This window comes from Acinonyx jubatus, chromosome B2 (assembly GCF_027475565.1).
Source record: "Acinonyx jubatus isolate Ajub_Pintada_27869175 chromosome B2, VMU_Ajub_asm_v1.0, whole genome shotgun sequence".
Taxonomy (NCBI): domain Eukaryota; kingdom Metazoa; phylum Chordata; class Mammalia; order Carnivora; family Felidae; genus Acinonyx; species Acinonyx jubatus.
Genome location: NC_069385.1, coordinates 2,391,828 through 2,461,696, shown reverse-complemented (window position 1 = coordinate 2,461,696; position 69,869 = coordinate 2,391,828). Strand labels below are relative to the sequence as shown.

Here is a 69,869-nt window from a genome sequence, read left to right as displayed (position 1 = left end):
GTAACAAACGCTGGCGAGCATGTGGGGCAAAAGGACTGTTGGTGGAAATGTCAGCTGGTGCAGGCAGCCATGGTGGGAGATGGTATGGAGGTTCCTCAAGTAATTGAAGACAGAACTACCGTGTGATCCAGGAATCCTACTTCTGGGTATATGCCCGAAGGGGATGCAGCTATTGTCTCAAAGAGAGGTTTGCCCTCTCGTGTTTGCTGCAGCATTCTTCACAACAGCTGAGATGCAGAAACAACCCAAGTGTGTGTTGACTCAAGATAAAGAAAATACGGCGCACATACATGATGGAGTATTGTTTATCCTGAAGCAAGAAAGAAATCCCGTCGTTTGCAGCCACCCGCGTGAACCCGGAGGGCATCGTGCTAAGGGAAACAAGCCAGGCAGAGAAAGACAAACGAGGCGTGGCGTCACTCGTCTGTGGAATCTAAGGCAAGAAAGTTGCACTCGTACGGACAGCAGAAGAGTGCTTGGCCAGCGCTGGGGGTTCGGGGAAAGTAGGGAGAAGTCGGTTTTCAGAGTACAAATTTTCAGAGCGAGGTCTAACGTGGTGACTGTAGGTGATGTCACTACCCCGTGCGATCGACATTTGCTCCGAGCGGAACGTCAGTGTTGTCACACGTTGAAACCCAAGCTGGTCCTGTGAGGTCGTGGGTGCAGTCACTCCACAGGGGGAGTCCTGTCACGTGACACACGCACTGAGCCGTCACGCCGCAGGCTTTAAATATCTCGCCATTTTTTGTGCCAACGTAGAGCGAAGACGGTGCTTTCCGACCACGTGCTCAGAGGCCTCCGAGAGTATTCATGAGACAACACGTCCTAAGACACGTCTGGGTGTCGAGGGGCGGCTGGTCCTCTGTGCTTGTTTTCCGTGCTGCTTCTTGGAACTCGGGACATCTGTCGTCTGCAGCTCGGTGGGGGTCCCCCCCCCCTGCTCCCATCTCCTCAGGCGTGTGGGACATTGGTCATCGTCACGCTGTGCGTGCTTCCGTTCCCTGGTCCCCGCCAGGCGTCAGAGGCTGCCGGCCTCCGCACAAACCCACTCAGACCGTCAAGGTCCTGCAGAAGTCACTGCTGAAGTGCCTCAGTCAGGGTGGACCCCGGAGCCACTTCAGCCCCAGACATAAAAAGTTCTGTTCACGGAGGCAAGCTGAGTTTTTCACTTAAACAGTGAGAACAATCACCTCTCAAGTTTTCGTAAAGCTCAACACCTTCCCTAATACTCTCGATTTGCCTTTTCTCCCATGAAGTATGTTCTCACTTGTAAAGGACACACAACAGATTTTCTCTAGGTGCCCTCACACCCGCACCTGTGAGCCCCTGTGCCTCCCGCATGCGTTAGGGTCCCGTGGGCACCTGAGAAGGAGCAGCTGGGGGAGGGGCAGGGTTAGGGTCCTGTGGCACCTGGACAGGAAGGCTGGGGGACGACTCCCCAGCCTCAAGGCTTTGCGCCTGCTGTTCGCTCAAGCCTGGAACGTTTTCTCCCCACGCTCCCTCTCTGGAAGGTGGCCGATCTTCTCAGCCTCCAACGCCCCGCTCGGTGTGACCCCCCAGGAGGCTGCCCGGGGCCCCCCCGGACACCCCCACTTGCTCTCCAGGAGGCTTTCCTGCGAGCCCACTGCTCCTTTGGGGCAGGGCCACGCCTGTCCTGGGCGCGCAGCCCAAGGGCGCCCGGCGCTCTCCCGGCACTGACCCCCGCCTGCCACCTGTATGTCACGCTCGGCCCCCGAGTTCCGGATTCAGCTGTCAGTTCTGCTAACTCCTCCTCCAAAACCTTCTCCGACATTTCGGTTTTCCTCTTTCGTCCCCCCCCGGGTCCTGTGCCGTCCCCCACCCGGGGTTCTCCAGCGGGGGCCCCGCGAGGAGGGCTGACCGCTGGCCACGCTCGGATCGACAGAAGCTGATTCGGACGGCATTGTGTTTACTTGCGGGGGCGCCCGGAGATGAGTCCCCCGAAGGCTGGTTGGAGCGCGGGCCTGGACACCATCGGGGAAGGGCCAGAGCTTCTGGGCGGGGGGAGGCGGGCTGTGGGGGGACGGCCAGGAAAGTAGGGTGAGGAGGGCCGCGAGTCAGGTTTGCCGTGCGGATTTAAGCCTGTGCCTGCTTCGCTGGGGGAACTGGTGAGGCCCCCGCTTCCCGGGCTGGGGCAGGGGGACGTGCCCCTTTCCCCACGAGAACGTGTGCCAAGCTTTAGAACTTGTTCCCACATCTGCTGGTTCTCAGGGGGCTTTCGTCCAAAACAATCTGTACGCCAGAGAGGCATATTTTGGGGTGGCATGTCCCTTGCCCTCGCTGTGTCCAGACCGCTGCGGTGGTTTACTTAACTCGTCCACCTGCCTCTGTTTCCTCCAGCTGACCGGGCATCCCGCCTCCAGCACAGGGACCATACTGTAGAGCAGTGTTCAACCTGCTCACCAGTGCATGACCCTCAGGGGCTCCGAGGGCCACTGGCTGTAAGGGTCAGGCGTCTCTCACTGCCTCGGACCGACCTCATCTTGCTTCTGCCTGCAGACCCCGGCGGTACTGACGGGCCGTCCGGCGTGACTGACCGTGTGGGCTGTTCTCACGTGTGCGGAATTATTCTCGTAGGACCACGACCCCCCGAGGGTATTTGGACGCGGCATAAAACCCGTTGAGCGTTCCTCTTTGAAGCGTTGCCTGACGGTGTATGCGGTGGGACTGTCTCCTGTCTCTAGTCCTCCCCGTCCCCCCCGACCCCAGGCCTCCTTGCTGCTGCCCAAGGATCCTGAGGATTTACTATTTTTATACCCTGAAGTGAGTTTTCTTACACGGGCGAGCGCGACGTCCCACACGGCAAATTCGGGCTTGAAAAAGCTGAGTCAAAGCCTCTTTATTCCTGTCTCCTCTCCAGGATGAATCGTGCTGATCCCGCCTCCCCACCCCCCAGACGCCCGGGTGTCCTCCCCTTGTTCCTTTGTCCCAGCCTTCCTTCCCCGCGATGTCCCGATGCCCACACTCTCCTGCCTGCGTCCTTCAGGAGACAGCGCAGGGGTCTGGCCGCCGACCTCACCTCCTTGAGAGCCCGTTTCCTGCCGCTTCTCAGGACCGTCCCCGGGTATCTGTGCCCTGGATCGAACCCCCAGGGAGGCTGTGGTTGCGTTTTCTTATCTTTTGTCCCCGTATCAGCTAGCCGCGGGCGGTCCAAACACACAGAAAACTTAAATCGAGCCTCAAGTGAGGTGCGGTTGGCTTTTTCTGCTATACCGTGGACGAGCTGTCCCTAGACGGGTGGCCTGGGGCTCCCTGCCCCCCACTGTCCCCTCTCCCCAGGGTGGGCCCTCTGCTCACACGGTCAAATGCCGCGGACGCCTCCCAGCCAGGGCCGTGTGACGTTGCCGCGCTGGATGCTGCCAGGCTGCTGTGCAGACCCAGGCCTCTGTCCCAGGGGCCCGCGTGTGCAGGCAAAACGCCCACCAGGGTGGGAGAGAGGGCCACGGTCTGGGGGGGAATCAGTCTCTAGGACAGCACTCTCCCTCACCGCCATCACGGGGACCTCTGTCACGCGTTGTGACTCGCCCACGGGGCCACACGTTGGTCCAAAGACAGAACAAACTCCCGGGAAGTTTCGGCGGCTTGGGCCGAGGCTCTTGCTGGCTCGCATGAGATGCCCTCCTCCGACGGTCTTCCTTGAGCCCCGTGGAGCCGTGTCGTCTCTGTGTTTCCTACGGAAGATGCACTTTTAAGCAGTTCAACGGTCGGAGAGTGTGCGTGTAAGTGGTCGGAGGCTGGTGGCTTCGGGAGGCAGGGCCCCTGGCGGAGAGCTGCGCCCCACAAAGGCGGCGGGACGGCCTCGGTGCTCCGCGCCTGTCACCCCGGGGCCGTGGAGAGGAGGAAGCCGGCCTGGGTGGGGGGGACGGCACCGAAAGCCTGTGTGGTGCAGGCGGCCCGCCGTCGCCGGGACAACCAACCCCGCAGGGTTTGTTTGGTTACAGCCGTGACCCTCCAGGAAGTGAATGAGGGACTGGGGGACAAAATAAGAAACAAACGCCTTTGTGAACAAGAGGAATAGGCTCTTTCCGGGCTGCTTAGGGTACGTGGCCGGTGACTTTTACTGGCAGCAGCTGAAAACACTAGTCACGGACAGAAGTCATTTCTGTCTCTCGTATGTCCAAGGGAATGTCCTAGAAACCAAACTAAGGTCGTGGTCCGGGAAGATACCCGGATTCTCGAGAGTAAATGAGGAGCGGAAGTGTGGACTCGGAACGTCCTAACGAATCCTGAGGTCCCGATAAACGTTAACCCAAAGGATCACATTCTAGCATGAATCAGACTCTCGGTACGTACTGACCAAGTGAAAGAACTCTATTTGAGGAAAGTTTTGTTGACAAGTTTCTTCAGGTGGTTGGAGAGAAACAATGTTCGTGAGTTTACTCTTGCAGTCGTCTGTTCTTTCTTATCTTTCCTTTTTCTTTTTTTTTTTTTTAACATTTATTTATTTTTGGGACACACAGAGAGACAGAGCATGAATGGGGAGGGGCAGAGACAGAGGGAGACAGAATCCGAAGCGGGCTCCAGGCTCCGAGCTGTCAGCGCAGAGCCCGACGCGGGGCTCGAACCCACGAACCGTGAGATCGTGACCTGAGCCGAAGTCGGACGCCCAACCGACTGAGCCCCCTAGGCGCCCCTGCAGTCATCTTTTCATAAGGGCTAATGTGTTAGTAAATATCTGAAGAAAGTTGAAGAGCCTGGAAAAGAAACTAGGGTCAAAAACTCCCCAAACTATGATTGAACGGTACACAGACTCTGATTTTTTCAGTGTACATCCTGTGCAACCATGAGCAGCAGACCAGCTTACAGCTACTCGTGTGTGAGTTAACGTTCAAGTGCCCGGGGGAGCTGTGGCTGTGGACGCTTGGTGCAGGGTGGACACATAGCCTAGAACACGAGAGGGTTAAGGAGGTGGCTTATGTGGGAGTGTGGGTGGCAGCCCAGAGTGGGGTGTGAGGGCCAAGGCAAGTGGAGACGGTAGCTTCTCGGGACGGCGGCAGTGGTGATGGGAGCCTGGTTGGCTAGACGGAGGGTTGATCCAAGAGATGAATATCCTGAGGATTGTGGAAGCCACGTTTCTCGTGGTCAGGGAAGGGAATTACGAAGATGGAAAGAGAGAAGACTAGAATAAATCATCGGGCGCTGAATTAAAATTGGGGGTATTCGTGGGGAGTCCTGGTTTCAGCCCATGTGGGCAGATACGAGTACAGGGGCACGTGTGTGCTCTAGCAGGTGAGTGTGTGTGTGTAAACTAAATGTATCCCCCAGCTTTTCCACCCAGAGAGCCTGGGAGCAGACACCCCACAGCAACGCACCCGCTAGAGCTCATGTATTAGTTTCTATATACCGTTCCCCGCAGAAAGGAGCCAGACTTGGAGAAATGGCAGATTCCAGGGCGGGGGCTGGAGACGAACGGGACGGGCTGAACGCAGGATGTAGGAGGTCCCAGCCTGAAGGGGCTCCCACTGGTTGGCTCTGGAGTGACATTCCAGCAAGATAAAGAATGATGTTAACATTAGTGGAGCAACAGCGGGTTATTCAACAAATAAAGTAGGAATCCATGAGTCTGTTTTGACATCGACGAATGGGGAAAAGAGGAAGCTTTCAGCAGGAGGCCAGTCTCTTGACGTCGAGGGGCTGGGGGAATGGACAGTCACCCCTGGACAGTCGTAATGAGTAATGCGAGAGATACCCGGGAGTGAGGGGGCTGGCGGGGGGCGGGGACATGTGCAGAGCCTCTCCGGCTGCTCCTCTTATGATGGGTATTCATTCCAAGGTGGAAGAGAAGGATTTGCCAGAGGTGAAGTCTGGTAGGGCCACCTCCGTCACGGGGTCACTGTTAACACAGGCCCGGGGACAAGTCCCGGCCGAGCACCAGCCGGCAGGACCCGGTGATAAACGCACAGCGTCACCTCTGTGGCATCTCTGCCAGAAGTGGGTATCCCGCCTCGAGGCATAAGAACAAACCCAAACTGAGGAACATTCTGCAGTCATCAGGAGTCAAGGTCTTGAGAACAGCGACAGACTGGTCTCGATTCTGAAGGAGGCCTTGAGAAGGGGACAGACCCCGTGACTGTAGACGGGCCGTTTTGCTCCGAATGGCTTTAATGGGACAAGTGGTGACCCCTGAAGGCAGCTGAGGATGCGATGCTGGCGACGGGTCTGTGCTGACGGTGAAGGTTTATCGGCTCTTGCGTCCGTGTCGTCACTGGATCCTTACCGCTACTCCGTAACATGGCAAACCGCAGCCTGGCCACAGATAGTTTCTTCTACATTTGCTGCCCACTTAGAGCCGGGAAACGCGGGATGATGCGAAAAATGGAAGGTGGGTCCAGAGGAAGTGACTTAATGGAGACCTCATAAGACACCAGAGAAGCATGTTCAGCAGTCGGACGGTACAGACCGTGGAGTCAGCGTTTCAGTTTTGTCATGGTGACCCTTTTCCCATCGGACACTTGGGAGCTCACTCTATTTCGGAATTCCCTTTGCACTTATTTTCACGAATGAACTTTCCGTTTTATCTGACCATGTGTTGGTTCCGAAGCACGAACATAAACAGGGAGCATCACCGGAAAGCCGAATGCCCGAATGTGACCGATGTTGAGAAATTTAGTCTTGGGAGAGATGTAAGGCAGCGCGTGGGACTCTACGACCATGTTCAGAATTTGACTACGACCTCACGTCGGCCTCTCTTCTTGGGAGCCGTGGGACGGCCAGGGGGGCCGAGGAAACGTTGAGCCGTTTTGTTCAAATCCTGGAAGCTCTGCTTTTAGTTAATAATCATGTCAACCCAATACACAACAATGGGTGCCAGCAATGTTTCTAAATAATGAGATCTCACCATGCGCTAAGGGAAGTCATTACCACGAGGGTTAGAATGAACAGCCTTCATTATTTACACTGGCACGGAGTCTCAAACTCCCCGCGTGCAATAGCACACTCCCTGGTCGTGTTACTCGTGGTTATTAGTGGTTCTTCTTTAAAACCAATCGGGTCCTGCGACGTTGTTCCGTTTGGCAGTAGGAGGCAGATTGGGCCCATTTTACTCTTTCAGAATAAACGAGTTTTGTGACTGGCACTGGTTTCCTCCTCAAACGTTAAGGAAGTCTCTTGCCCACCCTGCCAGAGCCCCGTTTGGTGTTCTCGCAATCGTGTCTTTCAACAAGACAAAACATTTAACTGTGATATCTTTTGCATGTTTTGAAAAACAATGTATGTGTTAAAACAATCAAAACAAGGCACCTGGGGGGCTCAGTCGGTCGAGCGTCCGACTTCGGCTCAGGTCGTGATCTCGCGGTCCGTGGGTTCAAACCCCACGTCGGGCTCGGTGCTGACAGCTCGGAGCCTGGAGCCTGCTTCGGATTCTGTGTCTCCCTCTCTGTCCCTCCTCCGATCACACCCTCTGTCTCTCTCTGGAAATAAATAAGTAAATAAAACATTAAAAAAATTAAAAAAAAACCAATAAAGGCATACATTTATCTCAGGGCAACGTTTACAAGTTTTATGAGTTCTTTGTTTGGCATTTGCTGGAAACAGGCCTTGGGTTCGAGCTGGGACTCGCTCTGTGTGTTTCTGTGGGCTCAGGTGACTCAATTATTCCGGGTGGTGAAAAGTCAGGCCAGCCGGCTCAGTGGAGAAGAACTCACTCGGAAGGTGACTTACCTTCCGACTTCCTGCTTATTGGTGGCACGTGGGAAGCTCTGTGTGCGACCTGGGTCATAGCGGGACACCTATAGGGGACTCTCAGGGCCACCACACCCTGGTCCCACCGCCTGCTTTCCCAATGGTCCCAGGGTTCTGACACTGCTCTCGGACCCTGGCCACATAATTGCCCCTTCGGTGCCTAATTCCGAAGACCTTTTCTTTATTCCCGTGCCTGTGACGCTCCTCTAATGTCTGGCCAATGTCCGGGGCCGGGCGTTCCCTCCAGTTTAGGGTTAGTGGAGTGCTGGCTACATCACAGGCGAGGCCAGGGCAAGCTAAAATCAAAGGTTAGAAATCTCCGTGCCCCCAGATTCATGTTATTTTAACAGGGTAATGTCTCCCAAACCCCGGCCCAGGTTGGTCTCTGGGCCTACATTTGATGTCTAAGAGCACCCATTATTAGCAAGCTTTCGGTATCAATGCGGGCAGGTAACCCCAAGACCGCTCATACTATTTATTGCGCTCGCTAAGAACACAGAAACAATTTCAGTTAGCTTTCGCTTAAGTAGCACCTTTACCTGCCTGCAAAATATGTACCGCGTAAACGGCCCGATGCAGCGATCGTTATTATCGAGGACGTTCCTGTACGACACGTGGGCTTGCCTGCTAAATACCAGAACACGAGAGTGTATTAGATGCAGCGTCAGAGACAAAACTGTGGGTTGGCTAAACCCTGTGTCTGAAGCTAGATGGTGATTGTTATTTTTTTGGGGGGGGGGTGTTATTTATCTTTGGGCCGTCACCGGGATATCCTGGTTGGAGGGGTCTGTCCATGGGCCATCACTGGAGTATCGTGGGTGACGTGGGTAGAAGGTAGCGTAATACTCGTGTTGCACACTGTCACCAACTGGCGCTCTCTCTGTCTTACTCAGCTGGCTAAACCACGGCCCGGCTTGAATTAACCTCTCCTCCTACTCAGCTCTTACACCCACATAACTGATAACGTCTACAAAAAGACAGCGAACGACGATGGTGGCTGGCCTCACTGTGGATTCATGGTTGCTCGCCGACTCTTGTCTGGCGGCTAGAGAATTCTCTATCGTTCCCCCCGTGGCTGCCTCGTTCTGCTTTCTCTCTGGTCAAAGCTCTGACACCTCTCTTTCCATTGTTCCTCTCAGGGCAAGGCCCGGTTTCCTGTCTCACTGAGAGCTCAGGACCAATCGGAAAGGAACCTGCAGAAGCATGACCACCCCCACCTGCTCCCGGCCTCGGTGCCCACGGGTGCTGCCTCCGCGCAGGGTGGGGAGGGAGGGCCGCCCCGCTCCTCGCCCGCCCCGGGCCTCCCCGCCCTCTCTCCCAGACACCTCGGTCTCCTCGGTGATGGAGAGTGAGCACGTCTCCCTCTCTTGCGTCGTCGACGTTTTCTTCTTTACTGGGCCATTCCCGCCAATGTGCAAACCCCTCCCTTATTTCTTGCATCTGAACCAAATTTTTTTGACTCTAGTATCATATCTAGCTGCTGCCTATTTCTCTTTCCCTCATGCAAACTCCCTGAGATAAACGTCTGCATTCTCTATTTTTTTAACTCTCTTCCAGTGAGATTTTTTTCCCCTACACCGCTCGACAGAACCCGCGTTGAGGTTGCAGGGATTTGCATGTTGCTAAACGGTCTGGTGGTCAATTTTTTCAGTTTTGTGTTGCTTGATTTGCCGGCAGCATTGACATGGTTGACTATTCTCCCCTTCTGGAGACACATTTGCACTTGGCCTCCAATTCTCAGACCCCGGGCGTCTTCTCTTGTCCATCCACACCCACTCCCTTGGTGACCTCATAAGCCCATGAGCCCAGACAGTCCACGTCCGGCCCCGCGCGCTCTCTGGCTCCATAAACATGTATGTGCTAAATATCGCCGCTGGGATGGTCCACTTGTTCTCTGACGGGAAGGCAGAGGTGAAGTCATCACCGTGGACGGCACGGCCCCACGACCTGGCTCCTGTCACCTCTTTGACTTCAACTCCGGTCGGCCTCCCCTGGCCCACCCCACCCACACTGGCTGCGAGCATGTCAGGGACACGTGTGCTGCAGGGACGCGGTCTTTGTTGTTCCTTCATCCTGGAATGTTCCTTCCCCAGGTGAACGTATGACTCACCCCCCCTCCTCCTCCCTCAGGGCTCCCCTTAAGTCCTGCCTTGTCAGTGAAACTTTCCCTGGTGATTCTACTTGAAATGGCCTCGACGGTCCCTGTCTGACCCCCCTGCTTGATTTTTCTCCCTGGAGCTTACCACCATCCACCATACTGTATATCTTTTTATTTAGTTTGTTCATTGTCCAGCTCCCATGACTAGAATGTGAATCCCATGGGCTCAAGGATTTTGTCTGTTTTATTCACTGCTGTAACCCTTTTGCCTAGAAAAGTGCCAGACGCGTAGCAGGTGCTCAGTAAGTGTTTCCTTCCGCAAATATGGTGTAAGGAGACTGAGAAGACCTGGGGCTTGCTTCTTGAGGCCACTATTCCTGATTTACAGACTCGGGCAAATCACTTCACGTTAACCTGGAATGTTAACATAAATTAACATCTGCGTGCTAATTTCTTTGCATCTGTAGAACATTTCTTTTTTTTGTCTTTTGCTTTTATTTATTTACTTCGAGAGAGACAGAGACAGTGCAAGTGAGGGAGGGGCAGAGGGCGGGGGTTAGGGCTCCCAAGCGGGCTTTACGGTGACGGCACAGAGCTGGACGCGGGGCTCGAACTCATGAAACCACGAGATCATGACCTGAGCCCAAACCAAGAGTCAGACGCTTAACCCACTGAGCTACCCAGGCCCCCCCCCCCCCCATCTGTAAAACATTTCTATTCGTAAAACACTTTACGGAAGCTGTTTGTCAGGATGAAAGGAAATGATAAACATGAAAAATACCTTCTAATTTGTGTCTATACAAGTGTTAATTGACATTAACAATACTACCGATTATCCTCTGAAAAAGAAAGGAAGCAGAGGAACCAGGGGTGTGTATTATCACTTTTGCCCAACAGAGTCCTGTGTTTTATATCAATGGTCGAGCTGGGACCTTTCCTGGGGCCTCTATAGCTTGAATAGTGCCCATTTTAGATAGGTAGAGACGGTAACTCAGATTGCCCCTTAAATTACAGGGCTGTCCCCAAACTGAATTTTGACAGTTGCTCTGAGGATACGAAAACTCAGGTTTCTGCTCTCCTTAAATAGGTCAAGTTGTGATAGAATGGCCACATGCTGCAGAAAACAGCTAGGAAAACAACAGGGGGGAATTTCTCCTTTGCAACTGGGTGATGCCTTCTTTCTGAGGTGATCACTGGCCGGTAATGTTTGCGACACACTGATTCTCTATTCGTTGTATTTTTACCTGCAAAAGCATCACTCATATTTTCTTTCAGGCTTTTTGTTCTTTTCAGAACAGGAACGTGGGTAGTTGATTATAAAGTTCATTAGGTATTGTGTGGAGCTTTTCAGAGAACTTTAGAATTATTCTCCTTAATTTGGAATTTCCAAGAAGAATGAAAAGATATTCCACAGACTAATAATTCTGAAACAAAAAGAATGTGTATCTAAAATTGAGATTATCAAGTGACCTACTTGCATAAACTTGTCTTCCTTCCTCCACGTTATTTGTTACCTCTGTGTGATCTGAAGTATGTTCTGGAAGAAGAAAATTTGTGGTGAGGCAGTTCACCACACCGCCCAGCGTGTGGGCCAAGAATGAGAGAGCCATCGCTCAGGAAGGTCGCCCAGCAGTGAGCGTGAGGACACCCAGGGCGCAGGGGTCCTTGGGCGGGACAGCATCCACACGGTCTTACGTGGCAAGAAGGCCAGGGTGTTTATGCCGGTGAAGAGAACCCTGACGATTTAAGAAATCTGAGATTGAAGGGGAAAAGGCAGTGGCCGCTTCTTTGTGGAACAAAGAGCTCCTTCTCCCACTGGTAAGTTTCTGGTTTGTTTTGGAATTTAGAAAATGTCGTACCTATGTTGTCTTAATAACTGTTTAATGCCTTGAAGGTAAAAAAAACAAAAACAAACAAACAAAAAAAACATTGCAAAGTTGATATCCTCAAGTTCCGATGACGGTCCTGGGAGGCGGGTGTGATTCGGGACTCGGACAAAGTCACCTCGTCAGTGTGGGGCAGTGGAGGGATTTGGGTCCAGATTTGTCCGATGCCAGCGTCGGTGCTCTTTCTGTCTCACAGAGACGTCAGACACGACCTTCAGCTGCCTGTGACCTGATGCCCGGGGGCTTGCCCACTGAGAGGCCCGTAGCATTGGCCAGGAGCCTAGGAAAGTAGTAGCAATCATGGGCATGAGCCATCACTGTAAGGGAGAGAGGCACACTCTACGAACCCAAGCCCCACACAGTCTCCCTGACTTGCCGCGCACACTGTGGGCTGTGTTACGACACGGGGTGCTGCTGTGTGTCCGCATGGATGGAGTACAGAGGAGGGGAGAGGCTGTGTGAGGGAGGGAGTGACATGGACGACTGGAGAAAGGGGTGGGGGAGCCTGGAGGAGAGAGAGGGGTGCTGGCCAGCAGGGGTGATGGCAGGAGGGGGGGTGGGGGAGCCTGGAGGGAGCTCGGCTGGGGGCGCGGGGCCACCCGTGAACACACGTTCGTATGGGCACGTCCTCCTGGGTGGGCCCAAGAGGCTTCCCCATGGTCTAATTCATGGGAAGATACTCTTGTGATAACATCTCTTCCAGGAGAAAGTGACAAATGGGTGACAAATGGTTTCACCGTGTTGTGGGTTACGGTGTTGATGCCATTAAAAAAATACCGTTGCTGCATTTACACAACGATGCTGGGGACATCTGCCTGGTTCTTGCCTTGTGTTTGCTCGTATTACATGTCTCAGACCTTCTGAGCCGTCCCTTACCTGGAGGTCTCTCATCTAATAATATCAGGTCCCTGAGGCAGACTCAGAAAGAGGAAATGAAGCCGCAGAGAGAGGCTGCGCAACCAAAATAAGTCCCGCTGAGCCCGGACCTCAACCTTGTGAGTTTTTTCCCAGGGGAGACCCTCAGGTGCACACTCAGATGCGCCGACTCTCATTTTAGGCGCAGTTCTGATAAGTGAGGCTGTTTGGCTTCCCGAAGTGGAAAGGTCAAGTGCCTGAGTCAGACCCTGAGAGCCGCAGGCCGACGGCAGCCGTCAAGGGCCTGGGGCGGGGAGGGGAGGGGACGGATCCCGAAGGGACAGACAGGAGGGCGCCACGCACGTCGCCGGGGGTCGCGTCGGGCCGACTGATGGGCGGGGCCCCGGGAGGCGAACAGCCCGTGCCCGGCAGTGGGCGCGATGCGGCAGAAGCACAGGCTCCCCGCGCTGGGGACCGCGGGGACACCGGGGCGGGGCTGGCCGGGGGCCCGTTCGAGCCGGCGCGTTCGCGTTCGACGACCAGGTCTCGGTTTTCGGCGCCAAGTTGCCAACGATCGCCCTTCGTTGGAGTCACGTGGAACCGCCGGGCACCGCCGAGTCGCGGAGGGAGGGAGGCTCGGTGCTCAGGTCCGTGGTCAGAGCTCAGATGGCCACACACAGGGCTTAAAATCCGAGAAGGGTTCCGTGGCAGAGAGGCCTGTTTCGGAAACACAGACATTCCTTCTTGCCTTTCAAAACTTGTTTCGTTTTGGAGGAAGAACGAGGGAGCGGGTGTGTCGAAAACAGCACCGAACAGACAAAGAACACAGGTGCGAAAGACGGGCGGCGGGGGAGGAAGGGCGAGAAGTCGGAGGAAGAGAAGCGAGGAGAGAGGCAGAGGCTGCAAAGGGGGGAAACCGAGGCAGGGCCGGCGGCCTCCCTGGCGGAGGGTCCCCGCCCACGCGGGGGTGTGGGGGTCCCAGAAGCGGGGGCTCTGCGCCCCCCCGCTCGGCGTCCTTCCAGGTGGGGAGCACTCTGGGCTCCTCCCAGCCCCGGGCACACCCTCCTCCTCGCTGTACCGCGGCTGAAGTCCTGGGGGCCAGGACACCATGAGCTTCCTGAATGCAAACTCAGAGCACTTAGCGGAGGCCGTGTGGACCCTTCCTGCTCAAGCAGTGGTGTTAGGATTGCGGGATCGCAGGCCCCACCCGGCCTGCAGGGGTGAGGGCTCCTCATGGAGCCTCAGCAGTAGGGACGGGTCAGTGTAGGGACGGGCCAGTGTAGGGACGGGCCAGGGTCTAGGGATGGGTCAGTGTAGGGACAGGTCACTGTAGGGATGGGTCAGTGTAGGGACAGGCCAGTGTAAGGATGAGTCAGTGTAGGGATGGGCCAGTATAGGGACCGGCCAGGGTCTAGGGACGGGTCAGTGTAGGGACGGGTCAGTGTAGGGACAGGCCAGTGTAAGGACGAGTCAGTGTAGGGATGGGCCAGTGTGGGGATGGGCCAGGGTTAGGGACAGGCCAGTGTAGGCACAGGTCACTGTAGGGACAGGCCAGTGTAGGGACGGGTCACTGTAGGGACAGGCCAATGTAGGGATGGGTCACTGTAGGGACAGGCCAGTGTAGGGACTGGTCAGTGTACTGATGGGCCGGGGTTAGGAGGCCGCTGGGGCTGCTGGCCTTGGTCTCCCTGTAAACTTGCTCCAGGGATGAGCAACCCCCCTTTTCTGGTCCAAACCATGGAAGCAGCTGCCTGCTGTGACTCCCGGAAGGGTTTGGGGTGTGTGTGTGTGTGTGTGTGTGTGTGTGTGTGTGTGTGGTGTATGTGGTATATTTGAGGTGTGAGGCATGTGCGTGTGGGCATGGGGTGTGGGGGTGCAGGGGTATAAGCTGCGGCATCTCTGAGGTGGGGGGGGCGTGGGAGCAGCCTGTGACCGTCTATGCCCACGTCCCCTTTCTCATGTCTGTAGCACCTTTATAAATCAGCCTGGCCTTTGCCATCAGAATGAAAATGCATCTGGTCCCGAATCTGGGTCACCGGGGAACGCAATGAATCGGCGGAGGCCTCCGGCCCTTTGCTCGACACCTCTCCCCTGCCATGCAGGGCGAGCCCCATGGGGAACTGAGGCGACGATGTCTTGACGGGCTCAAGGAAGGAGCCTTGAGCCTTTCTTGTGGCTTTATCTGACATCAAAGTCATGTGACGTGTGGCTTCCAGATTTCTTTCTGGCAGATAAACAGATATTTGAGCACAACACCGTCCCCCGTCTTGTGCGTACAATTAAATGAAAATACGATGGGACAAGTCAGTGTCCTTTGCTCTCTTGGTCAGTTTGAGCTTTCTCAGGGTCTGTAGGGTCAGCTGGACTGAGCCGGGGAGTTCCTCCCACAAGCGCTTCTGAAACTGCGGTTGGCACAGGGGCACGGGGGTCTCTTGTCTCCAGCCTCGCGTGGGCCAGGGGGTCCGAGCCCGGCCCGGAGTCCTCTGGGCTCCCGATCTGGCGGAAAGGTGCCGAGCAGACCCTCCCGTCGTCCTCGCTCTATCTTGTGGCGAAACTAGTCATGCCCGCCTGGAGGCATTTTGTGCTAGTTTTCAGTAAGTCTGAGACAGACCCGTCCCGTTGGAAGTTCGTTTTAGGGCTACTTAGAGCTGTTTTCTTCATCGCGATCACGTCGTCCGGTAGAGGAGGGCATGTTCCTTGGCTGCCCGGACCGAGCCGGGGCTGGTGCCCAGCAGTCCGACATTTCCTGGATCTGCCTTGAAGCAAACTAGTCTGCTCACGGTTCTGGAAACTGACAAAAAATGGCACTGGAACACCCAGACAGCACAGATGGTCGGGAAACATCTAGAAGGCGCAAATTTTCCAGCAGTGGTACCTGTCATAGGCGTTGCCGTCCCCATCTCCCTGTTCTTAGAAATTGTTTCACTGTGTGAACGGCGTATCTCGTTGTTGACCGTGTGTCTGAGAGACATGGAAAGAAAGGGACACTTCTTATATTAACCCCCCAAGCCCTCACCACTGTCGCTTTAATGTTTCCCATCCCACGCTCCATTCTGATCAGAGTTTTCTCATCCTTTCTCACTTTGACTTATAACAACTCATAATTTTTCACACTTACGGTGTCTAGAATGTTGTGGCCAAAGTTAGAACTTTATTTATTTATTTTTGAGAGAGGGAGAGGGGGAGAGAGGAGAGGGAGAGAGAAAGAGAAAGAGAATCCTAAGCAGGTTCCACGCTCAGCACAGAGCCCGACGTGGGGCTGGATCCCACGACCCTGGGATCATGACCTGAGCCGAAATCGAGAGTCAGAGACTCCACCGACCGAGGCACCCAGGCGCCCCAGAGTTAGAGCTTTAAACGTGGGACCTCGAGCAAAATTTTGTAGAGGTGGCTATCGGCGTGAGGCGAACCCCACGCCTTGAAAACCTCGCCTTTGTGCTGTGTCTCTGGAAGATGGCGGGGAGCCCGCACCTGTCTCGCTCTCACAGGAGCACTTTCCTATGCTGCCTTGCTCACGTCCCTCATTCTCCTGGACTCCCCAGCTATCCCAGACCCTTTCGCGGGGCCCCAGACTGCCTCTTTCACGCGCTGCCCTCCCAGCCTTTCCCTGCTCCCACCACCGCCTAGCTCCTTAGCTTCAGGTCAGACTAACCTCCGTTCCCCGGGTACGTGAGGCCACAGACCCGCCGTGTCCAGTCTCCTGACTCGGCTGCACAGCACATCTAGGGAGGGGAGGGAATGGCTCCAGGACCGGTGAGCCAGTGCCCCCCCCCCCCCCCCCCCCCGCCAGTTCCTCCTGTCTCCCAGCTGAAGCATCTCCGTAACTTTTGGCCCAAGTTTTCCTCTGGTACAATGGAGAAGGAGGCCAGCGGGCGCTCGTCCCGGGGTGGGGGGGGGGGAGGCAGCCACCTTCCCCGTGGCCCCCCGGCCCCGGGCCGACCAGCCTCCCTCCTCCCCTCGTCTGTCCTGGTTTCAGGCCCAGTCATGCTCTGCCACGAGGCAGCCGGCTGTCCTAACTGTGGCAGGGTGGACGGGCTCCGTCACCCCAGTCCCCGGGGCCGTGACTTCCGTCACACGCAGAGTGACCAGCCCAGGACCGTCCTGGTCTCAGCCCTGAGGTTGCCGCATCCCGTGAGGCCCTCCCGTCGCTGGCGAACCCGGGTGGTCGGCCCTGATCCCGGCAGCCCCACGAGGGGAACGAGGAGGCCAATGCTGGCGTGAAGGGCTGACCCCTGTCGCTGTGGGCTCGGGGGTCCCGTGTCCTGGTCTCTCAGGGGCCGGGGTCTCCTCTGCACTCGTGGGCTGTGCCCGGGGGCTAAGCAGAAACAACCCGAGTCAGAGAGCCAGAGGGGGCGGTGTCCGTGCCCGGGTGAGGGTCCCGGGGGTCCGGTGTGGGGTCAGAGGCGCTGAGTCTTGGAAACTGCGCTCGTGTTTGCTGCTCTCCGTCGCCCCATTCCGTGGCCTCGAGTCTCACTGCTGATCTCTCGGCAACACATTTTCTACAGCTGCGGCCTCCGTTTCCTCAGTGTCGTCTCCTTTAAACCCTCGCAACCAGCCCTCACCCGGACGTTCCCACTGAGAGTCTGTCCTCAGGGAGCACCGTGAACCCTAGCGACCGCACGCGAAGGTCGTGTTTGAGTCCTCACTCTGCACCTGCCTTCAGGCCCTGTCCTGCCCTGTCTGCCTCAGTAACGCCGTGGCAACTCTTGTGTGGCATGCCCTTCCGGCCACTTCTTTTCCGTTTCCCTCACTTCAGTTTGTCCTTCTGCTCCTAAGCATAAGTGTAGGCTCGGAGAGCTTCCATCCACACCTCTGAGCTCAACCACACCCTCTCCACACAGAGCTCTTTCTGCACCTCCGCTATAGCTGCTCATTTAGGACCCAACACCACCATCGCCATCACCAGCATCCCCACCATTATCATCACCATCATCCCCAGACCCATCATTCCCATCATGACCACCATCATCCCCACCATCATCGTCACCATCATCCCCAGCCCCATCATTCCCATCGTGACCACCATCATCTCCACCATCATCATCACCATCATCATCACCATCATCCCCAGCCCCATCATTCCCATCATGACCACCATCACCTCCATCACCATCATCACCACCATCATCACCACCATCATCATCACCATCATCCCCAGCCCCATCATTCCCATCATGACCACCGTCATCGCCACCATCATCATCATCAATTTTTGTGGGCCAGACACTGTGCGTGATAAGCACTTTATGAATCTTCACATGAATCCTTTATAAATCTCTAACCTTTATCTTATCAAGGAGGAGACAGACCCCCAGATTAACTTGACAAACAACCAGTTTGCGGCTGAGATGGATCTAAGTCTTGTCAAGAATCTCCAGTGACACAAGCCTCCATTTCCTCACAACCCGTGTGCCTTACATTCAACTCGTTTCCTTCCCCCTCAGATCAGTGTCTGTGATTTCTCCTCATAGGAACACGTTAGAAACTTAGAAATAACTTCCCCGGGCTCATCTCTCTCTACCCTGTTGAGATGAAAACTTTGGCATCATTTCTCTTGTTTCTTACGAACTTTTCAAAACATCTCCCAGACATGCCTGAACTTTGGGATCAGATGACATGACGTTGAGCCTCCTCAAGGTCTGAAGCGTATGAATTTGAGGAAGTTGCTTTATTTCTCTGAGTTTCACTTGGACAACGCCAGCACGGTGTTGTGTGAGGATTAATGAAACAGAATAAGGGCAGCGCCAAGGTATGCACCCACAATGCCAGGTGCCAGTCCTTGGACAGCTTGTCCCTAGTCCGCCGGCTCCCCCCTCTCTGCATCACGATTCTGGTGTCTCTTCCTCTGCAGTGGGTTCCGTGACCTGTCACCGCACGACTCACCAGACTGGCCTGCTGCCGGTCTCCTGTTCTGGCCCCTGTTTGTGCTTCCCTCGCAGGCGCTGCTTGCCCCCCTGCCCCTTCCTACCTGGCTGGGTCCCCCTCGCGCTTCCTGACCGAGCACCGTCCTTCTTCCCCAAGGCCCCTGGGACCATTGCAGCGGCCAGAGCGCGCACCCCCTCCTCCTCTCCACTCCCCCCTTCTCGATGCGTCTCCTCGGTGATGAGTCACATTCAGCCCTGCCGCACGGCACAGCGCCGCGCGAGGTTCTTAAAAGCAGGAACTAGACCGCGCCAGACATCTGTGTTCATGGCGCCACGCACGTGGTAGGTCATCTGGAATGTGAGCTTATAGCAGGCAAATTAGGTCGGTGTGGAGTGCCTTTTACGAGTGCAGTTTTCAGGCCAGAGAGTTTAGGGCGTAGAGTAACCGTGTCGAAACTCGGCAGGTGCAAAGCCATAGCAGGCAGTGGACCTGAAGGGTGTACATCTTGACGTCTTCGCAAATCCTAAAATTTGAGGTGTTGGCAAAGCCGGTAAGTCCCCTACGAAATGCACTTTTATCCTAACTGGGGGATTTGCTGACATAACTCGATGAATAGCATTTTCTTATTTGTATACGGAAGAAAAGGGATAGACCCAAACGGTGTGGCACAGGTCTAAACCGCTGCTGGATTCGATACCCTATCACCGACGTACCTGCTCCTGCCTTTCCCGGAATACCGCCATTTTCCATTTCTCATTCCTTCCCTCATCCTGCCCCCACTTCCGGCACCTGTGCCAACTGCTGCCTTTCTTGGGGAGGATGTGTTTTGTTCCTTCCTTCCTTCCTTCCTCCCTCCCTCCTCCCTCCCTCCCTTCTTTCCCATATAATTCATTGTCAAATTGGCTTCCATACCACACCCAGCACTCATCCCAACAGGTGCCCTCCTCAGTGCCCCTCACCCACTTTCCCCTCCCCCCCACCCCCACCCCCACCCCCGCTCAGTTTATTCTCAGTTTTTAAGAGTCTCTTATGGTTTGCCTCCCTCCCTCTCTGTAGCTTTTCTCCCCCCTTCCCCTCCCCTCTGGTCTTCTGTTAAGTTTCTCGCGATCCACAGAGGAGTGAAAACATATGGTATCTGTTTTTCTCTGCCTCACTTATTTCACTCAGCCTAACACCCTCCAGTTCCATCCACGTTGCTGCAAATGGCAGGATTTCCTCATTTTTAATGCCTCTTGATGATTCCACGAGAGGTGTAGAATGCACGATGAACGGTAGAGAGCATTCCGGTTACCTATCTGCTGGCAAACCACGGCCAGCCGTGGCTCACAACAGTGACTTGTTATTAACTCTTGTGGCTCCAGGGGCTGATTTGGCTCAGCTGAGCGGCTCTGGTGCACGTGCAGTCAGAGGGCGGCAGGTACCTGAGTCCTGCGAAGGCTCCGGGGGGCTGGCTGGTGTCGGGGACCCCAGCCGAGCTCCCCGCCAGGCTGCTTCCGGCCCCTCCTCGCACGGTCTCGGCCGGGGTCCCAGAGGAGGCCTGCACCCCGGCCGTGGGGGGCCTGCCTTTCTGTGACTCGGCCTCCGAAATCCCCGATCACTACCCGCGCTGGATGCTAGCGGTCAGGCCGCTGGCCAAGTGCAATGCAGGTTCAAGAAGACGGAAATTAGATTGTACCTTTGGACGCACGAGCGGCACTCCCATTCGGGGAGGAAAGGAAGTGAAAGTGGCCTCTTCCGGGGCCATCCCAGGGAGGAGCACAGCACCGACCCACAGGTGCCCAGGTCAGCGGGGTCTCACCACACCAGCACCCCACCACCCCAAACAAGACCCAGATGTGCTCCCCACAAATGCTGCAGATGACTACGCTGTGACCTGCACCCTGGGCTGCGGGGACCGCTCAGCAGGAGTTGAGTCAGCGAGGGCCACGGGCCTTCCCAGTGGTTGAAGGGGCACCGACTTTTCCGGCCACGCGCTCACCAGCAGACGTCGGTCATCTGAGTGTCAAACACCTTCTCACACTAACCTCCAAGCTGAAAGCCCGTCAGACCCTCTGTCATCCTCTAAGGAAACAGTACAAACTGTGAGGAAGGCGACTGGACTGAGAAACATTCTCTGCACGACTGTGGCTTGAAATTGTTGACATTTTGACGATTCTATACGTTTTATGATTTGAGAAGCGGTTTCTTCATGATTATCGACATTTGCCGAGTCCCTGGTTTCCCTTTGAACTTCTTCTTCCTTAAGGGAGCCAGTGTGGGTTCTCGGCCGTGGCTGCCTGGCCAGGGCCTCACTTTGGTGCTGTAGTCGAGGGTCCAGGGAGGCCCTCTCAGGCCCCAGGGCTGCCGGCCGGCAGTTAGCGTGGAGCAAACAGCCTCACCTCGGAGTCTAAAGCGATTCCTACGGCTGCGATATTCATTCACCAAACCACACCCGGAATTTGTCCTGAACGGACTTCTCACATTCACCGTCAAACTTCTCGGACTGGAGCGTCGTATATAGAAAATGCATCCCTGCAGGCCGCATTTCTTGCTTTCACGCAGCTCGCCGTGTCGGTGCAGGTGAGCGGCCCGATTTAAATTTGGGGGAGGTCATGTAAGGCTGAGACCTCACAGGGTTTTCGACCCGGGCAGTCTCTGGAGAGATCAAGGCAGAGTGGGCCGAGCCTCCTAAGGAAGACCTATGCTATGGATTTGCTTTGAAATACAGAAGGACTGTGGAGGCACAGGACACATCAGGCAAGTGCGGGCCACTGGCCCCAGGGTAGCGGCCTCAGCCGTGGGGCCGTGGAATGGAAGGGCGCCAGGCCCGCGGCTGACTCTGCCCATCTGTGTCTCCCTGGGGGCGGGAGAGGAGTGCGAGGGGAGGGGGTCGAGCCTGGGGAGGCTCTGTGCCACCTCTGCCTCCTCGCGTTCCACTTCTGAAGGGTGGCCCTCGAGTCGGCCACAGGTGTCCCTGCCCCCCAGCTAGGGCGCTGTGACTGAGTCCCTGCTCTGTGGCTGCTTCCCTGTGTGACCGCACTGTTCAGCTTTTCTCCACTTGCTACTTTGTTAGACTTGGGGTCTTAGCACAATCAGATTTCCCTTTCTTTCTTTCTTTCTTTCTTTCTTTCTTTCTTTCTATTTTAATTATTTTGAGAGAGGAACCACAAGCAGGGGAGGGGCAGAGAGAGAGGGAGACACAGAATCGGAAGCGGGCTCCAGGCTCTGAGCTGTCCACACAGAGCCCGACTCAGGGCTCGAACTCACAGACTGTGATATTGTGACCTGAGCCGAAGTCAGACGCTCAACCGACTGAGCCACCCAGGCGCCCCTACATTTATTTATTTTTGAGAGACAGAGACAGCGTGAGCAGGGGAGGGGCAGAGAGAGAGGAAGACACAGAATCCACAGCAGGCTCCAGGCTCCGAGCTGTCCGCACAGAGCCCCACGCGGGGCTCGAACCACGAACCGCGAGATGGTGACCTGACCTGAGATCAAGAGCCGGACGCCTTCCCGACTGAGCCCCCAACGCCCCTCCTTTTAGATGCGGACCAGCTCCAGGCTGTAATCGCTGTGGAAGGGCTGACCTTCCCATATGCCTGTCACACACGGCCATTGCAGGGGAGGTTAGCAGAGACAAAGAGCAGGACACACGGGGACCGGTTCCCCAGGTGGCCTGGGGCCCCCAGCAGGCGGCCTTCCAGCAGCTTCCGCCTCCGGCAAGGGGCAGGAGCGCGAAGGGCGGAGGGATGGGCAGGAGGAAGAGGGGGGAGGCGGTCCCTTTTGTCTCCCCCCAGCCCCGGCCTGTCACAGGGACAGAGGGAAGTCACTTGGAGGCGGGCCTCTCGAACAGCAGGGGGCAGGGCACCTGCCTCAGTGGGAATCTTAAGCTCTGCCACAGACACCACCTCAGGACTCAGGGAGGAGAGATCCTTATTCAAAAGGACTATTGTAAGGCTGGGCCAACAGGTCCCTGCAACATAAGGTCTGTGAGTGGCTCGGAATGAACCAGAAAACGTTCTTGTTCCGCAGGGTGAGGGGAAGGAGGAGAAGAAGCAGGCGGTTTGGGGGGGGAGCCGGACACAGGGAAGGGCCGGTCCTGCCAAGACGAGCGACCGCCGTGGCCAGCCGGGTCCCGGGAGGAGCACCGAGGGGACAGAGTGCAGGGGTGCGCAGGAGGCCTGAAGCCTGGCTGACGGGCGTGGACACCGCGCAGGGTGGGCACCCAGCGGTCGGGGGCGCCCGGCGAGCTCAGCGAGGGGAGGACCGACAGCGCCGGCCGGTCTGGCCTCGGGTCGCGTTGGTCCCCGGGCCCCGTCGCTCTAAGACCTCTGGTACTTCCTGGGCCTTGACGTGCAGCAACACACCCCACGAAGATCTGGATTATGGTCGGAGAATTCGTTCTCCGTTTCTTTTTCTTTTTGCTGTTTTTAAGCCGCTCGCACCTAAACATGAATCCCCCGGGCGAGTCCTCGGTTACTACGTCGAACCGCAGGGCGCTCCCACCTGTCACCTGCCGTCTCACAAAGGGCCCAGGCCCAGGGCTCAAGGACTTGCGTGTTGGACCCCAACTCGCCGAGAGCCCCGTCTGCTTCGGCACTGTTCCAACTGCTCCACGGGGACGGCCGCCGATGCCTCTGGGGACACGCCGAGGCCGCTACCTGACTGGGGATGGGACCGGGGTGTGGAGAGGGCCAGTGGTCTACCTGTGGGGGCACAGGTTTGGGGGGAAGGCGGGCACAGGGGCTCCAGGGGCCGCCTCACAGAACACAGTCTCAGGCGCCCTTTCCCAAACATTTCTACGGCCCCCCCGGGCAGTTTGCAAAGCGCCCTGGTTCACGGGAAGTAAACGGGCACAGGAGGGGGAAGGCGCGAGGGCAAACGTGGCCACACGTGGAAAAGCAGCTCAAAGGCACCCTGAGGAGCACCCAGCTGGGCTCCGCGGCTGGCGTGAGCCTGCTCCCGGGGTCATGTGATTGCTCGATCACCTACGGGACGTACACGGTTAACCTTCTGCATTTGGCACATAGGCGTCACTCTTCAGTAGGAAGTGGTCGCAGTTCAGCAACTCGCTCTCGGCCACTTTTGGTCTCTCCCTGCTTTTTTTTCTGCACGACCAGTAGAAACTGCATCGGGTCAACGGCATCCCGGTGCTGATGCGAAGCATCCCTGGGGCCTCGGGCAGGACGATTCCCGTCGGATCCCAGCGCTTCTCAGGTGAGCACGGCCGAGCCCCTCCCTTCTTGGAAAAGCATCTTCACATCCTTGACGCCCCCGCCTGATGGGTGCCACACGTGGAGCGGTGGCCCTGCGGGGATTTCCAGAAGGCTGGCGTGGTGACTGCGCCACTGGATAAAGCTCAGTCTGGCCTTCGCCAAGACGCTGTCCTTCTGGGTTGAGGAACAGGGCCGGGCTGTCGGGGATCTTGCCTTTCCTCTCAGCGTGCGGGCGGTGATCTCATCTCCACCGCCCGGACGACTCGGGCTTTGCTACTTTATGGGGTTAAACCCCCACGGGGCAGCAGTCTCGCGTGAAATGCAGCCGTTTATGTAGCTAAGCACACAGAGTCTGAAGAGCTAGCGACTGAGCTAAGAGATGTTTTGGCAGCAATGCAGAAAGCGATTTGTGCAAAGAAACACGGCGAGGGGGCGTCTTGCGCGGCTGGAGATTGAGGGGGAAGGAGCTTGTCAGGTGTTATTTAAGAGAAATCGATGGGGTGGAAACTTTTATGAGAGTCAGGGAAATACAGAAGAAGCTCTGATAAGGGCTGCAAATGCCATCACGATTGTGAAGTCAGTGTCTCGTGACCACAAAAGAATACATAATGATCTTCAAGATCTCAGGCCTGTCCCTGGCTCCCTCCAAAGCCTGTGTAGCAGCAAAACTAGGTACTGTGGAGATCGGCGCTGTGAGGACGTACACGCGAGGTCCGGATTAAAACTATTCTTGAAGGGATGAAAAGTTTAATTTCTGCCACCGAGAAAGAAAATGTAAAAGCGAGCTTCCAAAGAAGCAAAGGAAACCAAAAGAAAAAAAAAAAAATCACCAACCTATATACAAATCATTGGAAAAAACCTTCTGGCTTCTCTCTTAACCACTTATTCGAAAGCAGAAGGAAGCTGGCCTAGAGTTTCAGCTCTGCTGCTCTTTATCTAAAAAAGGATAAAACACCGTGAGCCCGCGGTTCAAGTGATTGAGAAAACACATGTTTATGAATACTGACAACTGCAGTGTGAGAGATTCTGGTATCAGTTAAGAGGCTGTACAATAAGTAGGTTGTTTAAGATCTTCTGGGGATTTATGGGGCTTGAGTAAAACCCTCTGGAGACAGAGTGAACGGGACGGTAAGGGTGAACAGCCCTCCAGCCTTCCATCTGTAAAATGGGTATAGCGTCTGCCTTAAAGGGTTTCTGTGGTTAAATGAGATGATAGAGTAGTGACCCCAGCGTCCAGTGTGCACTTATAACTTGACGTGTAGTACACCCCCACAGTGCTCTCACACACGCGCACACAGCCATGCACGCATATACGTACACACGCCCGCATGCACACAACATACACACGCAGGCACATACAACACGCATGCACACAAACACACGTGCACAAAAATGCACACACGCACACACGTGCCCACCTAAGACACGCCTGTACAAACGCACGCACACGACATACATATGCAGGCACACACGTAACACATCCACACGTGCAAATATACACACAGAGCCCACGTATACTCATACACTTAGGCACACAGGTACACGTGCACACGGGACGCACATACCCGCTCGTAGTTGGTCCTCGTTCTGTACCCTGCGGGCCACCGCTATTTACGAAAGCAAACACAGATTTAAAACCCTCTGCTTTAATTCCACTTATGACAGACCGTGAAAACGACTATACAATTTGTTTTCATTCAGACGTGAAGCTTTCCTTGCTGATAGTATTTTGATGACTCCTAGGAACGTTTTCCCCTTACTCAGTGTTCTCGGGCAGAGTCTGCCCTTGGCCAAATGGGCAGTGGAAGCCGGCATGTCGGCCGCCCCTTCTGCTTTTTCAGCGCCTCCTCCCTTCTCTAGGGGACCCTACTTCCCTTTCGCTGCCCTGTGTCGGCCACCGCCCACTCCCGGTCCCAATGGGCGGCCGGCCGGCCCGAGGCTGTGTCAATTAGCCGGTCCCAGCTAGGACACTCGCAGTGGTGGCCACCTGCCCCCGGTCAGGTGACCGAACACCCCCCAGAGCCCTCAGGGCTCCAGAGCAGAGGTGCGGCGGGAGGGGTCCGCCGAAGCCAGCAGGCTCCTGTTGGGGGCGGCCGGCCGGCCCGCCCCTGCGTTCTCCTAAACTGCAGCCAGTGGATGGGCCGCCTTCCTCGGCTTCCTGGGCGGGGTCTTTCAGGTCACAGACCATCAGACGGTCTCCTCGTCTGGGAAGGAGTCAACCAATTAGCAGTTACTTTCCGAGACTCTCTTGCCTGTGGTCTCCAACAAAAACCACGCTAGTTGATTGCGATAAAACCGTAAGTCAGTATTTTAAACGCTATCTTTAAAAGCGTTACTCCACTTAGGTAACATTACATTTTTCTGCAAGTAACACTTTCTTTTCACGTGTGGTCACAAAACCTTTGACGTGTCGACACCCAAAAGCAGACACTGTGATCACTTACCGCACGTCTACGTGTTGTCGGATTTTAGCACATTTGCTTTTCGCTTAGAAGGGCGATGTATCTGTACGGTTTCAGAATGTGACCGCGCGAGTCACGCGACATTTGACCTGTCGTCACGTGACTCTAAAACAGGAAGGGGAGACCCGCACAGGCACGTCTTCCAACGAAAGCTAATTTCTGAGTCGGGGCCGCTGTGAGAAGAGTCAATCAGGCATCAGCGTGAGGCCCACATCGTTTTTGTTTCGTGCGGTTTCTGAGTGAAGGGATATGCCCCAGGTTAGAGACTGAGGACGCCGCGCGGTGCCTGAAGCTGGGTGACCCTCTTGCCTCGCTGGCGTCCCTCGCACGTTCGCCGTATCAGGCACCGTCAGCCCTGGCGGGACCGATCTATCGGCGGACGGCAGGTGTGCCCGGAGCTTGGCCCTCTCTTTGAATGAGCTGATGGATACCTCCTCTGGGTCAGCTGTTTCCCAAGTGGTTTCCAAAGAACACTGGCTCCAAAGGGTCTGTGGGTGAAGTAGGTTCAGGAGACTGTGATGGCTCAAGCAGGGCTGAGAGCCATCGACAATACACTGCCATGTAAGGATCCAAGAGGAGGGTGCGGTTAGTCGCATTTCCCAAACTTATTTAACCACAGAGCAATCTCTTCCCTCTTCCCTTCCTTTTCTCCTTCTACCCAGAACCTTTCTGGGGACTCTCTTTTATTTTTTTAATTATTATTATTATTTAATGTTTATTTTTGAAGGAGAGACAGAGCGTGAGCGAGGGAGGGTCAGAGAGAGGGGGAGACACAGAATGGGAAGCAGGCTCCGGGCTCCGAGCTGTCAGCCCAGAGCCCGACGTGGGGCTCGAACCCACGAACCGTGAGATCATGACCTGGGCCGAAGTCAGACGCTCAACCGACGGAGCCCCCCAGGCGCCTGGGGACTCACTTTTAAAGTCTGGTCTGTTCCAGTGACTGCGTCTCTTGGTGCCGGAATCCCCCTGGGAAGGAGCAGTTCCCGCACGAGCATAAGGGTGACAGTAACGTGCAGGGTGTGTGGACTCCAGCCGCCGAGTGGTCAAAGCAGACATTCACGGGACCCACAGATCTCACCTGAATCAAGCTGTTCTAACAAATCAGAAGACCCAGGCGACCACCAGGCACAGAGAAACGTCCCTCTCCTGGAGGAGCCCCAAACCACTAGACAAGCTCACTACAAACGGGCTTTGGTGACAAACTAGCATAAGGTGTGGGTGGAGAGTGAGTGTGAAAACAAGGTTTTCAGACACCCCCAGTCTATACCCACTCGTCACACAGATGGAAGGTCCCGGGTGCCTAGTTCCCATCCTCCCGCGGACCATGCTCCCGGTCCCTAAACTCGGGTTTCTCTGCAGTCAGAAATGTAGGGGCACAGGGTCGGTCTGCTTAAAAGCATGTTTAGGTAGGGACCCCCGGGATTCTCTCCTGTGGCAAATGCCATTAATGTACTTCCAAGGACGGCTGGTCAAGGCTCCCGGTCCCTGGTGCCCCGGCTGGAAGGGGCCACTTGCAGCCTCCTTTCCAGAGGCTTCTAGCGCGAGAAACGCTGACTCGGTAGGTCCCATCCTCCTCACGCCTCCTCATTTTCAGTACAGACTCACCCCCCTGTGCTTGACAGACAAGCATCTCCTGGGGGAGCCCGGGGCCGGTTTTGCAAACTCTTCCTGACACTGGGGGTGGCAATGTGTTTGTGGAACCTCCGCTTGTTGGTGGGCGGCTGAGGCCGGACCCTCGTTCACGGGACAGCCTTGCGGGAGAGCTGGTGACTTCCTTCCCACCTGACCCCTGATTGTTGTTAGGCGAGGCGGCTTCCGTTCTGATACAGTCGTTCCTTGCTTTCGTCGTGGCCGTTTGGCTCTAGCTGAGTCCCGCCGGCATTTTTCCCCAACTTACTCAAAATTGCTCTAAATCCGACGGAGCGGAGGCGGAGACCCATCACCCACATCATTGCACACCCTGCAGTTCTGCTTTGGCCCAAGAGGGTGAACACATTGAATTCAACAGGACACATGGACCGAGCACTGTTTTGGTTTTCTGTTGCTGTCCTCACGACGTCAGCGGCCTAACCCGCACACTCTTCGAACCTCCCAGTTCTGGAGGTCGGGGGTCTGATGCGGGTCGTGCAGGCTGAAACGGGCGTGTTGGCGGGGGCTGTGCTCCTTTTGGAGCCCCTAAGGGAGGATCAGCTCTTTGCAGGTGCAGGGGTGGGTGAGGTCCCCGTTGTCACATTGGCTGTCGGTGGGGGCCGGGCCCGGCTCGTGGAGCCCACTCACCTGCTTGGCGTTCAAAGCGACGACGGACTGAGTCCCCCCCATGCTTTGAATCTCTCTCTCCCACTCCCATCTCAGCTGGGGAAGGTCCCCACTTTTAGGGGGGCACAGCCACACCAGGCCTACCTGGGTAATCTGGGGTCTGCTCTCCATCTCAAGGCGCTAACGCTTGGTCCCATCCGCAAAGCCCCTTTTGCCGCATGAGGGCCCACGCGCACAGTTTCCGGGGATTCGGGCGTGGATGTGGGTCCTGCTGACCACCTTGTCTGTCAGTACAGTGTGTGTGTGTGTGTGTGTGTTAGTGAGTGTGCAAGCGATACGTGATCAAGGAAGGGGGATACGATGTGGGTGAAAGGAAGCTTATGTTAGGTGGCTGGCCAGCAGGCTGACTGGTGTTGTTCCCTCTGCATGGATTTAGTCGTCTCTCCATGAAATATCATATAAAGCTCTTAAAATTTATCCTGCTGCCACACTTTCTGTGTGATTGCACTTGCAAGTTGCAGCCTTCGAACCCATGTTGCAACACCTCCTACTTTCGCCACGGAATTTCGCCATATTGGATTTACCTCATTGTTCGATTCTGTGCAGAGTTTTTTCACACTGATTCACCCAACATAATGATTATATTTTCAGGCGTCTGGTCACCTCAGACGTGATGAGTCTGCCCCCTTTTTTTTTTGCCTGACATTGATAAAAATGACGGGCAGCACAGGGTTGAGGACAGGGCCCAACATGGGGCCAGTTGGGGGTCTTTGCCCAGGCGGTCACCCACCTAGTGAGCTACCGAACTGTCCTGCACCCAGATCGTACTCCCACGTCTTTGTTACTTATCAATTTCAGATTCTTTACACGTTTATTTATTTTGAGAGAGAGAGAAAGAGGCAGAGAGAGAGGGAGGAACGGAACCCCAAGCAGGCTCCACGCCGTCAGCCCACAGTCCGATGCGGGGCTCGGACTCACGGCCAGTGACATCATGACCTGGGCCGAGATGGAGAGTGGGACGCTTAACTGACGGAGCCACCCAGGCGCCCCTGCAAATTTCAGATTTAATCGTAGATTTGCGACGTCTACAACGCCTGATCTGCAGGTTCGTGGCCATGACAGCCAGGCGTGGAGTGCCAGCCGGGCGTCTCCGACTGAGTGCCCACCCCCGGCATCCTCGCTAACACGCTTCAGCGCCCTGCCGGGCATCCTCGCCAGACGTTTGACCCCACAGGAGGCGTTTACCTTCTCTCCCCGCACATGAGTTTTGAGAGTTCCTACACGGTCTGTCCTCTGCTGGGACTCCACGGGCGTCGGTCAGAGGAGGAGGACGCCGTGCTTCTCGCGTCTCACTCGGTGCGATGCCCCGGCGGGCCCGGCGGGGTGCAAAGCCTCTGAGGGGCTGACACCCAGGCAGGTGGTGACAGTGAGTCACCTCGGAAGAAACGGTCAACGCTTCACTCGAGGTGGCTGCACACCAGGGAAGGAGAGTCTTACCTGAAAAACCAGATTGAGTGGCATAATATTTCTAAGTGCGTCATCACGATTTCCGCCCGAGGCCTCAAAACTTCCTCCCAAGGGCAATTTAGAACCGTCTGTCCCACAGATTCTCTTAAAACCAACTGGTTTTGTAGGCGCGTCTGTATTCCCGTCAGTCTGAGAGGCAGCAACTTAGGAAACACTTCCATTTCAAAGCTAAGCTCATTACATTTTGGGAATCAGTTGGGGCCCATGCACTTACATGTGATCTAGTGACTTCGAAATAAGGAAGGCCTGGCAGGAATGGTGGCGACGGTGAGGACGTGAGAGGAGAGAGAGAGAGAGAGAGAGAGAGAGAGAGAGAGAGAGAGAGAGATGAGCTTTAAAAACAAGGTCGGGCGGGACTCCCGTGTCTGGAAGTCTCACAACTGTGGGTTCGTCGGCTCAGCAAAGAATGATCGGATTTGGTGGTAACGCCGGCCGCTCCTGTCAACCACTGGCGGCCAACACGCAGTACCTGTCACCTCTGGTTCAGGGACACAGGTCTTCAAAAACGTCTCCGTGTCTTTACCACCCCGGTCTGTGCAACGACAACAACGAAATGCAGAACTTGTGTCTCCAAAGAGGCGATCTTGCTGCTCAAGATTGGAGGTGAGCGAGATACATGAGCAAAACACCTTCTCTGCGTGATGTGGCAGCACAGACGCCAATCTGTCACCAACACGGTTTCCTGAAAACAACTCACATGATTTCTGTGGTGAAAATGGTGGCCTGGTGCAGGCTGAATCATTTCCAGGCACGGCAAGTGACTGGCATCCACGTGAACTTGACGACACTTTTTATCGAGAACACGGATTCCTGCTTAACCACAACCGCGTTACCTTCACCATCATCCAGATTTGCAGGCTGTGCCTTCCGAGCAGGCGCGAGCGCCACCCCCGCCCCACCCCCCGGCTGCTGGGCTGACCTCACCACGGAGCATCTCTGGCCCCAGCCTTCTCTTCGCCAAGAGCCAGTCACCTGTTCTTCTGGACCTTCCAGGGTCCCACGCAGGTTCCCAACGGTCTGTTCACCCGACGGCTTCCTGGAGCTGGAGCTGGTGCGTGACTGGTCTCTGTACCTACAGTGTCGTCCTCAACAGATGGTTCCTGAACAGTTGTTGGGCTCAATTACATTTGAATTCGGGAAACATGCTATGTCACAGTGTGGGGGTCCAGCTGGGCGCTGAGCACACGGCAGGTGGGGACGTCCCTCCCGGCCTTTCCACGGCTCCCTTGTCAGCCTCCCAGCCTCCATGTGATCTGAATGTCACCGTGTCACCCCCCCACGTGACCCCATCTCCCTGGGCCCCTCGGATTGGCACATGGTCCATCGTCTCCGTCACCACGCGGCTCTGTTCCCTCTGAGCGTTTCCTGCCGTTCCCCACAGTAGCCCTGTGGCCCCCGTGCTACGGCTCACACGCTGCGCTGTCCCCAGCCCCCTCCCGCTCACCTGCACCCCTTCTTTCCCAGGTCCTTCCTTGCGAACCTGCCACAACCCCGTCAGTCCTCTGTGAGGACCCTGACCTATGGCACCTGTTGTCCAAAGGTATTTCACTAGCCTCGTCAGGGCAGAGTTTACTTACCATTGAGGTCACCGATTTGAAGTATGTGATGCGATACGTTGTGACAAGGCACGCCGACGTCACCGTCTTGATGGGGGAACGTTTGCATCACCAGGACAGGGTCCCTGTGCCCCCTCAGCCAACGCTGACCCATGACAGTCGCCGACCTGATTCCCACTGCCGTCGTTTTTGCTTTTTCTAAAGCTTCACATAAATGGAATAATGTGGCAGCTGGTATTACACGTCTGGATTCTTCACCCAGCGGGAGGCTTTTGCGATTGGCCCGTGTTGGAGCCTGTATCTGTGGTCCGTTCCTTCTTGCTGCCGGGCGCTGCTTTATCACCCGGGGACAGCGCAATGCGCTGCTCTGTTCAGCGGCTGATGGAGCTTCGGTTCTTCCCACTTTCTAGCGATGAGTGTGAACGTGCCGTAGCCTTTCAAGCGCTAGCCTTTCATTTTCTTGGGCTACGCACGCGAGCGTCGGCTGCCGGTTCATGCGGTAAGTGCGTGTTTTACTTCGTATGGAACCACGACCCTCTTTTCTCACCGTGGCCGTGGGGGTTTGCGTCCTGCCACCAGAGCGTGAGCGCTTGGACGGCACATCGTCACCCGCACCTTCTGTCTTGTCTGCTCTTACTTTCAGCCACGCTTCCGGTGGGGAGTGGCGTCTCAGCGCAGTTTTAATTTGCGTTTCCCCGATGATTAATCGCCTCGAACATCTTTCCTTGTGCGGTAATTGCCGTCCGTGTATGTCCTTTGGTGAACTGACTTCAGACTTTTTGCCTGTTTCTTGTTGAGTTGTGTCCTCCTGACACCGAATTGTAAGAGTTCTTTGTATCTTCTGGGTACAATCCATGATCAGATTTAAGGTTACAAATTTTTTCTCCATTCTGTGGTCTGTGTTTAATTTTCTGAAGCATTTTTCAAAAAGCAGAAGCTTTAAATTCTGATCAATTTATCAAAAGTTGGTTGTTTTTTTTTTGTTTTTTTTTTGTTTTTTGCTTTTTGTTTTTACCATTCATGCCTTTTGCAATTTAGATAAGAAATCTCTACCACTCCCCAGGGCACAAAGATTTTCTCTTCTGTTTTCCTCAGATGTTTCATGGTTTGGGCACTCGCATTAAATCTATAATTCATTCTGAGTTATCTTTTTGTTTGTAGCAGGAGGTCAAAGTAAGGATCAACTTCCTTTTTTTTTTTTTTTAATGTTTATTTACTTTTGAGAGAGACAGAGACAGAATGTGAGTGGGTTGGGGCACAGAGAGAGAGAGGGAGGCACAGAATCGGAAGCAGGCTCCAGGCTCCGAGCTGTCAGCACAGAGCCTGATGCGGGGCTCGAACTCACGGACCGTGAGATTATGACCTGAGTTGAAGTCGGACGCTCCACCCACTGAGCCACTCAGGTGCCCCAGGAGACACAGAATCCGAACCAGGCTCCAGGCTCCAAGCTGTCAGCACAGAGCCCGACACGGGGCTCGAACTCACGATCCTGGAGATCATGACCTGAGCTGAAGTCGGACACTCAACTGACTGAGCCACTAGGTGCCCCAGGATCAACTTCTTATGCATGAACATCCAGTTGTTCCAATACCATTTATTGCCAAGATTGCGTTTTCCCTATTGAATCAGTCGTCCATTGACGTGCGGACGTCCGTTGACGTGCAGTCTATTTCTGGACTCCATTCTCTTCCATTGATTAGTGTGTCCGTCCTGTTACCAACAGGATGCTGTCACGACACCTGTAGCTTCGTAGGAAGTCTTGCAATCAGATAGTATGAATCCTACGATTCTGTCCTCTTTTTCAAAACTGCTTTGGCTCTTCTAACTCCCTTGGATTTCTATATAAATTTTGGAATCGGCTTGTCGGTTTCTTCAGGAGTCCTGCCACAAGTTTGATTTGGATTGTGTTGTATCTGTAGATCAGTTTGGAGAGAACTGACACCCTAATATTGAGCTGTCTAATCCTGAACCCAATACAACTCTCCTTTCGTTTAGATCTTACTTTCTGTCAGCAACATCGTATAGTTTTCAGTATGGAAATCTCGTGTCGATTTCGAAGATGTAGTCGTTAAGTATTTTATTTCATGTTTTTGATGTCACTGTGATTTTTTTTTCCAGTTTCAATGGCCAAATGTTCCAAATATTGCTAGGGCAGAGAATTACAACTGATCCGTGTATGTTAATCCTCATCAGCGTTTTTTTGTTTTGTTTTGTTTTTTACATATTATATATTTCATCTACAGAACATTGATTTGGGTCTTTTTTGTATCTTTTGTCATTTTCTCCACTGTATTTATGCTTTCCTCTACTTTCCTGAGCATTTGAAGTGTATTTGTACTAGCTACAGAGCAGTTTTTTCTATCATCTCTGTTATTTTTCTGTTTGTTCATATAGATTATGGGTCATATTTTCCTGTTTCCTCAAATGTCCGCATTATAGTCCGTTAGTGGCTGTGACAGGTTACCTCAGGGTGGCTTGAACAGCGTACACTTATTGCTACAGTCGGGGAGGCTGGGAAGTCCAAGGTTCAGGTGCTAGCAGGCCCATGTCTAGGGAGGACCCCCTCCTGGTTCAGTCTTCTTGTCGCCTTCACGTGGCGGAGAGCAGACAGAGAGCAAGAAGGCTGTCCCGTGTCTCTTCTTCTGGGAACACTAATCCCACACGAGGGGAGGCCCCACCTATAAATGCCACCACCTTGGGATTAGGCTTTAGCGTCTTTCAGGGAGACACAGACATTCGGCCTACGGTGGTCTAGAGATTTTTGTTTGGATGCCTGACATGAACTTCACATGGTCGAAGGCTGGATTTTGTCACATGTTTTTGTTCTGGAGTGTAGTTATATTACTGGAATCACATGGATCACATCCGAGACTTTCTTTTGCTATGGCAGGATCAGAGCAGTGTTTAAGGTAGGTTCATTTGAGTGGCATTCGTCCTAACACGGTATTGTTCTGAGGATGCTGTCCCATGATCCGGGACTGAGAAGGTACCGCTACTCTTCCTGCGGGAGAGAACCATTCCTAGCCTGCGAGGATTCCGAGGATTTCTCTGTCTCTCCTTCCTGGGATCAGTCTTGCCTTGCTTCCTCTCAAGGACACGTCTCTGCCGCTGTCCTTATTTTTCTGTGTGTGGCTCCCTCCTCCTCCATATTTTGTCTTGCAAAGCATAGCTGCCTTGGCCTCCCAGGACTCCGATCCCTGTGTCCTCGGTGGGGTGGCCATGCCCGGGTCAGGTAGCCCCCACGCCCTGCACTTGAAAACTGCTTCTGTGTAAGTTGGGGCTTCACAGAGCTCGGGGCCATAGCACTCTCTGCCTGCTCTCTTCTCGTCAGGGACCATAACCCTGTCTGACCATAACACCAATGTCTGAAAACTGTTATTGGACATACTTTACAGGGTTTTCTGGTTGTTGAATGCCGTAGGGTGCATTCGGTTTCTGTTAATCCCTCCTGGCTGGAACCGTCAATCTTGTAGTCATGTTGGATTGATATGGTTCACCTGATGATCTGATTGCTATATCCACCCTCTCCTATTCTTTCACACACAAAGGCTTTACTTTCTGGTTCTTCTGCACGCCCTAAAGCCCCGATAATGTATGCTGGAGGTGACTGCAGATGTGCACAGGTGACCCATGCCTCCCCCTAGTGGCACATCCAGGGCAGTGGCTGGGAGGCAGCAAGTGACAGCTCCAGGCATTAGGGAAGGAACGGGCTGGGGGCCGCCCCATCCATGACTGTGGAAGCAGCACGATGAGAAACCAGCGATATGACAAGTAGGCTCAGAAAATCCTTCAGGGCGAGGGCGAGTTTTGTGTTATCCTGACTTCCTCCCAGAATGTCAGGTATGGGTACTGACTGTGTAGGTGATAGATTCCCTGCCGGTGCACCTGGGGCGGGGGGGGGGGGGGGGGGGAGGGGAGGAGGAGGATGAAGACACATTTGACACGATTATCAGCATCCTGGGCCAGGGAATTTATTGGGGACGGGGAGGGACAGATGATATATCAGGACGGTCACACTCAATAACAGGGAATGGTTGGATGTGAAGATCAGAGAATTCTCCGTCCTTTCCTGTTTGAGTTTGTTTCAAACGCCAGTGGTCAGAGCCCTTCCCTCTGAGACTCCAGCTCCGCACTCACTCGTATCCCGGCGAATTTCTTGAGCCGGGCCCCGGGCACTGCCCCTCTTGGCTTTGACCTTCCTCCCCGCGGTCTGGTTTCTGACGATTAGGATGTCGCTGCCCCTGCAGGTTAGCGGTTGTAGGCTGCAACAGCCATGACTTTTAAGACGCATATACACGTCCCTCCTGCCTTTCGAGCCCGGGAATCTTACTCAGTGTATCTTGAGAATGACTGTCACGTTTAGACTTTAAAAAAAAATTCTACAGGAGATTCTCACATCCCCAGCAGGATGAAAAACACCGAATGATTCTGTCAACTAGTTGCAGGCAAAGACTGTAAATTCTAAGTATTGTAGACGCACCTACACTTCTGTGGATGTTGTTCAGTGGAATCTTATTGAACGTAATTAAATTGACTTTTGCACCAAGATTTCTGTGTAGGTCAGAATCTGTGGTTTTGCTGCTATCACCCTTCTTTACGCTATAGATCGGGGATTGACAAATGATGCCCCATGGACTCAAGCGCATTCATTTGTGAAATTGTTTATGGTTGCTTTCACGCCACCGGGGCAGGTCTGAGTAGTTGGGGCAGAGACTATATGACCTGCAGAGGGAAAATATTTACCATCTGGTCCTTTACAGAAAGAGGTTGTGGACCCCTGTTCTAAATGAATATTTTGAAACAAATATTTTGGGGGGGCGCCTTGGTGGCTCGGCTGGTTGAGCATCCAACTTCAGCTCAAGTGGCGATCTCAGGGTTTGTGAGTTCAAGCCCCGCATCGGGATCCCTGCTGTCAGTGCAGAACCCACTTTGGATCCTCTGTCCCCGCCGCTCCCCCACCCCCCGCCTCTCTCTGCACCCACCCTGCTCACACTCTCTCTCTAGAATAAAAAATTTTAAGTTGATGTATTTATTTTGGGAGAGAGAGAGTGGGGGAGGGGTAGAGAGAGAAGGAGACAGAGAATCCCAAGCGGGCTCCATACTGTGAGCACGGAGCCGATACGGGGCTCGAACACGCGGACTGTGAGACCATGACCTGAGCTGAAGCCCAGAGTCTGATGCTTCCCTGAGCCCCCCAGGCGCTCCCCCCCGAATGGATATTTTCACGTAAGCCAGCATGCCGCGCACGCTCTGGGTCCTCATGAGACGGAATGCTGGTAACGCGATTCTCCGGCTCCCTGGGAACATTTCTGTCTCAACTACAGTGTATCTTGCTTTCTTTCCTCCTTAGACTCACTTCTCTACTGTCTCCGCTGGTGAGCCAGAGGGGCTGGACGCCCACCCGCTTCCGTACCAGGCCCGTATTTTCCGCCGAAAACAAGAGCGCGATGAACGGGGTGAGCGTCTAGTCTCCTTTGGCGGGGGTACCGTTTCGGTCAGCCGGGGCTCCTCGGAAATCACAGTGCAGCTAACTCTACCTCTGTTCGCCTTCCAGGAACCGATGAACATCAGCGACGTCTTCGGTCTGAGTGAGGATTACTTTGGGTCGGGTAATAATAGCTCGGATTACTCACTTGATGACAACACGTTACTGTGCTCCCTGCAGGAGGTCAGAATGTTCTCTGGGCTGTTTGTGCCGATCGCTTACTCCCTGATCTGCATCTTTGGCCTCCTGGGCAATGTTTTGGTGGTGGTCACCTTTGCTTTCTACAAGAAAGCCAAGTCTATGACAGACGTGTACCTCTTGAACATGGCCATCGCCGACATACTTTTTGTCCTCACCCTCCCGTTCTGGGCCGTCAGCCACGCCACCGGCGAGTGGATCTTCAGCAACGCCACGTGCAAGCTGATGAAGGGCATCTACGCCATCAACTTCAACTGCGGGATGCTGCTCCTGACCTGTGTCAGCATGGACCGCTACATTGCCATCGTCCAGGCCACCAAGTCCTTCAGGCTGCGGTCCAGGACGCTGGTGCACCGAAGGGCCATCTGCTTCGTGGTCTGGGTGGCTTCCGTCCTCATCTCCGGCTGGACGTTCACGTTCAACCAGAAGTACGACGTGCACGGCAGCTACGTGTGCGAGCCCCGGTACCAGGCGGTCTCGGACCCCATCAAGTGGAAGCTGCTGATGCTGGGGCTCCAGCTCCTCTTCGGCTTCTTCATCCCGCTGGTGTTTATGATCTTTTGCTACATGTTCATCGTCAAAACCCTGGTGCAGGCTCAGAACTCCAAGCGGCACAAGGCCATCCGCGTGATCATCGCGGTGGTGCTGGTGTTCCTGGCTTGCCAGATCCCCCACAACATGGTGCTCCTGGTGACGGCCGCGCAGCTGGGCAGGATGAACCGCTCCTGCCAGGGCGCCAGGCTGCTGGGCTACAGCCAGAACGTCACCGAGGTCCTGGCCTTCCTGCACTGCTGTCTCAACCCCGTGCTCTACGCCTTCATCGGCCAGAAGTTTCGGAGCTACTTCCTGAAGATCGTGAAGGACCTGTGGTGTGTGCGGAGGAAGCAGAAGGCGTCAGGCTTCTCCTGCTCTAGGCTGCACTCGGAGGCCTTCACCTCCAGGCAGAACAGCGAGACCGTGGACAACGACAACGCGTCGTCCTTCACCATGTGACCGGCCCGGGGCCGCGGCCCCCCCGGCGGCTCGGGGAACGTGCACTTGGACCGGGACCCCGTCCCCCCGTGGGACCGGCCGCGGGGGTCTCATCCTGACGGGGCTGCCGGGGCCCCCACGTGGCGTGTCCCCACTTTTCTTCCCCGCAGCCCCGAGCCCCCCGGGGCTCCCCACGGCTGGCGTTCCCCAAAGCAGAGAGGACTCTTGGCAGACGTGGACGTTTTCGGAAGCAGGCGCGGAACCGCCCCTAGAGCACGGTGTCTCCTGGTCACTTCACACACGTGCAGGGTTCGCGAGACGGAAGCAGAGAACGTCACACGAGAGGCTCACACGAGGCAGCGCAGGCAGACGCCGAAACGCGTTCCCCGGGCTGGAGAAGCGGCCTGGGGGACGGGACAGAGTGGGTCGCAACGCGCCGTCGGGAGAGCAGACGTCTGCTTTATTTCCCTGGGAAAACGGTCACTGCAGATACGACAATTTTCTTCCAAAAATCTGTTCGACAGAGTTCCATGAAGACGCATGCCATCGGCACACTTTCAGCACACGGAGGGGCTTAATAAATACTTGTTACACAAAGCGTAGTGAAATTGGGGGTTGGAGTACAGTCGGGAGTGTTAGGTGTTTAAATCTGAGTTTTAGAATGGAGCAAGGAAGCTTCCTGAGACAGTATACAGACAACTTTTGCTGCGCGTCCACAGCGGGTCAGAAGCGGCACACACACGGGGGGATGTGGGTAGGAAGCGCTTCACGCTGGTGGCGAACAGGGAGGGAGGGAGGGAGAGAGAGAGAGAGAGAGAGAGAGAGAGAATCTTAAGCAGGCTCCACAGTCGGTGCAGAGCCTGATGCGGGGCTCGATCCCGCGAACTGTGAGATCATGACCTGAGCTGAAACCAAGAGTTGGACGCGTCACCGACTGAGCCGCCCAGGCGCCCCAGTCATGGAACCAGACTGTAACAGCGCTCCTCAACTTTGCAAAGTTCCTAGACCGCAAGTTTTGAAAGTGCTTTGTAAATATATGAATGCGAGTGGAAGAAGGACGAATATTACAAAAATGCAGGTAGTGTTATAAAGACGCTGACGTGTTTAATCCTGACTCACGTGTTATTTGGAACTTTCTACTGTTCTTGCAAGCTTCAACCGCATCTTTCTATGAAATTCGAAGTGATAGCTTAGGATCCAACGTCTGTTATGTTTACAGATAGTTTTGGCTTTGCAAAATAAAACTATTTTGCACGGGAAGTAGGATTCGTCTTCCAGAGTCGGTGTTCTGACTTGGGAGACTGTGGTGTTCAGAGGTCCCACCTCCTTGGAACCTGTCAGCGTTCGACTCCAGAAATCAAAGCACGGGGACATTACTCAGATGCTCCTCTCAGGACGGCCGATGCGCCGAGCGGGTCCCCGCAGCTCGGCATGTGTCCCCAGCTGGCACAGAAGCACCGTGTCTGCTGGGCACAGCCGAAATAAGTTCTTGTGTATAATTTTTCAGATAAGTGAAGCTTACTTCTTTATGCATTAGCCCGTTTAAAATTTCAGCCATAATGAATAAAAACGTTTCTAAAATATGACACATACTTTATTTCATTACATATCGTTTCTTGCTGCCTTGGGCATCCCCATAAGTGTCCGGTGCCGAAATGCACTGCCGCCCTCAGGGGACCCAGAGCTACACGGATCGACTCCCATATTAGGTGGCTCTGGTTTGTGCTTTAACGGTCCCGGTGTCTTCTTTTCATTGGTTTCCCCAAATCCGCTCCCATCGCAGGCTCTGGCTGGACCTTACGTGTGTCTGACATTAAGCCACCCTCCGCGCCTTGGCGACGCGACTCTACCACGGCTGGGGAATCACCTATCTGTTCTTGTAAGAACTGTCTTCCCAGGGGCAACGACTTAGGATTTGCCCGTGTGTTGTTCGTAAGTTAGTCGTATACATGTGCTTACGTTGATTACATACGCACGCGTGCGGATTTATATACAAGCACAACTACTTGTGCTGGCCAGAAGACAAGTTCTCTTGGTTCCTGTTCCAGGGTAGTTGAGGCGATCCTGAGCACTTATTTCCGGACAAATGAGACTTCGCTACCCATAAATCTCCACAAAGGGGACACCGTGGGCAGGGAAGCATCACCTTGCAGACAGCGTCGTTATTTGCTTCCGGACGGATAGGCTAGTTTTAAAAGGAGGCCGGAAAAGTACAATATTTTCAAATCCTTTGAAGATTTCTGATAACGCGTGCCAATTCCAGGCACCGCGGAGGTGTAGGAACAGAGAACCTGGTCGAAAGGAACACAGCGTGCGTGCGAATCGCGCGTTAGTTTGGGAAGGTGCCGGAATAAAATGGCACCGACCCCGCAGCCGCCGTGGCGGACCTTTACTGCCTCACGGTCCCGGAGGCTGGATGTCTGAGATCCAGGCGTGGGCAGGGTCGGTTTCTCCGGCGGCCTTTCTCCTGGCCGTGTAGACAGCCGCCTGCTCCCTGTGTGTGACCCGGTCACGCTGGGTCAGGGCCCACCCACAGGCCCTCACTTTGCCTTACTCACCTCTGTAAGGCCCCGCCCGTCTCCAAATTCGGTCCCATCCGAGGAACCGAAGGTGAGGACTCCACCAGGTGAGTTTGGGGCCACAAGTCAGCTCCTAACAACCCGTTTTCTGAAGGCAGAGCGACTTTTCACACTCTGGTTAACGTCACACACTCGAGAATTCTTTCTCGGGGAGTCTCCTCCTTCCTGACAAGCTGTGTTGCAAATACCCGCTCCTTTTTCAGGTTTTCAGACGCACGTCCCCACGGAACGAAGGTGGGAAGGGGCGGCTGCCTGGGGTCAGGCCACGCCCACCGCCTAACCAGTGCGGTAACTGAGCGCCCGCACCCCCCCCCCCCCCACCCGTAACACTCGGCGCGGAGAGCCTCTGCCCCAGGATTCCAGAGGCCGGTGGGTCCCAGCCTCCCCAGGCCGCCCTCCAGCTCCTCTGTACTGGGGTGGACAGCGCCCTCTTGTGGGGGCGGGGGACGCAGCGTGGCCGCGGAAGGGGGTGCCTGGGGGGCCCGGTTGTGCCCGCCACGGTGCATACGCAGGGCGCTCCCGCGGCCGAGCTCGGGTGGCCTCTGCTGTCGTGGCCCCGTTCCGGGAGCCCTCACCTCCTCCCTCGCAACGCTGGGAAGAGCCACGATGTCCCACGTCTACTGTGAACTCTGTGGACTGTCATAACCCACCGAGTCCAGCTCCTGTGATGGAGCCCGACACTCTGCGCCTTGCCCTACAGGGAACCTGGCACGTGCGGTGTTTGTGCTCAGAGATTTTCCACCAGCGGGGGGCGGCAGCGTGCGCAGCTCGGAACCACCCGCCGCGGCTTGTTTTCGCATCTCTCGGCTCAGTGCGCGCACCTGCAACACCGCAGCCGACGGCCAGCGCGCAGTCTCACGCTCCTCCCCGGCTTGCATTGGCTGATGTAATAATTTGTCTCGTAGTTTCATTTCGGTAAATCCATAAGGGAGCTAGAGGCAAGCTGACCCCTAGGCTGACTTCTCTGTTGTTTTTGAGTCCACGGAGCCGATCCACGATGACCAGCAGGGCGGTCCTCTTGGTGCAGGGGAGCCGCCCCAGCTCCCTCCGTCACGTCTCCATCCCGGCCACCGGAAAAGGGAAAAGGGGAAAGCGGGCGGCCTTTTCTTTAACGGGATGCCCTTCAAGTTGTGGGAGTCGCTTCTTCCTTGGCCTTACCTTCGCCGTGGAGTTACGAGCAGGGGAAAAAAGCCGGGGAGGAGTCCCCCGCCGGCTGCCCACGAGTCGCGTGCACACACCTGTAAAGGCAGGGCACACACAGCGGTTCCGCTGCTGTGTGCGAGGGGAGAAGGGGCGCCGGCAACCCGAACTTCAGGGAGAGGAAGGACAGCGGTACCGCTCACGTGACGCAGGAGCAGGTGCAGCCGCGGGGGGAGGCCCCGCCCCCACCGCAGGGGCCAGAGGCCGGCCCCCTCCCCCGCCCGGCGGGCAAACGCTCCGGGAGACCCCGCGGGGCTGCGGCCGGCTCCCCGGCGGGGCGCTGCCGCCCCCTGGTGGCCGCAGGCGGCGCGCGCAGGTCCGCTCAGCGCTCAGCGCCCCCGCACGGTCGCCGGGGTTGCCTGCAATGTGGCGGGCGTGCCCCGGGGCTGTTTCGGGGGGGGGGGGGGTTAGGCTCAAAAACAAATATTCGAAGTGGAAAAAAAGGAACCGCCTGAAAAGGAACCGCCTGAAAACGTGTACTCTGCTTGCACTTCGAGGCTTCTGAGTTCAGCGTGGCGCGTTTTCTGCTTGTGCTCTGTATTCTGTCACTACATCCCAGGATTTGATCTTGTGTCGTGCCTTACTAACTCCTGTTACGTAGCACATGTCTCGGTGCTTGCTAAGTAATCGTTTCGTTTTGTGTTGTGCTGGGATGATGCTGGAAACAAGGTGGGGACCGGGAAGGAGGCTCTCCAGGGAACGTTCATGACTCTGTGCCAACTCCCCTTGCTTGCTTCCGCCGCAGGAAGTAGGTTACCGGAATGCAAAGCTTTAACAAAACGTGGGGCTATACTTCCTGATTTGGAAAATAAACAAAAGGAAAAGTAACCGAATGGGCGATGACGGATCCAGGAACTAAAATACTGGCTCTGACGGGAAAGGGGCATGTAATAAAAAAGGAGATTCCAGATCGTTAGTTCCACCTTTTGAGGGGAGAGATACAAAAATAAACTAGATGCCTTCGGAGTTGGTAGTTTTAGTAGGAGACCATTTATTTGCAAGGAATAAATCGGTTTCACAGAAAGAAACCAAACGTACAAAACGAATGGGATCTTTTACCATTTCCTCCAGAAACTTCCAGAAACTGGAGGTATTTCCTCCAAAAACTGGTATAAAGTCGTTATAGGAACTATTAAGTTTCAATCCGATGGCAGCGTGGCTCAATTCATTTTTAAGTTGCCTTTCGTAGTCACATAACAGTAGATTGGCTCTTTATTGTAATTTTTTTCCACGTGAGTACGTACAGTTTGGTTTTCAGGTCATGGTCTATGCATATGTGTTTATGAATGTGTATGTATTTTATTAATGATCTAGAAAATACAGTATCTATATGCCCTTTAAAGTATATATTTGAGGACAGTTTTTAGGGTCTCCTGAAGTCATAAAGAATAGATTTTTTTTTTTAAAGAAGAGATATAGTTTCCTCCTCACCAGAAACAAATTCTCAGATTCTAGAATTAAACACTCATTTCCTTAGCTTTCTAAGTTCTGGGTCGACCTGGTTCATTTTCCTCGAATTATTAGGACGACAGGGCAGGAGCGTGGCACTGGGGCGAGTCAGCACGCGGAGAGAGTCCTTATGCTTCCGGTCTGTGCCGGGATGGCCCGGGGCGTGGTGGGTCGTCTCCCCTGCAGACCCCTCGCCGGTGGCACCGGAGCCGGGCCTCACCTTTGGGAAGAGCCTCTCAACGGGGCCGGAGCCGGGCCTCAGTCATCCGGAGAGGGCCACCCAGCGGCCGCCACAGGATCCGGGAGCCGGGGCTCTGGGGCCCCACTGTGGAAACGCGCGGGAGGGACCTCGACAGCCAGGTCATCAGCTGTCTGCCCTTCCCCTCGGACTCCCGGGTGGGCTCCAGGTTTTCCGTCACTGTGGCACAGACACGACACGCCTACCGCCTTCCGCCCGGTGACTCTGTTCTAGCCGGAGATGCTGGGTACCTGTGTGCCCGTCATGCCGGGTGACCCGGGTCCCGCTGGCCGGTCCACTCCCGGGTGCTCCCACGGGAACAAGAAATCGGGTTTGAGCCAACCTGCCTTTTGCTGTTACCATTACCGGGCTGGCCTGTCCGAGCAGGGCCCGGCCTGGGCCTGGCCGACCTCCTCGGGCACACGATGCTTCCCGCTGCAGGCCGCACCGTCCTCCCACTCACTCCTCCACACTGTCCTCCCCCTGTGGAGGGGGAGCCCCGAGGGGATGCCATCACGGGGAGGCCGGTCACCTTCCGCAAAGATGGCCCAGGCGTCTGCAGCAGGTTGATCATTGATCTGAGTGCCTCTCTCCCTGTTCCCCCCCAGCCTGCGCCCATCGCTGCCCCTGGCCACGGCCCCCCGTGGGCCCCGCACGCGCCCGACCCCCTGAGTTTCGAGCCATGGTTAATAATAACAAGCAGAAGTCAGATGTGGATTAAAGGACACGTGTCGCGGAGAAGCAAACTCGGAGCCCTCTCTGTAGGTCCGATGTGGGTCCTGCTGGGAGGTGACGGGTTTGGCTTCCCGCCCCTCTCCCAGGGACGCTCACGCCCTGCGCGCCCACCCTGGGGTGTTGAGGACTCTGTCAGGATCTCACACGGAAGGAGACCCTCAGCCCAGCGGCTCACCAGGCGGCTCCAGCTCCTGATGCTTCTCCAGGCTGTGGACGGTCACCACGGTCACCACGGTCACCCACTCCAGGGGGTCTGGAGGGGGCGTGGGCAGGACCGGGAGGGGAGCCTGGGACGCCCCCTGGGCCATGCTGAGCTGCGGTCTGGGTGGGAGTGGGCGTCTCCCCTCCCCACTGAGGCTGGCAGGCTCTGTCTCCCTCTCTGCTAATGACCCTGTTCCTTTCCATCGCCCCCCAGGCCCCTTACATGTCAGGTTGGGAATGTGGTTTTCAAGTGATGTGACCTCCCAAGTCACCATGGCTTCCGGTGAATTTCACTACATCATTTTTAAATTTAAAAAATTAAAAAAATATATTATTTATTTGTGAGAGAGAGAGAGAGAGAGAGAGGCAGAGAGAGAGAGCAGGGGAGGGGCAGAGAGAGAGGGAGACACAGAATCCCAAGCAGGCTCCAGGCTCCAAGCTGTCAGCACAGAGCCCGATGCGGGGCTCGAACTCACGAACCGCAAAATCACAGCCTGAGCTGAAGTCGGACGCCCAACCGACTGAGCCACCCAGGCACCCCTTGCTACATCATTTTTATATTTCCTTTCCTTTACTTTCACAGCGTTCACCTTTAATTGCAGACGATATAAGCGATGTGTTTTTCCAGGCAGCTAGCTCTGAAATGGTCTCGTGCTGGGGCTTGAAATCAAAGAAACTCCGTGTTTCAGAATTTACAAAAAGCTCTGATTGCTCGTAACGTGTTGTGGGTAAAATAGTAAACCAGGGGAGTGTTTCACAGTTATTTAGTCACGCTAACAGGTTTGTGATTACACAGCCGATTGGAGTCTTAAAACCTAGAGGTAACTGGGGCGCCCGGGTGGCGCAGTCGGTTAAGCGTCCGACCTCAGCCAGGTCACGATCTCGCGGTCCGTGAGTTCGAGCCCCGCGTCACGCTCTGGGCTGATGGCTCAGAGCCTGGAGCCTGCTTCCAATTCTGTGTCTCCCTCTCTCTCTGCCCCTCCCCCATTCATGCTCTGTCTCTCTCTGTCCCAAAAATAAAAATAAACGCTGAAAACAAACAAACAAACAAACGAACAAAAACCTAGAGGTATGATCGCGTGGGAAAGGCTGGGTCCCTCCCCGACGGCAGGGAGGAGCCCGAGCCCCGCGTCTCATGTCCCGCATCCCGGCTGCGCTCTCGTGGCCTCGGGGAATCACTTCCCGGGAGCGTATTTATTTTCTCTAGAACGTGCACTGTGTTTGCTTCTCAGGCTACTGCTCAGGCTTAGAGTGGCTTCTTCGGCCTGCGTTTTTGATGCTTAGAAGTAATTACCAATTATTAAATATGCCTTTTGTGTGTTTTAACTAGAAACGAGCACACCGCTCAGAATCGGCGATTCTGTTTCATGCAGTTGTTAAATGGAATGGGTCTGTGGGGAGGCTGTTTCCTTGTGGCTAAATATAAAACCTGTCATACAAGTTTATTGATCATAGAGCTTTGAGGTTGAGCTTTGGTGCAGAGGTAAAAAATGCACCTGTGTTTGGTAGCTGGACGGGCAGTGGCCTGACCCATGTGGTGTGGCCATACTGTGAGATTTTTAAAAAAATTTTTCTTTTACGTTTATTTATTTTTGAAAGACAGAGAGAGACAGAGCATGAGTGGGGGTGGGGCAGAGAGAGAGGGAGACACAGAATCCGAAGCAGGGTCCAGGCTCCGAGCCATCAGCATGGAGCCCGACGCGGGGCTTGAACTCACGGACCGTGAGATCACGACCTGAGAGGAAGTCGGACGCTCAACCGACTGAGCCACCCAGGGCCCTGTACTGTGAGGTTTTTGATGTGACACAAAAACCAAATGACGAGCTTTGGGGGCTTTGGACTGTCCTCAAGCCGGCAAAGGAAGACTGAGTAGGAGAGTCGGGGGTCAGGTGCCGCGTGTGTTGGGAGGAATGAGGGGCTCCAGGGACAGGAGGGCGCTTGGACGAGGAAGGGACAGAGCCTGGGTGAAAGTCTGAAGAACGTGAAGGAGACGTCAGTGGGGGCTGCAGGTGACAGCCACAGGAGCAGAGTGACAAAGTAAACCTGAAAATCTGCACTGACAGGTGTCACCGAAGTCGCTGCTCTGACACATGGGAATGGGGGGCAGCAGGGCACAGAGTTTGTGAGGGTTGCAGAGAAACAGCCCTCCGGGGTGCACACAGACACAGGGCTTTACTTACGGGACGTGGCTCGTGTGCCTGTGGGGTGGGCAAGTCTGAAACTCAGGGGACAGGCTGCGAGCTCAGGCGGGGTGGCTAATCCCAGTCTGGAGGCACACTCAGAGTTTTGGCTTTTCAGACCTTCACCTGATTGGACGAGGCCCACCACACCAGCATGGACAATTTTGTTTACTCATAGACAACTGGCTGCAGATGTTAACCGCATCCATAAAACACCTTCACACCTCACCTGGGTTAGCGTCTCATGAATCATTGGCCACCAAGGTGTGGCCAAATGGACACAAAGTCAACCATCACATTTATTAAGGAACACTGAAAAAGCATGCTTGGAACACGGTGGGCTGTACAGGAGGGGCCACAAGCTAAACGCCCTCAGGGACCAGGAAATGACACACATCTGTGGACATGGGAGGGGCAGGCATGCTCCACCTCACGGGGCAGGGCTCCGCCTCCCCGCCGATGTGTGCAGGAATCAGGGTCCAGGGCTTGTAAATCTTCCGGTTTTCAAGAAGCGCTGAAAACCTAGACTTTTAAAAATGTGGTCTTTTTTTTAACTACACCTACTATGAAAATATAAAAATAACTCGTGAGCTCATCAGAACCTGTCTGTAGGGCTGAAATGCAGCTTTGGGCAGCCAGTGAAAGAATTCTGAGATGGACAGTCATTTAACCGTCTACACTCGCACACACACCGGGACACCCCGCCGGCCCCCCTGCTCCTGTGGCTCCGTAGGCTTGGGGGTCTGATGCTTCTCCTCCGGGTCCCCTGCGCGGCCTGCCCACCGCCTGAGCCTGTCTGCGGGGGCCGCCTGGCCCTGGGGGTCCCTGTCGTCTTCCTCATGCACCTGTTCTTTGAACCTGCTGCAGGTGCAAAGGGCAGACGGCAGAAGAAATGTCACAGAGTAGTGACTCCATTCCCTCCAGTCAAAGTGGCCCATGAGGCAAACCGCCTAGCGAATGAAAATGCGGAAAGCCTTCTGTGCTCCCAGCAGCCGACTGGAGAGAAGATTCTGGGGTGTTCCCAGAGGCCGCAGCCTGGGGACGGGAACGCTTCTCGGGGAGGAGATCCTGCGGGCAGCTGGGGTCCGACCCTGTGCGGCTCGGAAATGCCGCCCCTGCGTCTCACCAGCAGGTGGGAGAGAGAGGCCAGGACCCCGGGGGGCGGGAAGGAAGGACTGAAGGAAGGAAGGACCGAAGGAAGGAAGGACGGAAACACCGTAAGGAAATTGGTAACCGTCCTGCTAATGACACCGTGAACCCAGCCTCTTTCCCCAATTCCTGCTGCGCCATGTTCAGAGGGTCTAACTTAGAAAGTAAGAATATAGTTTGGGTCCAATATCCCTGCTGCTATCCCTGATTAGAACGTTAAAAAAAATTGTTCCATGTTATTGTACACTTTCCGAATAAAATATGTACAAGGGAAGCCCTGTGGCGGTTTTCGTTAATACCTCCTGCATTTGTAAGTTTTGTTTTCATTTAATATTCTTAATAGTATTTCATTCTAAATCGTCTGAATCCCCTACCACAGATGTGCCGCTGTTTCAATCACTCCTCACGGAAGGGGGGAGAGGGCTGACCCCCGGCGGGTTTGGAATCGGGGGTCTCCAGGCAGGTTGGACCTGGGAGCCCTTTGCCGTTGAGCACGTGGGGACGGAAAGGGCGTGGGTGCCATCAGAAGGACCTCGATCTGCAGGCAGGAGGCGAGTGGAGTGGCCTTGCTCTGGCTGGTAAGTGACAGCCCTCGAGGGGAGGAGCTGGGATTTTGTCCCAAGAGCATCTGGCTTCCCCCGGAGCTTGTGGCTTTCAGTCCCTTCGAAAGGCATCTCAGAAGCCTTTACGAAGAGCTTCCACTGCAGGACGTTTCCAGAACTTTCCACGGGACATACACAGAGCTCTGCTGACAACGGGGGGGGGGGAAAGGGTGACACTGGCCCGGGACATGGGAGGCTTCCCTTCCCCAGCTGTGCCTTTGTATTATTCTTGAATTTCTCCGTGGGCGTCTCCGTGGGCGGTCTTCGTCCGTGCATCTCGGTTCTGTCTGTCTCCCTGTCTGCGCGGTGACAGCGGGGGAGGGTAGACCCGCGGGGCTTTCGGGGACTGATGCCAGCTCGCAAAGGAACAGAAGCGGGGTACAGCAGTGCTGTGCTGGAGACTCAGCTGTGCAACATTCTGGAATCGGCGAGCTGGCCACGGGGGGCTAGCAAACCTGCTTTTCTCCCAGAGGACCAGTTACTGGGACGCCACCAGATAGGAGGAAAATCAAGATATAAGTAAGCAGTGAAAGCCCAAAGAGAGGTCATCTAGGAACACATCGTGCCAGGTCAACAGGCCAGACACAAAACCACAAACACCGTTCAAGTCCACTTGCACGAGGTCTCTACGGGGGCACCATTCCTAGAGAGTGGATTTCTAGGAGGCGGGTGGGCGCCAGGGGCGGGGGAGTGGGGACTGCTGTCTGATGGGGGCAGAGTTCAGTCTGGGAAGATGGAAAGTTCTGGAGACGGATGGTGGGCGCAAGCGCAGCAGTGAGATTGTCTCACCGCCACTGGGCTATGCGCTAAAAATGGTTAAGATGCTACATTTTCTGTGATGTACATTTCACCACAATTTCAAAGGAGACATTTCAAGGAGGACGTTGTTTGGGGATTCCTTGAGCACTCCATGAGCACTAGTATGTTCCAGAAGCCTCTGAGAGCCACTGACGCACCTCTCAGCCCCCGACCCAGCCCACGGGCAGATAGGCGGTCGGTTCATTCTCCTGACCCCTCAGCAAATCAAAATTATTGACTTGGCTGTTGGCAGAAGTGACCACGAAAATAGAGAGGAAAATCTTTCTCCAAAAAATATGAAAAATCGTCATATTTTCATTTGTATTAGTGTCTTCCTAGAAGATTCTGGAAGATACATTGTAAGTTTGCCTTGGGATCCTTGCCTGAGAATTTCAAACTGTATTAAAAAAATCACTTTTTGTAAGCCCATGATAAAGTTTAAATCAGGTTAATTTGTTCATCGATTTGTTATTGACTCCACAAGGGCACCGTGTGCCAGGCCTTGTGCACAGTGCTGGGGACACAAAGATAGGTGGGCATTTCCCAAGCTTCAGGGAGGTGACGCAGAGGGGAAGGCGGGAGTGAGCACCGGAGGGTGGCCTGTGGGGTGTGGGGAATGTGTTGGGGTGCAGGTGTCGTGTTGTCGGGGGCTCTGTGAAGAGGCAGGTCTCAGGGGTCAGACCAGGAGGGGCAGGCAGGAAGTTAGAGGACAGAGATCAGAACGTTCCGTGAAGGAGGCCCAGCACCCGGAGGACGTCTATGTAGCCGGGGAGGAGTCAGTGGCCGACTGGATTTTGGAAAAAGACAACACTTGCTGACTTTAAAAACACTGATAGCATCATCTGCCTAGGGAAAGAGATTCATCGCTCAAGTTGAAATTCGGGCTCCCGGCTGTCCTTCCTGGATCTGCCACAGTTCAGACAATGCTGAGATTTGCAAGACTCACAGACGGGACTGTGCTCCTGCTATATTAGAAGAAGCGAGTCAAAGGAGAAAAGAAAGTAAACCTTGCGGCCGGCAGCGAAGTGGTTGTGGTTCTGAGGCCCGTCATCTTCTGCCTGCCCACGGTTCCCTCTGACCCGTTTCTTCACCCAGAGAAGAGAGTTTGGAACAGGACAGCTCCTCCTCGGATGTCTTTGGAGGAGACAACCGTCTGAGGGCAGAGCTCGTGAGGCTTCTGCGATGGGAGTGACAGGACAGGAGGCCAGAGAAACAGCCCCAGAGGTGGGTGTTGGCAGGATCCGGAACCTTCCAGCGTACCGAGAAGTTATCCCCTTTCACAGATGTGCAAAATAAAACTCGAGTCAGACAGAATGCTCGCAGAGGATCTGGAGAGGATTTACCGGAAAGAAAGCGCACAGTTACAGACCTTGGATCTGGCAGAATGTTGCTGGAGGCATCCAGGTCAAGACCGGCCATCCCGCTCCGGGCTCTGTGTTGAGGGCGCACAGGTGAAAAGCTGTGTCCCTAAAGGACGCCCAGTCTGGCTGGGGACGTAAACAAAGTTAAGATCATAAACCGATGGCTTGCAAATAGCCAAGGGACGCCTACCGAGTGCTGATCGTGGGCCGGGCTCTGCCCTCAACGTTTTATGTATTGTTTTACTTAAACCGTGCAACGGTCCCGGGGTTTGTTATTCACAGGGCAGTTGGGTGGCATGTCCCAGGTCACAAAGCTAGGAAGTGACAGAGCGGGATGTTGACCCAAAGGCCCTGACCTCGGCCACTAACCCTGTGTCTGGCGTCAGCTCTGGCTGCGCGTTGACAGAATTAACGAGGAGGCTTCAAAAACACCAGCGCCCGGGACTCCGCAGACAGACTGAGTCAGAACACTGGGGTTGGCCGAGGCATCAGGGTTTTCTGGGCCCCCCACCTGCCACGCGGGCGTCGTGCCGGGCTAACAATGAGCAGGGATTGGTGGGAGGTGTGGCCGGCTGAGCCCGGAGACGGACGTGGCCGTGCTGGGGGCTTTGGGCCCCCAAGGGCACGGCTGCAGTGAGGTCTATGGGGGCTGCGTGATGTCACAGGGTGATTTGCCTGTGACAGGACAGCAGATCATCGCGTCCAGACTCAGGGACGTGGTGAGGAGACATCTGGTCGGATTATTGCGTCATCGAGTGAAGAGCTGCCTGTGGAGCGCTTATCACGACGCGGGAAATGTTTACGGTAAGTGTTAGATTTTTAAAAAGCAGCACGTAGGACTGTCCGCGCAGGAAGCCGGGCACAGTGGGTCACAGCTGCGTTCCAGGCCCCTGAAATCCCCTCCCCGGCGAGGACACAAAACCCACGAAAGTAGGGAGCATCGCTGAGAGACGGTGACCCCCCAGGGACTCTGTGAGGCAGATCTTGACATATGTCACAAGCTGGGCACGGTGAGACGAACACACTCACATGTGAAATTCGGTTCCGAGAAGGAGCCTCCCTGGTGGGACAGACCCGGGACGATCTGCCATTTTCTACCGCCCGACGTCACCCGTGTCCACCTTGAGTATGACAGAGGCCATGGGGTGGCCCGGGGACAAGCGTGGGCCATCTGTCTGCGTGGGCAGGGCAGGTGTGGCTCCAGGCAGGGTGACAGGTGTGGGCCTGGTTGCGAAGCCGATCCTGTGTCTAAGCATCCTGGGGAGTCTGTTCTGGGGACCACACTACCAGCTTTGGACAGAGAGTGAGACACAAGGCAGTTAGGGAGGAGGTTGTCACCATCGTGAGCTCCAGGCTTGGGACATAATTTAGAAGTATGACATGGGACGATGCAGCTGTTGCAGGAGAACCAGGGCTGGGCTGGGGTGGCACCCCCTCCACCCCCCAGTGTCGGGTGGGGACTGCGGTTTCACACGCGGTTTGGGGTCTCCCCCTGTGCATTTCTCCCACGAGGCATTACGTACAGTGACTTCCCAGAGCAGGGAAGCAAAGTGAATTTCAGAAGCATGTAGACATTCCGACTTGAGAAGAAAGTTCCAGAGGCAATTTCAACTCGCTTAGTAGGAACGTGTTTCTTAGGATAAACTAGGGAGCCGCGCGATCTTGGACATAAGGCACCGTCTGTGCAGACGAGGCAAAATTTTATGAAATGGAGAACCTTCCGCGCCAGGCAGGGCCCAGCACAGAGCACGGGAAGGTGCACGCCCAGAGCCTGGCCGAGCAGCCCCGCGTCCCCACTTTCCCGAGTCCGTTAGGAGTCTGTGCAAGTGGGAAGAAAGCAGACTCGGTGCGTTCGGGGGCTGAAGCAGACAGACAGCAGGCGACTCACCGAGAGCGGGCAGCGCGGGAACCCACGAGGGTGGCTTCCCCCGGTGGGGGCCGCCCGCGGCTGTGTGTTTCCAGGCCGGCCGTGCCGTCTGCGTCGTCGTGGGCGCAAAGAGCCTCTGGCTCGCCGATCCGAGGTCCGATCGCGCACAATAGCCGCGGGAAACACGGTAGGCCGCGGATAGGAGATGTTCGCTGCGGGTGCGCCGGAGTCGGGGTCCCCACCTTTGTAGTGCAGCCCGGGCATTTCCTCGCTCCGGAGCCCCAGGAGCCGGTCGTCACGGCTCAGCCCGCGGGGGCGGGTGGCCGGCCGGCCTCAGCAGTAGGAGTTGTTGATGTCACCCGGGGCCTTGACCTCCCTCCCTCGGCCTCTGAGGGTGTTGAAGACCCTGCGGTAGAAGCGTCTGAACGCGGGGTTGGAGACGCAGTGCACCGCTGGGTTCAGCACGCTCTGCAGGTACGTGAGGCCGTTGCTCACGTCGGACACGTGCACCATTGCTCCCAGGACCCTGCAGCCGCCCGCCCCTCGGGAGACGGCCACCGGGACCCGGGCCAGGAAGCTGGGCAGGAAGCAGGCCGCGAAGAGGCGCCCGGGCCCTCTGCAGCTGGGGCTGCCGGCCCGGGTCTCGGAGTCACCCCCGGAGGGTCCTGACGATCCTGGCGTTGCAGAACAGGATGAGGCCGAAGGGGAGAACGAACTGCGCCGAGAACAGGGCTTCCTGCCAGAGGGCGCTGAGGGACAGCTGCCCCCGGGGCTCCAGGCCGGGGCACTCGGCCTCCGACACGAGCAGGCTCCGGTGGCTGAGGCCGAGCAGCAGGAGCCAGACGCAGCCCGAGACCCCCCAGGCCGCCCGCGGGGACAGCAGGTTGACCCTGAGCCGGGGGTGGACCACTCGGAAGTAGCAGTCCACGGCCACGGCCGTGAGGAAGGCGACGCCCGCCCCGCGGCTCAGCACCTGTAGGAACAGGAGGCCGCGGCAGGACGCGTGTCCCAGGGGCCACGTCTTGTGGCGCAGGTAGAAGGCGGTGTGGAAGGGCAGGCAGACGGCGAGCAGGAGGTCGGCGGCCATCAGGTTGAGCAGGTACACGGCGTCGGACTTGCACGCCTTGAGGCGGAACGCGAAGGTCCACAGGGCCACCACGTTGCCCAGCGGGCCCAGCCCGCACTCCAGCGCCAGCAGCACGGCCACGGTCCCCTCCACCGCGTCGCTGTGCCGCGAGCAGTTGGCGGCCGGCATGTCCCCCCGCTCGCGCCGCCGGGGTCCCCCGCGAGGTGGCCAAGGGCCGAGAGCCCGGGCTGCGGGCGACGCGCCTTCCTGCAGAGGGAGAGACGCGGGCTTCTCCCTGCCGCGTGGGGACAGGAGTTCTGCATTTTCGCAGTAGGAAGAAACACTGAACAGGATGAAGTCAAAAGCAAACTCAAACGTGTCTGGGGAAAGGGGACCGGGGAGGGGAGGGGAAAACACCCTTTCGGTTTTGTTCTGCTTGGTTTCACCCTAAAAAGGAGAAGCTGTGTTTCGCTTCACGTCATCTGCGCGCCACTGAAGCCACGAGGCCCTTAAGAGCTGGGCGAGCACAGGTCTCCGTCGGCGGGGGCCGCGGAAGGAGCCGGAAGACCCTCGCTCCGTCAGGCTTCTCGTCTCGGCCGTCAGAGGGACGCTGGCGACCACAGGCTCCGCGAGCATCACGGAGCCTTGCGGGGAAGCTCTCCTCCTCCACGGAAGGGGCATTTCCCGAGACCCTTCTGCACGGCGCTCTGTTTCCCACACCGGCGGTCCGATCGGGTCACGGCCGTCACAGAGGAGGCTCTGCGGAGGCCCGGCCACTTCACGGCTGGCCCCTGATGCTTGTCCCCTTTCTTTGCCGGATTTGATTTTCTGCCGAGGGGCCCCCCTCCCCTCCCTCTCTATCCGGATCAGGGTCCGGGCCCATGAGCCTCCACTGGCCCTAAGAGCCGCATGACACCGATGGCTGGTCAAGACGCACAGATTCCCCCCAGAATGTCAGGGGCATGAGCCCGGGGACAGGCACTGTGTGCCAGCGATAAAAGAGTGTCTGCGCAAAGCGGGCGTCGATCCACAACTGTCGCATGAGTCCAATTCTCCCTCCCCATTGTGGACCACGTTTCACTTGTTCTGGGCCATTCTCAACCCTAATTCAGTGGGGGCCTGCACACTGTTGACCCTCCCACCGTCGACCCTCACTCACCTGGGTCCCGACCCTCCTTTGACCCTCACGATCTGGGTCCTGACCCACTGTCGACCCTCACTCACCTCGTTTTTGTTTAGCCTGGTTTGAGCTCTGGAGTCGAATATATTCAGTTCCAACTCTGGTTTCTCCGGTCGGCAGCGGTGTGGCTCAGGGGAAGCAAACCAACACGGGGCCCCTTCGCTGAGGAGTGACGGTGACAGCCCCTACTTGCAGGGTCGTGACGAGTGTCTGAGACGCCATTACAGGCAGCGCACTTCGCACCTGGGGCGTCTCGCCCGCTGGACCCACCTGCACTTGTCTTGCTCACCTGTACGTGACGCTGACTTTCAACACAACTCCTTTTGCTCCCAACCAGCGCTCTGCTCCTGCACCAAACATCCGTTCTAGGCTGCCCCGATGCCTTCGCTTCTGAGACCCGACTGCAAACCTCTGGAAACATCTCCGCGATGACCATCGCTGAGATTGGCGGCCTGTTTGTGAGATGTCGGGCGCTGCTTTCATTGTCTCAGGGTTTTCCTTTCCAGCCGGCCCACCGGCCCACGCGTCCCCCACCTCTGCTTCATGCGGGTTCGCCCGCCCGTTTCCCAAGCAGGTGCATTTGGAGAGTCCCCCCCGCAGTCAGAACTGGCACGGCCACAGCGATGCCTTCTCACTGGGAGTGGCTCCTCGGGAGCATAGGAGGGTGTGATCCAACACGTTCCGGGGCAGTGGTGCCCACAGGCCACGTGCCTCCCCTCTACGGATGCCATCGGCACACGGCGACGCCCAGGAAAGCCGGCGGCTAAGTCTTCGGGGATGGAAGCTACTTGAATGTGTTTCTCTCCACACACTGAAAACTTTGACAGACCCTAAAAGCTACCCCTTAATTGCAGATTTCAGCTTCGACCCCCAACTTGCTAAATCAGAGATAGTCTAGCTCAATAGGTAACACAAACATTAATAACTACCCATTTTCCTTTTTAGATACACGAACTAAAAATAACCGAATTTAAACTTTTGCTTCTTCCTCTCAGTACACATTTATCTTCCTTATCTCTAAAAAACTGAATTGTTCTTTTCTTCCTGGATTTTCAAGTTATGATGTCTGAGCTTCTCCCTTAGGGATCTTGTCTCTTGAAATCGCAGTAACCTCAGGAATTCTTTCTTCAACCATTATTCTTTCTTCCATGCTCCTCCTGCTTAGGAGCTTCTCTGTTCTCACCCGTTATTGTGACGAATGCTTTATTCGCGCACCTGTTCCTAAATTTAAATGAAAACTGAATCGCGGCTTGAAACCCACACACATACTTAATGCGAGTTTTCCTCTCTGGTTTTCCTTTTTTGTGTCTCTTTTTGTCTCGCCAGGTGGCAGACTCCGTAAAGCCTGCATGAGCACTCTGAATCAGACTTTCCCATCGCTTGCTGCGGAGTTAGCCAGCGGTGGGGTTTGGAGCGACAGGGCGGTCCCCACAAGACCACCTCCTGTCAGACCCCAACTTTAAGTCAGGGGTCTCCAAGACCACCCCGGTTTTGATAAATCTCTGGAAGGACCCGAGAACTCCGTGGACATTGTTCTGTTTTGTTCCAGAGAAAGGTCACAGATTGGGATGCGTTGAGGGAGGGCGAGGGTGCCCGGGGCAGATTCCGGGAAAGGAGTCGGTATGAAGCTTCCTTTGTTCTCGCCGCGGTCAGGATGGGGTGGCTTTCCCAGTCCCCACGTGTGCCAACACCCGCCGGGCATGGTCAACTAGGGGACCCCCCCAGCCTTGACGTCCAGGCTCCTTACTGAGATTCGTGACACGGCTGTCCGCGTGGCCCATCTCAGGCTCCGGCCCCTCTGGGGGGCCAGCTGACGAGTGTGGCCCCAGGCCCCCACCCCTCATCACAGTGTTTCTGTGAAACACTGGCCCAAGGCTCCCGCGGAAAGTTGCCTCCACCAAGCATGACCTTCCAAGGGCTCCGAGATGACCTCCCAGCAGCTGGGGCCAAAGGTCACACCTCTTTTTGGACAAAGTTAAAAACTTTACTACACACTTATTTATTAAAAAAAAAAACATTTAGAACATATTAAGTGTTGTTCCTTTTGTGCTGGGGATGCAAATACTTATAATGCTAATAATACTTCCTAACTTTAAGGACTCGTATTCCAACGAGGCGGGGGGAGGGCAAGGAATACACCCAGACTTGTAAGGAACACATGATAAAATTAAATAATAGGTTTACAACTGGAATGGGATGGGGGAAGTGGGGTCAGGGAAGGAGGAGAGACATTACAGTCAGCAATGCTGGGGTGGGGCTCAGGGCAGGGACCGTGCAGCTGGGGAGACGGACCCACGGCTTGGGTGGGTTGGTTGTGATGATACATCTACAGCAGGGGGATTTCCAACCCCCATCAGTGGCTGTCTGTCTGTCTGTTTATTTTGAGCGAGAGAGAGAAAGAGCAAGCATGAGAGGGAAAGGGCAGAGAGAGAGAATCCCAAGCGGGCTCCGGGCCGTCAGCGCAGAGCCCGACGTGGGGCTGGGGGACCCACGAGCCACGAGATCATGACCTGAGCTGAAATCAAGCGTTGGACGCTTAACCGACTGAGCCACCCGGCGCCCCTTTCATGGCTGTCTTAGAGACTCTCAGAAGTTCACTACATTTCATTTTCTTTTCTTGTTTTCACCCCTGGCCTGGGGAGGGGGAGCCTTAGGGGAAAGGAGCCGTGGTCATTTCCAAGGAAAATGATATTGTTGGTGAAAACGAGCTGGAAGTGAAGTCTCCGAGGTTGGAAGTCACAGCACTGGGGCCGGGTCCTGTGACGGTCCTGAGCGCACGTCTCAGCTTACGGTTTGGGTAAAAAAATTTCAGCAACCTCAGAATATCCCTACGATGTGAACACCATCGAAAGAGCGGATGGCTGATGTAGTCGGTGTTTCACGCAGAAGAAATCACGCGGAACGTAGGTTCTTGTTCTAGAAAAATTTGAACCCTAGAAAAACAAAAGTTTGAGTTCTCACACTCAAGCCCCAATGGGAAAGTGTACAGAAGGCTCTTTGCAGCAAACACAAGCAAACAAAAGCCCAACAGCGTTCTTTGTCGCCATTTTTTGGGTACAAGTTAAATAGCTTCACGTTCAGAATGATGGAAAGCCTCTATCTAACTCTTCCATTTGCTAAGTGGACCAGCAAGAGGACAGTGTTCATGGCGGCAAAACTGAGGGCATCCAGGCGAATGGGACCAGGTTCTCAGAGATACTCTTTTTCGCAGCCTCGAGGGCATCACGAAGTCAGGTTTCCAGGGGGAAGGGGCCTCCCACCGCCTCGTGTTCGCATAACGTGGAACCACCTGCAAGGTTCGCTCCATTCATTCAAGAGATCGATGTTTCCCGCCTCTCACGTGCACGTCGTGGGCTGAGCTAGTGACCTGACCGGTGTCGCAGCAGATTCAGGCGCTTCGGCACCAAATCGGACACCTCAAGGTACCACAAAGGCCTCTGTGCGCGAGAAGGGTGTGGACTCAGTTTGGACAGCGCACCGTCGAGTTCTGGGCTCTTCCCGTTTGGACAGAGCGCCCGCACGTACTGGGCTGTGGCTGCATCCAGAATACGGCGAGGGGCTCCTCTGCACGTGCAGCTTCACGTGGCCAGAGCTGTTCTGCAGGGGACACCTGGCCGGGCCGGGGTCCCAGCGACCACGGGGCTGCTCCACGGGCAGCGTGAATACTGAGCAGAGCCCCGGGCGCCCAGCCACCCCGGCCGACAAGGGCCGGGGCCAGGAGAACAGGGCTGGGCGGCAGCAGCGTCGGGCCCCAGGGGGCCCCGGGGCACGTCTGTGCGGCACCTGCACAACTCTGGAAATGTGCGATCACTCCGGACGCCGGGCCGTCGGTGAGAGAGGATGGTGAACATTTAACACTGAGCGTTGATTCTCTGGCTTCCTGGCCATCTGTGCTGTCACCAAGTCATGCGGACAATTTAGATGCAGGGGCATTTTGTGAAGCAATGGCATTTTGAGTCCTTTCTCCTCCAGCTTGCACATGTTTTCTTCTCACGAATCTCTCTTCCAGCAGATGCTCTGTTCTGACATCAGATGGCAGCTGATATGTCTTCCTGCATATGTGCTGAGAGAAGTGAGGTCTTACTGTATATTGTCTATAGAGAACTTGATACTAAATATGCTTTTCTGGGGGCTCCGGGGGAGCTCAGTCGGTTGAGCGTCTGACTCTTGATTTCAGCTCAGGTCGTGATCTCACAGTTCATGGGATCAAGCCCCTCGTTGGGCTCTGTGCTGACAGCGTGGAGACTGCTTGGGATTCTCTCTCTCTCTCTCTCTCTCTCAAAATAAGTAAATAAACATCTGAAAAATAAATAAGTACGCTTTTTCTGGTCAGTTGGGAGGTCGACCTTTACCATTTCCAATTCCCACCAACCAAGAGCCTACTATATTCAGATCACATATTTGTAAATACGGAATTATAACCTAGGCTTATGACATGGGTTGGGGGCTGTGTGGGGCCCCTTTAAGACAGTGAGTCTGTTTAGAACCAGTCCATGGTTTCCTGGCTGCTCTGATGGGGCAGGGGGCCCAGGGGCAGCCGTGGGGGCCTCCCTGGAGGGACAGGATCATAACCTGGAAGGCACCGTGCACTGGCGAGGTGACAAAGTTCAGTTGGGGGACTGAGGGGGTCTTCCTTAGACTGAGGGGCTGAAGGGTTTGGGGTCAAGGACAGTGCGAGTTTCCTCTTTCAAAGAGACGGGAAACCAGTGCCCCCTTCAGGGTCGCAGGAGACGGAAGAAGTCAGGCCAGCTCCCTGGTGAGACCTCGGTCCAATCCACCTGGGGACAGAATGGCAGAGACATCTGTTGGTCCTTGGTCCGTGTGATTGTGTTTCATCCAGAGACGGGGGCTTTCAACCCACGAGTCTTCTGTCGCCGTGGTTATGCTGCCCATCCTTGAGTTCATGCCATTTGAAGACTGTGACCCAGTGCATTTCCATGCATGCACAGGTGTGTCCCATTATAATCTGAGGTGTCTTTCTAAGTCCCACCCCCCACCCGACCCCCTGCCCAAGTTGTCTGTGTGCCAGAAAGGCTTTGACCTTCTGAAGTTATTCTGGGGGGGCCTCCTCGTCTGCCACAGCGTGGCTGGCCCATGTTCTAGAATTAAAGTGGTTTCTATCAGCCAAGGAGAGGCCACCTGTGGCCCACTGGGCCCTTCTGTCTGTGGCCCTGACACTGAGCGGGTCCTTCCCGGGGGTAGTTTTGTAACTGTGGGGACAGAGGCCCGTGACCAACAGGTGTCTCCCAGCTCACCTCACAGTGGAGGGCGGGGCCCCGGGCCGGCTCCCTAAGCCTCCTTCTTCCCCAGCGGGATGCTGACGTCCCAGGAGCCCTCGGAGCAGCTGGAGACCGGCCACCCCGAGGACGGCGGGGCCGAGGACGTGCTGGGCATGAATGGGGCTCTTCCTCGGTCTCACCTGCCTGTGTCCCCAGCCTGCCCCTGACACCGGCACTCGGATTTCCCTGCCTCCTCTTGCAAGACCTTTCTGGTGATGCTTTAACCTGGAGGTTGACACGCGTCTTCCCTCTAGGAGGGGCGTATGGCTCTCCTTCCGCAGCCTGGTGTCTCCGTAGACGAGAGGTAGAATGGGGAGTTTAAGGAACTTCAGCTTCTCAGCTAAGTTCCTGAATCCCAGGGAAGGCGCGAGGCTGTAAGAACTTGGTCAAACGAACATGAGGAAGTTCCCGAGACTTAAATCTTCCCCCCGGAGTCACAGACCTTCCACTTCTCTATCCCCTGCTTCCTTCGAGCCCCTCCGGGTCCCCTCCTGTGCCCACCTGTCCAGCGGCTGTGACCACACAGTGCAGGGCCGTGTCGTCCTCGGCAACCTCATTTATCTCCGAAACAGCCATCAAAGCAGGACTCCGAGGAGAAGCTGGTAGGCTGGCTTTAAAACGCCGTGGCTTCTGCGAATTTCTGCAGAGGTGACAGAATATCTCTTTGAATACGACACAGGGTTTTGCTGTGCTCCCCGGAATTCAGAGGTATTGGCCGCGGAAGCTGGGGTGACTGTATTTTGTGCGTGCCAGGCCGGTCCTGGGCGCGTGAGGCGCCCCACCGCCCTGGATCCTCATGGATTGGCGAGAGGTGTTAGCATCCCAAGTGAATAAGAGAGACAAGGGGTGTCTTTGTTACGGCCCCCAAGCAGCACCGGGCGGGCGCAGCCCCAAGTCTCGGGCTATCTGACTCCCCATTTGTCAGATGGTGACTGGGTGATGAACTGAGAGGCCCGTGGGGACACAGACACGTGGGGACACAGACACGGGGAGCTGACACTCAACACAGTCTCAGCCGGGCCCCAGGAGGGGTGCCCCAGGCCACCACGTGGTGGGGGACAGAGGACGTCCTCTATTTAGCTGGAAATACTGGCTAAGAGGGTTAGGTGGTATTTCCAAGGTTCTCTTCAAGAAGGATCCAGACCGGGCCGTGCACCAGGGTAAAGCTCTTTCCAAGTCCCAGCCCCCGGCTGCCCGCAAACGGAGGGGTTGGCAGGGGTCCCGTGACCACGGTGAGCAAAGCCGTCTCAGCCAGAGCCGCATGTGGTTCCCCACGGGCAGTGACTGCAGTCTCCATCAGACCCCAGTGCCGGGCCCGAGGCGGGAGCGAGATGTGCCGCTTTGCCCCCGAGCCGGTTCACTTCTGTGCCCCTAGTGGGCTTCCAGCACCTTCTGTGAGGTCCCTTCTCTGGTTCCTCCCACCCCTCGCCCAAGGCCAGCCATCCGTCTTCCCAGGTGCGCTCACACTGGGAGAACTGGCGGATACTCACTGACCCCCGCCGGGTGCCGGACGCCGTCGTAGGTTCCTGGGGGTCCCTCCCTGTTCTCGGGCACTTGTCCTGTCGAGGGAACACAGTAAGCAAGTAATTCACAGACCACATTCGAAAGTGATGCGTGCCTTGAAGGAAACGGGGGAGGAATGCCCTCTCTGGACTCGACCTCTCCCTCTGAGTTCAGAGTCCCCGCTGTCGGTCTGTGACCTCGGGCCGGTGACCGGCCTGCGGGAACTCGTCTGCGATTGCTGGGGTGGAGATGACCGCTTCCCTCCAAGGCTAACTTTGGGATTACACAAGACAACTTTGGGAGGTGGGTGATCATCAGGGAGCAGGTGCTAAGTAGGTGGGCAGTGTTTCCGAGGCAGAGGCGATGTGCCCGAGCAGGAGACGCCCCTGCTTCTCCCCCGGACAGCATCTGGGCGGAGCTCCTGGGCCCGAAGCCCCACCCCCAGGATGTCCCAGAGCAGGGGGTTGGCTCCCCATGATGCAGGGGGCGAGGGGCTCGTACACATGGTCTGGTCACCACACTTTCTTTCCTCCTCTTTGTGCTGGAGACCGCTCACCGCCCTCCCCCCGCTGGCCTTTCCCCTGCGCCCCCACCAAAACTCTGAGTGCAGATTCCCTATGGGAAAGCCACCGGGCCTCCGATGACCCACACGAATCCCAGGTCCCTGGCTCCCTGCCAGCCCCACCCCTCTGCCCGGAGTCTTGCCGTGACAGTCTTCACAAACTTGGCATTATTAGGATAATTCCAGGGGGAGGGGGACTAATTTAATTTAAAATGGAAACGCAATTACTTTCCTACTGTTTCTAGAACAAACTGAGAGAATAATGCAATCACTAATTTCTTCTCAAATGGTGTTATTTTCTCTTTTAATCATAAACTTGCAGTGTGATTCTGATTACTTTTCAGGGATAATCTCTAGGAGAGGAAAATGCTTTTTTTTTTTTTTTAAATTACCTCCTTTTCTTTATTCTAAGGTTCTCTGCTCAGCTGTGTCTAACTTGGGCAGATTGACACCTTCCTTCCTGAGCGCACTTGGATCCTCACACACAAAGATTCCCTTGTTATGCCCAACAGACAGTGCCTTGTAAGTCTGTTTTGTAAGCCACAAAAACCTGGGTGACATTACAATGGACAGAATGAACCACGTAGGCACAGAAGTATCAGCTGACATTTGTTCTGTTTCCCATTCTCTGTTCCGGGGGCTCCTGTCCAGCACAGGCCTCACCCCTCAGAATAACCATCTGAGGCCATTCTGTCATCATTTTGGAGAAGAGGAAACTGAGGCCCAGAGAGGTGAGGTGCCTTGTCTGAGGTCACACAGCAAGGAAGCGGTGAAGCCAGGATTATAACCTTTTTTGACTCTTTTCAAAACACATCCTTTTTAAAAAAAATTTTTTTAATTATGTTTATTTATTTTGAGAGAGAGACAGAGTGCGAGCTGGGGAGGGGCAGAGAGAGGGAGACGCAGAATCTGAAGCAGGTTCCAGGCTCCGAGCTGTCAGCACAGAGCCCCACTCAGGGTTCGAATCCACAAACGTGAGATCACGACCTGAACCGAGGTCGGATGCTCAACCGACTGAGCCACCCAGGAGCCCCCAGAGCACCAGCTCCTAACTCTTGCCTGCTGCCCCCTCAGGTGAGATTAAGAAGGAAACGAAAGCGTTATCTGCCTCTTTCGGCAAAGAACAGCAATTCGCTAACCACCTTTATCTGGTTATATTTTGCGGAATGAGTCACAAGGGACACTGCTTAATCAGAAGGGATAAAGGCGTCAGAGTCGTATTCATCTCCTAGCTGTCGGAGGCCCTGACCTCTTTTCTAGAAGGTCCAGGCTAACGCCCGAAAGGGCTGGAGGGTTTTGTAGGAGAGCCCCCCCTCACCCCGCACAAACACCACAGCAAAACCTGAGCCCCGTTCCCTCCCCGGTCTCCCCCCCCCCCCCAACCGATGGCACAGCGGCTCCATCGGTAGGTGGCCCGGCTTCACGAGGAGTTCGGGAGCCAGGAGTCGCGGTCACCACCAGCCCAGAGCCAGATGGACGCCCTCAGGCGACAGAACCTGGAGCTTCGGGACGGCCTGAGGGTGTCGGGGCTGCGGGGGACCGCCAGCCGGGAGGCCGTTCGCAGCCGCCGTCTGCACAAGAAGGAAGTCGGCCACTCTGGTACCAGAAGGTTTTTTTGGTTTACTTAGAAGTGATGTCACAGGAAAGGTGGCTGCATCGTCGTTGGCGCTGGCGGTAACGCTCACCCTCTGGGAGGCGAGGGGCTGGCTGTCTGTTAACTCACGTCCGTAAATGAATGACGGACACGGGGACCCGGCACCTGTCTGGTCTCCAGAATAATCTCATGACACCTGGTAGGGCAGCAGCCCGCACTTCCTGGGGACCGTGACCGGACAGTGAGCCTGTGAGATGCATCCCGGTGCTGATGCCCCCCACATCGTGTGGCTGCTGAGCCCCAGGGCCTGGGCGTACTTGCTTGTGAATGTGTAAGTCTACAGTTCACGGAGTCAGGATGTTTCAGCTCTGACACAGTAACACGCACTCTCTCTCCCTCTCTTATTTGGAGCTCACGTGCTGGGTGAATTTCCACCGTGCGCAGTGCCGCCCCCAGCATGGTGTGGTGACGTGTAAGGACAGCACCCGTTCTGCAAAGCACACCCGACTGAAAGAAAGCAGGACAGATGTGGGACCCTCACTCTGGGTCCGTGCAGGCACCTGCTTGGGCAGGCATGGTTGTGGGGCCAGCGCATCGAGCTGTCAGTGACACTCGTGAGCCCAGGACTGATCATCTGCCCTGGAAACGGGACGGAAGGCTGTCCAGCCCCCTCCCGTCGGCGTCCTTCCGCCAGAGGGCTGAGCGGTGAATACATAAAGTCACCGCGTCCCGCCGGAAGGGCCGCGCTTTTCCAGAGTTTGCTTCAGAGCAGGGAGGCTTGAGAGTCTGCGTTTCAAGTCCTCGATCAATTGTCAGCGGCGACGCTAACAACAGGGCCACGTTTTCTTCTTTGCTGAATACTTTCCCAGTGGAAGACACACCATCCAAGGAGACAGACGTGGGTGGTGGTTATTTTGTTGCCTTTGGGCACCTGGGATACTTTGAAAGAGTGAACAACCGTGAGAGGCGACCCCAGTTTGTGATGCGCTGTGTTCTGCGAGAATCTGCAACACGCTGTGGGGAGAAACCAGCTTGAGGCCCCCGCCTGCAGCCATACTCTTCCCTTGCACACTGCAATTGTTGTTGAGTGGTCGGTTCCACGTGGAATTTACCTTCGAGTTGCTGTGCCTTCCAAGATGTGAACATTTCCCCTGAATCTTCTTTGTGATAAATTGCCTTTTAGGTATCGCAATCTGCTCTGGGGAAAATGTTGCCTCCGTCAGCTGATGAAGAAATAATACTGAAGCACGCAGACCGCAGAAGTCACAGTGCTACTGTCATAGGACAAGGACAGTCCTCTAAACGTGGCCCTTCTTCCCAGGTGACCCTCAATGTTTATGACCTTTAGAAATAGGCAGAAAAAAAAAGAAATAAGCAGAGGCCCAGCACCCAAACCCATGTATCCCACCAGCATCTCACTGGGAAAACCTGCCTCCCTGAATGAGCAGTCCTTACTAACGTGGGGATCCTCTCCTTGCGAATGCAGGGATCCAGTCCTTGCAAACTCAGAGATCCAGTCCCTACACACTCAGATCCAGTCCTTGCAAACTCAGGGATCCAGTCTTTATGAACTCAGGGATTCAGTCCTTACAAACTCAAGGATCCAGTCCTTGTAAACTCAGGGATCCAGTCTTTACAAACTCAGGGATCCAGTCCTTGCAAACTCAAGGATCCAGTCTTTATGAACTCAGGGATTCAGTCCTTACAAACTCAAGGATCCAGTCCTTGTAAACTCAGGGATCCAGTCTTTACAAACTCAGGGATCCAGTCCTTGCAAACTCAAGGATCCAGTCTTTATGAACTCAGGGATTCAGTCCTTACATACTCAAGGATCCAGTCCTTGTAAACTCAGGGATCCAGTCTTTACAAACTCAGGGATCCAGTCCTTGCAAACTCAGGGATCCAGTCCCTAGAACCTCAGGGACCCAGTCCTTGCAAACTCAGGGATTCAGTCCTTACAAACTCAGGGATCCAGTCCTTGCAAACTCAGGGATCCAATCTCTGCAAACCCAAGGATCCAGTCCTTGCAAACTCGGGATTCAGTCCTTACAAACTCAAGGATCCAGTCCTTGCAAACTCAGAGATCCAGTCCCTACAAACTCAAGGATCCAGTCCTTGCAAACTCAGGATATAGTCTTTATGAACTCAGAGATTCAGTCCTTACAAACTCAAGGATCCAGTCCTTGTAAACTCAGGGATCCAGTCTTTACAAACTCAGGGATCCAGTCCTTGCAAACTCAGGATCCAGTCTTTACAAACTCAGGGAAGGGATCCAGTCCCTACAAACTCAAGGATCCAGTCCTTGCAAACTCGGGATCCAGTCCTTGCAAACTCAGGGATCCAATCTCTGCAAACTGAGGGATCCGGTCCAGCAGGTGGTCTCCTCAGCACAGTCACCACAGACAGCCTGGCTGGGAGCTGAGCACAGGCATCCAGGGCCGTGTGCTTTCTTTCCTTTCGTGCAGCCGGAGGCAGGGGTTTTAAGTAGCTGCACTTGTGTCTTTTGGCTTTAAAGCCGTGGTGTTTCCTGGGGTCACTGCTGTGGCTTGTCGTGCTGCTTTCCACATGGGCTTTGTTTTGGGGCCTCAGTACAGGACATTATTGGATCTCCGTTGCATTTTCTTTGTTCAGGTGAGCTCTTCCTTAGAATATTCTGGCGCCCAGAGTCTTGGCGACCACCCCAGCTTTGTGTCTTCCTCATGCTTGGGAAGCCCCTCTGCGTCCTCAGCCGGCATTGGGTAACAGGGCTCATTTGGACCAAGAAGAGCCCCAACTCAAGACGACCTAACGTCCCAACACTCTTTCCCAATGCGAGTGCTGAGCAGACAGTATCTCTCTCCTGGAGGGAAGGTCTGGAGTCCCCGCTAACCCAGGCGTTCCCTGTAGGTAGGGAGAACCTCTTTTTGGGTCATGTGAGCAGACAGGATCTGAAGTCCCAGGTGACTCTCTGGTGTCCTTTGAGATGCAGCCTTGTCCTCTGTTCCCATGTTAGTGACATGCGTGTAATGTAATTGCTTCCTAAAGGATTGTGTGAGCAAATGCATTCTCGGCTGAGCCAATGTTTGAATAATGCGAAGGGTAGAAAAAAATTATTATCCATTGTTCAATTCAGTTGTGAGCTATTTATTTTGCCGTGATGGCCAAGCTTTTCTGTAGGCTCAATCATAAATTTCTGGAATCCCACAAGACCGTGGGCTATGGAGCAAGAAATGAGGCGCACGTATAGTTCTCCTTTGTAGGATGTAAGGACAGAGTCACAGCGATCCAGCTCCTGTGACAGTCGACGTGATGTATTGGTGGATGCTTCTGGGTGAAACGATTGTGATTAATGGGAAAGTACCCCCACATTTATTTCCAGCCAGTAGGTATGAAGACGGAAGGAACCGAGTCAAGGAAAACAACGTCGTGTGAGACAAAACTCTTTCCAGAAGGTCTTCAAGACGGAAGCGCCTTGCCTCCCGCGACGGGGGTGCCCTCTGAGGAAAACCCAACCTCATTCGTGGGTGAAAAGGGGACACTTAGCAAATAGTGCGAATTTATACTGGTTAAATCTAAAATTTAGATTCCACTTAGATCTAACGAAAATACTCCATTATGTGCAAAATGGTTACATTTATTACTTTTTTAATTTTTTAACGTTTTATTTATTTATTATTATTAATTTTTTTTTTACATTTTATTTATTTTTGATACACAGAGAGAGACAGAGCACAAGTGGGGGACGGGCAGAGAGAGATGGAGACACAGAATCCGAAGCAGGCTCCAGGCTCTGAGCTGTCAGCACAGAGCCCGACATGGGGCCCGAACTCACAAACTGTGAGATCATGACCTGAGCCGAAGTCGGAAGCTTAACTGACTGAGCCACCCAGGCGCCCCAACGTTTTATTTATTTTTGAGACAGAGAGAGAGAGAGCGCGAGTGGGAGAGGGGCAGAGAGAGAGGGAGACACAGAATCCGAAGCCGGCTCCAGGCTCTGAGCCGTCAGCACAGAGCCCAAGGCAGGGCTTGAACCCATGAACTGTGAGACCACGACCTGAGACAAAGTCGGACACTCACCTGACTGAGCCACCCAGGCGCCCCTAAACAGTTACATTTATTTACAATCATTCTATTGCCATAGACTGGAAAACGGGATCTCTTCAGGTTGGTCTTAGTGCTAGAGAAGTAGCTGGTTGGATGGATGGTCATTGGCTCTGCCGTGCTCGGGATGTTTCTGCATTTTAAAAAATGACTTATCTCGCGGCGCTGAGGGCGGTGCTTATGGTCGAGTCCTGCGACGCTGCTGGGAAACACTGGGGGTTGAGAACGGCTTTCTGCAGCACGCAGCCTTTGATCTGAAGCGACAGGGTCGGGTTTTGTGACTGCCGTTGCACCCAGGCCACGCGGCGGTCCTCCCGAAGTCTGCAGAAACCGAGCGGCCGAGACCCCCCGTGGCAGCTGCGGATGTCATCAGGCTCCAGGACGGCCCGGCCGCTGATGGAAACCGCGAGCGCGTCACGAGGGGTTCTCCGCCCTAGTTTGCCGCTTGCCCTAAGATGAGGGCTTGTAGCAGGTGCGCCGGCGCGAACTCTCACACGGATGCGCACATCCACGCACGGACGCGCACATCCACGCACGGACGCGCACATCCACGCACGCCCTCACTCCTGAGCGTCTTTCCCGGTTCCCCCGCTGGGCCCTCCGTGTGTCTTGCCAACACTCCCCAAACCCCGACCACGACGCACACCTGGTCCCCTGGGGGCCGGCGTCAGCCTTTGCCTTTTCCCTCCGGCGGGCTCTCCTGCCGGCCGCTTCCCGCCCACTTCGGTAGGCACCCCCTGATCTCGCCTCCACCTCTCCTCCTGGACTCCAGGGCTGTCCACGCAGCCGGGCCCACCAGCAGGAGCCCAGAGCGCCGTCGGGCCAGCTGGGAAGAAGCCCCCTTCCGCAAGTTGCCGTCGGAAGATTATCTCGGCATCCTCCCCCTCCGTGGCACCTGCCGGAACCCGCTGTCGGAAGCGCCCCGTGCCCGTAATGTGGGCGCGTCCACAAGGTGCCTTGTGCAGAGCACAGCCCTCGAGGCCACGGGCACCCCACCCTCCACAGGCTGAGGCATGACTTCTTACCTTCCTCAGGCCTGCGCTCCTTACTGAGCTCCGTCCCCAGCACAGTCCTGTATCCCCCTGGGCCTGCGGCTCAGGGACCATTCCAGGTCCGTGGGCCCCGCTCCCTCTGTCTGACTCAGGCGCTCCCCTCTCAGGCCCCCACTTGGCCACGCACATCACGTCTTCACCGCCTCTAGGGTCCCTCCGTGGGCGTGAGGCTGGTGCCTGTCACCCCGTGGCTCCAGACCCTTGGGAAATTCGCGTTCTCCGTGTGGCAGGCCAGACCTGTCCCCTGCCGCCACACCTGCCCGCCCGCGTGCTCTGCTCTCCCCTGACCCTCTTCACTGAGTTTCCAGCCCCCTCCCTTTCTGCCTCCACCCTTTCTGCCGCCTTCACGCAGAATAGAATCCCTCCTCCCGCCTCGGCCTCCACCTCCGAGGATTGTCTCAGCTGATGGCCGGTACCTTCTTGGGGACCCCGTCCCCAACTCCCGGACACGGCTGGGGTCCCCCACAGCCTCCGCTGCCCAGCAAACCCCTTATCGCCGGATAACCGTCTCTTCTTGTGTTTGCTTCCCGTTCGTCGTCTCTGGGCCAGAAGCGGCTTGAACGCAGAGACAGAGTCCTCCGGGCTTCACCTCCCGAACTGAACGCTTGAAGAAAACTGAGGTCCTGCCAACATTTACGGAATACATCCATGAAACAGTGCATGTTTCTTACAAGATCAAACGTCCCTTGTTGACTGACCCTCGATTTGTAAAGTAATCTCATGAAAAAAAGAGAACGTACTCTCCGTTGGCTTAAATGGGACCCAGAAACCGTGTTAGGATGATAATATTTTTAAGATGCGTACGCATGCATTCTTTGCTTTTTCTTTGCTTTTTCAGCCTCACGCTGCTCACTGCCTTGCCAGGGTCCCGAGGACGGGTTTCTCACCCCAGAGCAGACTGGTGCACCCGCCCGTCCCCGGCCGAGCACTGCCGAGCCACGGGTGGGTGGGGGTGAGGCCAGCGCCTGCCCAGGCCCCCCCCCCCCCCCCCCAGGGCTGAGGCTGTCACGCCTGCCCGTCTCCTTGGGGAGAACAGAAAACTAACCTGGTTCCAAACGCCCCTACTTGCTAGGGCCCATCAGCCTTTCCAATACAGAGAACATTCTTTTTTCCCCTAGATTTTGAAGTTGGTTGCATTTAG

At 55.4% G+C, this 69,869-nt stretch overlaps 2 protein-coding genes and 1 long non-coding RNA gene across 8 annotated transcripts; 2 read left to right on the top strand and 1 right to left on the bottom strand.

Moving 5' to 3' along the window:
- Positions 1-10,945: 10,945 nt before the first annotated feature.
- Positions 10,946-39,636, top strand: CCR6 (C-C motif chemokine receptor 6). Of its 6 annotated transcripts, none has more exons than XM_053221988.1 (4): positions 22,154-22,366; positions 23,505-23,598; positions 36,749-36,854; positions 36,953-39,636. In XM_053221988.1, the coding sequence occupies exons 3-4, from the start codon at positions 36,846-36,848 to the stop codon at positions 38,072-38,074; spliced, it is 1,131 nt and encodes a 376-aa protein (XP_053077963.1). In that variant the 5' UTR covers positions 22,154-22,366; positions 23,505-23,598; positions 36,749-36,845; the 3' UTR covers positions 38,075-39,636. The 6 variants fall into 6 exon arrangements, with proteins under 6 accessions (XP_026912280.1, XP_053077961.1, XP_053077963.1 ...); XM_053221987.1 differs by having other exon boundaries at positions 23,502-23,598; XM_027056479.2 differs by lacking the exons at positions 22,154-22,366; positions 23,505-23,598 and adding an exon at positions 10,946-11,614.
- Positions 39,637-46,876: 7,240 nt separating this feature from the next.
- GPR31 (G protein-coupled receptor 31) lies at positions 46,877-53,779 on the bottom strand. The gene is given in 2 exon segments (XM_053221985.1): positions 46,877-53,016; positions 53,018-53,779. Coding segments are annotated over 2 exon segments (921 nt in total). The 5' UTR covers positions 53,668-53,779; the 3' UTR covers positions 46,877-52,745.
- Positions 53,780-60,026: 6,247 nt separating this feature from the next.
- LOC128315448 (uncharacterized) lies at positions 60,027-62,840 on the top strand. The gene is made up of 3 exons (XR_008298207.1): positions 60,027-61,169; positions 62,415-62,524; positions 62,654-62,840. It is a non-coding gene; the product is annotated as an uncharacterized LOC128315448 (long non-coding RNA).
- The last annotated feature ends 7,029 nt before the right edge of the window (positions 62,841-69,869 follow it).

Coding starts and splice junctions, on each gene's coding strand:
- CCR6 (XM_053221986.1), top strand. CDS start 12,978: ATGCGGCAGAAGCACAGGCTCCCCGCGCTGGGGACCGCGGGGACACCG. Junction 13,367..36,748: donor CGAACAGACAAAGAACACAG/GTGCGAAAGACG, acceptor TTTCCTCCTTAG/ACTCACTTCTCTACTGTCTC. Junction 36,855..36,952: donor ACAAGAGCGCGATGAACGGG/GTGAGCGTCTAG, acceptor TTCGCCTTCCAG/GAACCGATGAACATCAGCGA.